Raw genomic sequence first — 72,089 nt, 5'->3', positions numbered from 1 at the left:
ATTCAGGTGTGGTCGGCTGTGATGTCATCAATTCAGGTGCGGTGGGTTGTGATGTCATCAATTCAGGTCTGGAAGGCTGTGATGTCGTCACTCTTTGGCTGCTATTGACTGCCAGCCTTATAATGCGCCCACTTTGACACAAGTAGTTTACCAACAGTGTCATATCTGTAACAGAGCAATGTATGAATCATTTACATTTACTTTCAGCAAATGGACACAAAGCAGGTAATAGGAACTTGAACAACTGCTAAATTGCTGAATTGAAGTTTCAATTCTGGGAAGGAAGAAAAAGTTGAAAAACTGACTTTAGTTTGAGCAGAAATTAGTAGAATCCTCCTTGATTCCATTCTCTGATGACAACTCAGCAACTGCACCAATGGGCTGCTATTAGATAAGGCATGCGCAAAGGACTATGGGATTAGCTGTCACATTCTACAATCACACAATTTCTGCCACAACATTAAATTAATTTGAGGTACTAGTAAAATTAATTCTAGCTATGTTAGTTTGGCATGTTAAATTGAATAGAAAATGGAAAATTATTTTGATATACTGATAAAATTAATTCTAGACTACACAAAATTAATTCCAAAACATAAAATTAATTTTAACAGATTATTTCCATGAAAATAGAAAATGAATTCAAGATATCAGTAAAAATTAATTTTTTTCTACATAACATTAATTCCAGCATGTTACAGTAATTAATTTAAAATATGTTTAATCATATCAAGGAATATACAAAAATTAATTGACAGTACTAGTAAAATTAGTTTGAGACTACATAAAATGATTGTAACACATTAAAACTTATGTAAAATAATTTTGACCAGAACAGATCTCTAGATTTCTGTGTTTTCCATGAAGTAGAGTAGTATTAAAATGACTGATATTTTGGCTGATTTTGATGATTGATTTTTAATCTTTGTAGTACTGCCATTCCTACAAAGGCTATGATCTGCAAGTTTTGGTAAGCTGAGAGCTGGTTTTTATTGGGTACAAATGTATTGCCATTCTTGGATTGTTTAATATGTTTACTTGGGCACTGATCATGCAAAAAATGTAATAAAAATATCAGTGTTGAATATAATTTTCAAACAGTCTTACTACATGCAAAACAAACTGAAAATCTTTCAGACTGCACCAGATTGCACTATTGAAGAATCATTTTCTCAAAAGTTATTATGTGAGAGGAGGGGACACCCCCCCCTCTCGCACTGTCCTCCTGGGATATTCTATGTACATGTATGTCATTTTCAAATGTTTTCTCTGGTGCAATCAAATTGAAAACACGTCTCAGATTGTACTGGATTGCAGTATTTCACACATCAATGTTTTACATTTTTTTTGATTCAAGAGGGGAACATTTCATGCTTTGCCCCTCGGCCCCTTGCCCATCCCCCCTAGTGAAAACCCTCTATTAATGTGCTGGGCGATTTTGAACGTTCTCATCTATTCAACCTAAAACCAAAACCAAATTCTTTGCAGACCAGATCCAGAGAGCACAGAAATGTGAACTGCTGGAGGATACTTGGCTATTTGTCTTGTTTCTCTCCTTGCAGGTTTTTCTTATTTTATCAAAGAAAGAAATTGCATTTGGGAGTGGTTGGGTCATGACAGAGGTTGCACAAACTTTCAGCTTATCAGAGGCTGTTTGTCTGTCAGCAGCCATCTTGAAATCAGTGACTATGCAGGTACATATCCCACAGTCCTCTTCTCTAGGATGAAGCCCAGTTCTCATAACTACATGTATTAAACTTGTCAATAGCAACATTAGTGTTTGTGGAAGAAAAGAACTCACCTTTCTCAGAGAGATTTCCATTGAGCACTCCACGATATAATTTCTGCGTTGACTTTTGAAACCATTCTCCAATTATCTCCTGTTTATTGCCTTTAGTAAGAGTGGTCCACATTTTCTTACATTCTGAAAACAGACAATATTATGATTCAGCACAGACAGCATAGAAACTACTGCCCATGGTATAATATGACAGAACCCCATGGCCGGTGAGTGCAAGCGCGCCGTACTAGCGGTATTTGCAGAGTGCTGCGGTGTATTCAGCGGCAGTCCTTTCACGAGCGTCGCTCGTGAAAGGACAGCCGAATACACCGCAGCACGAGTGCAAATACCGCTAGTACGGCGCGCTTGCACTCACAGGCCATGGGGTTCTGTTATTATTACATATGTTCTGTCTTTTATTTGCATCATTTATCGAGAGAATCGACGATTAGTCAAGCGTACTACTTGTCTGTCAAAGCTTCAGGGCGACCCTGCGGAGTTATATAACATTGACATCACTGTAATGAGGCATTGAATCAGCTTTCACTTTTCATTGGTCAACGCCGCCACACCCTCTATTTTGATTGGCTAAACTATTGTTTACTTGTTTATCAAGGATGACGTAAAAGGAACGTCAAAGGGTTCGAACTTCGAAGTCTGCTTGCAATCGCTCACACGTACACATACATAGCAACATGCCATAGATAAACGAAGAGAATTTGAACATGGAAGCGAACGCTTTTGATGTTTTTACATGTTGAGCTCGAATTCTTCTGAATGATCGATACAAATAACAGTTTGAAGATTTTTACGGGAAATTTAAGAGTAAGATACGGCAAATGTAACTTGTCGAACGATCAAATTTCAGTGTTTTACCGTGGCACACAAGCGCTCACTGTTATCAGTAGCATGTAGCAGGACACACAAGCACAGAATATAAACTGCATGCAAAAGTGACATTCTATTGTAAACAGGGAATATCCGCGCCGGTGAGAAAACTACAGGCAAAAACGACTCTGAAAATGTTAACTATTTAATTGGCTCCGCTGTGCCCGCAGTTACGTGTGTTTCGATGTATGATGGCCGCCGTGGTATGGGGGGTAGGGCCGTCACTGTGCATTCATGGAGCTAGAAACGGACGTCGCCCGTTGTCAATGTTTTTGCTTCGCTGACAAACAAACTGCTCTTCCGGATACTAAAAATCATCCTCACACTATAATCAGTACATGCAATTTTCTTTGTCATAGTTTTAATCTGTAATGTCATGCCTTTTACTATAACGAGCATCGAACAAAAGTGAAATGAAATCTTGTAGACGGCATTTTTTGTGTTTACAAACAAAAATAGTTCCGGGTCAAAGTTGGTAAATACTCATTAACATAAAGGTATGGCATAATGTTTTTGGTATTGCACTGCAGTGCAAATACCGGTAGTACGCGCGCGCTTCGATGCAAGTAAACTGTGGTACATATGTAATAATAGCTATATCTTTACAGCAGAAGAAATTCTCATGCATTACTGGCACAGCTGAATAAAAATGTTTGTCTAGAACTGGCACACTAAAAGGGTTTGTCTAGTAGCATCATATTGTTTCTGGTAAAGATTATATCCTGAAAGTAGCATTGGAAATTCAATGGTAGTAATAACAGATACCAATCCTTTGACCTTGTTCAGTTAGCTTTCTTAAAGGCGGAGCCTCCCTTTAAAAGGGCGCGAAGAAATGGCGGCATTCATTGTGTAAGTGGACGCCAAACAGGCAGTGCGCGGGCACACGCCGCAAAAACCCAGACAGACTGCCAAATGGTCAGCGCTTTATCAGCCTTCCCTATACAGCTCCACTGAACTTGACAATTTATTGTGAAAGACAGAGGTGCATAGAACATTGTGGCCGAATGAACAGATTTCTCACATTTTGTACACATTTCAAAACAGACCATGCTTTCTAGTCATTTGGACCCCTGGTCATTTGGACCCAAGTCAATTGGACCCCTGGGCAATTGGACCCAAGTCAATTGGACCCCCAACCCAAGTCAATTGGACCCCCAACCCAAGTCAATTGGACCCTAAAGAAATCATACTTATCTGTCTAACTAATCTCCCCTAACAATATTTTTCAGTCTTCTTACAGGGAAATCTGCACGTCTGAGACAACCAAACGCTGGAAGAAGCTGCCGGTGAACGCTGTAGAATACAATAAAATTGAATAGAACACACTGATAGTAAATGCTTTCACACGTTCACACACATACACACACAACACGGAGTGTGTATTAGGCGGCGACGGGTGACATTACAAACACAGTGTGTGATGTCACACTTTACGAGAACTAAATACAGTGTGTATGGGGCGGCGACACGTTCCTGCAACAAACACGGTGCGTACAAGGCGGCGGTGTCACAAACACGCTGCATATTAAGGCGGCAGAGGCCAGCTTAGACGGGTTGCTCAAAGAAATCGATTACTAGCGACATCGCCCCCTTGTATCTATTTCATAGCTACATTGGCGACTTTTGTCTTGATTTGCTACAAGCGCTGGGTCTACTTGACCCCGCGTCGGTGAATGCAAACATGCCTTCATTATTGTGTCGAGTTTTTTTTTCTCATCAGGAAGATAGAACGCAATAAATATAAATTTGCCACGTTGTCAAATAGTGGTGTCATTTTATTGCTTTTGTTAGTTTCCCATGAGAAAATAATAAATTGAATTTATTATTTGACCCGACGAGGTTGGTATGATGTGACAAACTTTTAACAGAAATTTTGATACTTTTTCTTGATCAGTAATGATATGCATGTCTCGCTGAACTTGTTTGACCCCAGAACAGACGTCCCATATCCAAATTTCCTCAGTTTCTTTAAAAAAACACCGGCCCCCCGGTTTAATACAAATGGGTTTTTTTTCACGTGCATAATTGTATACATCGTGTCTATGATTTTTGACGCAGCCAACAAATAAATTATAATCAATGTCGCCTGTTTTCTTTCTCTATACATTGTAAATACTACTATTTCACTCAAATATGAAGTTAACAGTAGACAGAATGTGAACGTCAAACGAAACATGTACCGCATTAAATTAGAATCTTCCATGTTCTAAACCAGTGTCAAATCACGGTCACTCTACAATCCCAACGAGTCGTAAAAATCACGAAGACACACCAGAAGTTCCGTGACCTTTTCGTGAACTCTGCTGATCTGGCCCAAACATCGCGTACAGTTTTCTCGCTTTCCCTTGTTCACTGGATATGTGAATCGAAAAGGGCGTGAATACCAACTGAAATAAAAAGGCATGAATGCTTTGGCAAAATAATAATGAAGGAGATTTATAGTGAAATAAAATGAAATCTATGGTAGCCAACTTGATTCACGAGAGGTAGTAGAGGGCTCCTACTACATGTACTACCTCCATGGTTTTGCAGTAAATATGTAGCATTTCACATCAACGCGCCTGGTCCAGTGGGGTGCGCTTATTTTCACCTCTACAGGGCCATCGGCATTGTAGCGCTACTGGTGAGCGAAGTCACAAAAACCAAATTCACCGACCGCCTCACCGCAGCGCTACAATTTTACAGCTAGGGATTACCTTGTGGCGTGCATATTGTCTTCAGGTCAGCCTTCGGAAGTGTGGGGGATTCCACCGCACTTGATGGCATTGGCAGCAGTACTTCTTTGGCGGCAGTGGACGCCAACATACGGGAACTTGATCGTTCTCCGTGGTCTTTTCCCCTAAACGATGACACCACACTTGGACTGTCCATTTTGTGAATCTCTGCAGGTTTTTTGCGATCACAGTGAGTGTACCGTGGAAAGACTAAAGTGGCCTGGAGGCTGGACTTCTCGAATACGAGTAATCCGTGCAATGCACTTTGACCCTATTATGACGAGGTGCGTTGTGGGAGAGTTTGAAAGTCTTGCAGTGTCCTGGGCGTTGAGGGCGCACGATGCTCACTGCTCGTTACGTACGTTTTTTTTAAACATCATCACCAGAAAAATATACAATAGCTAGTAATAATTTTATCTGGATGTTTTTTGGTCTGTTTGTCATGTTCTGCTGATTTGATTTTTTGTTTAATGTCCTGTCCGTCTTTTGTTTTATTTAGTTATTTATATACTTTGTATTTGTTATATTTTATTTCAAACAAACCCGTTATTGGGGCAACCTGTTAGCTCGTGAGTAAATAAATAACTATTTTTTTTAAAGATTGTAAGGGACTGGACGTAAATTAGCAGGGGGGGAGGGCCGGGGGGATTTGGGGGAGGGTCACAAATTTTTGAGCCTCTGTTTGGGGGAGGGTCACAATTTTTTGAGCTCCTCTAAGGGGGAGGGTCACAAATTTTTGGGCTTGTTGTCGGTGCACTAAAGTAGAAAGCAAATTGTTTGTATGGACAATTATGCTCACATGACATCACTCGCACTCTGCCTCTTACTTTCTATTAAGTGCTCATTCCCAACTCTCTGTGTATCTCTTCCCCACCATTATCTTAAATAGGATTGTCTCTCTTGTTGCTATTCTTATCGCCATTAAGTTTATAGCAAATCCAATCTATTGTTCCGCAGCCAACCCGTGGCATTCTGGCTGCCCAGTGTACATGTAGTGTGTTTCGACATTGGACAGTGTTTTTGCTAAGATTGGGGAACATTGGGAACCCTGGTAAAATTTATGTTGTCTGCTAGTATGACTGCCCTGATATACCAAGGCTAACCCTGGTAAAATGACCGGGGAACCCCGGTAACATTTACCTAGGTACCGCCCTTAACAAAAACACTGCTGGATATTACCACAATATCTTACATTGTTCCACTGATGTAGTCAATCTTGAACCTAACTATTTGACAATATTATTTATCATTCCACTTTTTGTTGATCAACAAAAGTTTCCTCTCTTTCATAAGCCACTTCCCTTTAAAGTATAAGGCCAAGCTCCACCCTGCATCAGTCACTTTTTAGGTTCATGAATTTTAGTTTTTAGAGATACTATTGTTTGAAATTAAGAGTAAGCTTTGGTGTGATGATTAATAATTTTGATTCCAGATAAGTGATTTTAGTATACTTAAATATTTAGGTACAGTCATCTGATTGGTATGGCTACTTGTGGCATTTTTCAAGTTTATATTGGCTTTACCACGTGGGTACTATCTTTGGAATGGATAGCGTTCATTTGTGTTGTGAAGGGAGGATATATGACATTTGTTGAAATTTAATGTGGGTAATTTATACATTGAATCAGCCATGTTGATCACGTATTCAGATTGAACTTGATTAAATATGGTGAAATCCCAATGTCCTTTCAGAATATGAAGACTTGATTGATCATGAAATAGTTTTTGCCACTTCTGTGTCAAATCAGGATCAGTCTATCCTCTATTATCTAGGCTGCTTTCTGTGATATGTTTAAAATGCAAAGAAACAAGGCACAAAAATAACAAAGTATTGTCAATGTTAAAACACCATAATTTCACACTATAGCATTCAATCCATGACCATACTTTGAATTGTTTGCTTAAATTATTGTTTGAATAGGCATAGCCTTTCTGTTGACCTTTCCCCACATGACCAAAACTTCTAATTGTCTACTGGAACACAATAGTACATTTTGTAAAACTGGATTTGATATGAGTGCAATGAGCACATGTACAGGTATTTTCAGTTCTCTGACTACACAGGTCTATCAGGAATATTATAAATCCAGTGAATAATGGGGTCATGCACACATGTAGTTCTATATCTGTACCAGGAACACATTTTAAACATACATTGTACTTTCCTATATTTCCTCCCCATGTAGAGATTGAACTGCTCAATACATTGTACATGACCATATATCATTGTTATGGAGATCAGTGTCAGGTTGTGTTTCTGGTATTCCCTCAATTGTTAATGTGATACATTCCAAAATTATGAATTTCACTGATATTTTGATAAATATTAAATTATAATTCCTTAGAAAAAATGGCAGGCACATGCATGTGCATTAATATAAAAGAAAACATTTGAAGAGCATTACTTATCACAATCACTCTTAATGGAGTATAAGTGTGCTCTATTCCATTATGAGCCAATTTGGGCATTCATTATTGGAATTATTGGACAGTCTGTTGAATCATAACATTCCACATCTGCAGTTCAAAGCCAAAGTGAAAGGGTACATATTTACTGCCTACTTGACATGATATATGCCATTGACTTGGTGTAGCAGTCTAAGCCCTACGAGAATGTGTAAGAGTATTCAGCTATTGGCTGCTTTGATTGCCTCCAACAACGGCATACTCATCACACAGGTGCAACCACAGTCGCAACGCGAAGGCCTATGCACCCGGTAGAGAGAGAGCTCTTTGGGGTAAGTAGTCTTTGCGTAGCGACGGTGGTACACATATCCTCCTAGCGTAGAGCAATATTGCCGGACAGTTGCACTTCAATATTTTGACTGCTGTTTAGGTAGGACCGTAGGACGTCAACTTGATCAAACCCTAAATCTAAAAGCTTGAACTCGAAAAAAGCAAACCCTTCAGTTTCGGAACTGCAGCTACATAAAGCAATATATGATACCACGGTACTACCAAAAGAGTTTGGTAGCTCCTAGCTTTGCATGGCAGGGCTGTGTGTTACCAGCGTTATACGGCCTGTGGTAGGAGGCCGTATAACGCGCGCTGGTAACACACAGCCCTGCCATGCAGAGCTAGGTAGTTCCATGGTGATACTGATACGCTCCTGCTTGGGAAAACAACACCGAGACTTGTGAATTGCAATATCAACATCCTTCTGATCCTTAATATATTTTTCATAAGCCAATAAGTCAATCATTTAAACATACAGACCTTTATTTCCTGAAAATGATAGGCTAAAATGTACAGTGTACGTCCAGAGAACTTCTTGGTACAGCGCGAAACTTGTAAACAACTACCGGTAGTATGCGTTGAAGGTATTTGAATATTTTTAGAATGATGTTCACAGTCACACTTGGAAGAAGTGACTATTTAATCAAGTTGTAAGTGAAAAATATTTGTTAAAATCGTCATTAAATTAAGAACTTTCAATACTTAGACCTCAATCAGTTTTGACAGTCAGGAAGAACGGACAGAAATAATTGAGTGAAATATGACGAATCTCTGACTTAAAATGACGTTGAATTTACTGTCATTTTCCAGAATACATGTACGTACCAAGCTTGCAAGTCAAGTGCAGAGGGTCATGTATGATGTGAAATAGGCCCAGCAGAAAGTTTTTAAATAGCTTTGAAATGAGCGGACTGCCAATCTTGTTTAGTGGTCATCTAGTACCAAGACTTTAACTTTTTTCACATAATGCTATGCTTGGTGTCTACCTCCATGGTGTACAACATACCGGTACATGATTCGGCACTCAGCAGAGGACTGCACTTTCATATTGGAAATATTTGTGAGTTCACATGGTGGTGTAATCTTACATCCCTGTTCAGAAATGGCTAATATTATTATACTTTGGACAAAGCTATTTTTGTCAACATTTTACAGTACTATCTTGTCAATGCACCAATTATCAAAATATTCATTGCCACCATTTTAATACTTCAGCAGTGCAATCATGCTGCTTGACGCTTGAATTAAAAGAATCTCTACTAGATATGTACTGAGTTAAAGGGACAAAGTTGCTCATTATTGACATTATTTTGCCATTTAAATTTCTTTTGATAGATTATTCTCACTGAAATATGCTCACTCTCTGGTTATTGCAATTCAATTCTCACTTTTTATAAGGCACATTAACATGTGAAATTTACTGTGACAATTTTTGGTACAAATTATTAAGTGACGACATGTTATATCCATGCATGCATATGAGTTGAGCTGTGACAACCAGATATTGCAATAAAGCCCATTTCAGTAGGCAGCAGGAAAGCATATATATTCAACAGAAATTAAAATGACTAAAATTTTGTCAAAAATGAGTGACTTTGTCCCTTTAATGGCCAATGAAAATTGCTAAATTCCATGTTTGCTGTTTTGTTAGTTTTGCCTCTCAGTCACTGTAATTTGAAACAATGGTGTATGGACAAGATGTTGGTTTTGTTGTTTACTTTGCAGGTCAGAGTTATATAAATTCATAAGATTTCAGTATAAGCTGCTGTATTTTAGCCTGATATGCTCTGTATTGATTCAGTTTGTCAGCCTAGCTTGATGACACTTGAGCAGTGGTGTCATTTTTTTGTGTCCAGTGAAGTCTTAAACTGTTTTTTTGTGGTTTGTTCCACATTTACAAGTGTGCTGACAAAGTGGAAAATAAAGCATTTCATCAAACTTGTGCAGAAAATCAAACAATGAATAAATTTAATCATAGAGTTTATCCTATGGTGTTCCCCAGAACAATCCACCCATACCACACTGGAAACAAGAATACCAGTACTCCTTTATCTGGTGATTGGTTTACTAAGTTTAAACAGTGTAAGAGTTAAACAGTATATTAAACCATTATCATAACAATCAAAATGCATATTGTGTAGGCAGAGAAATCAGGGGTTTCCCTTTTATTAAAAGTACTGAAAAATCTGTAGCATAGAATTATCGAGATTTTTTCTACAAATAGTACCCATGCTGGTCAAATGGGACTGACACTAACCATGTCATTGAAAGTATTCTTAGGTAAGGCTGACATCCATATCTAAACTTGTTCTTGTCACAAGCAGAAGCAAATAAAAAATTTGCAGGCATCCCTTGCTGGTATCCATCTATATTGCTCTGTGTTGTAAATCTCCATCTCAATTTTTGATCGTTGAAGATTCGATCAATTTGTAATATTCTATTTTTTTGAAACTGGGGGAGGGTCACAAATTTTTCAGCCTTGCTTTGGGGGAGGGTCATAAATTTTTCAGCCTTGCTTTGGGGGAGGGTCATAAATTTTTGGTCACTCTCTTACGAAATCCCCCCGGCCCTCCCCCCCTGCTAATTTACGTCCAGTCCCTAAGCAAACATTGTTACCGCGATATAATTGCATTCGTTTGAGTAATGCTGGAAACCATCCATATTATGGGAACTATACGACTACTATCGATTAGGTCTGGTCCATGGCGCAGACTACATGTACCAAAACATAGACAAAGCAAAATCAAAGATGACAACTGGCCGTACGTATTTTGGAACAGTGAAAACTTGCAAGTATGACAGAAAAAAACCCCCAAAACGCTATCTAGCTTAAAAATATGATTGCAAGTTTGATTTAAAAGAGTGTCTTGACTCTCTATCTGCTACCTGGCCCAGAGTGACATGACAAAGGTTCAGAATTCAAGTGTATAATGGCTGACAACTGCGTTCGTCAAATTGTGCTGAGTAATTCGAAGCTTTGCAGGTATGTCACCATCGAAAGTAGTACATGTTAAGTAACCATGCAGGGCTAAGGAAAAAGAACTCTTTACCATGGGGAAAATTATTATTATTTAGATTATAAATAAACACATGATGTATGAGTAATATTTGTTCGACTTAAAGATGTTCAAGGTATCCAAACTGAGAAACAAGGGCTTAGAATTAGCACAAAATTCCGAAAAAAGATATCAAAACGAACAATGGGCCCAAGGTAAGTTGTATATTTCTCCAGACTTCTCTAAAAAACGTTACATGACTTTTCAGGGCAACAAGTAGAAGGGTTGATGTTTCGGGGTTTAGTGTTATGTTTTGTCACAGTCGCTTGTGTTTATTTATTTTTTTTAATCACAGAGGCTGTAGAGAAAACATAGTTACAACTAATTTCCAGTCATGTTTGATTGCTGCATGTCTCCTTAATGTCCAAATTGCGACTATTCATGTCATAAATTATAGTTACTTATAAAGTCTGTAAGAAATATTTTGAAGACTGAATTGTCATCAAGAAAAGTAAATACCACCATAAGATGCTGTCACCAGATTATCACCGGATTAACTTTGACATTTTACATTTGACATTTGACAGCCCATCATCCATGTACACACCAAATATCAAGATGAAATGTACAGCGGTTTTGGAGTTTTTGATGTTGACGGACAGACATACAGACATACAGACATACAGACATACAGACATTTCCCTAGCCTATAAGAATAGCTTCCATTGCCATATATACATATGGCTATGGGAGCTAAAAAAAACACAACTGTCGACTGCATACCCACAGTCATGATTTTTAAAGGGACAAAGTCGGCCTATTTTTCATGAATTTTGTTGGATACGAGATACTGTTTATATTGTTTGACATGTTGAAAGATACCAAATGAATGGGTGACCATGCATATATTCGACCAGAAGGCTTTAGACACGATACACGATATCATCACGAAAATGAATTAATGGTCATGATCATTAATTCATTTTCGCAATGGTTTCATTTATCATGTCTAGGACCAGGGTTGAATATATGCATGGTCATCCATTCATTCAGTATCTTTCAACATGTCAAACAATATAAATAGTATCTCGTATCAAACAAAATTCATGAAAAAATGGCCGAATTTGTCCCTTTAAGCTTACATTCTATTCATTTTGTTTCTCAATTTTTCTGTCACACAAAATGTAACCTTATAAGCAACTTCACATCATCAAAGTTTTCATTACACAGACTCAGAGTTTGTATTTTATGAGGCCTACATAAGTTGAAGTTGTGAAGGGTTGGCAAAACATGCTATTACTCTTTCAAGTATTTTGCAAAGGCAAACTCTAGATCCATGTATATGTGATATAAATAGCTCATAATGCAACTCCTAAAGCCATTCCTCGAAGAATTCAAAGGACCAGCTAGCTAAGAAACAGAAAGCTCCATTGACCACTGACACAATAATCTACAATTCGAACTTGATTTCAATACATTTCACCATGTTTTCAATACAGCCAATTTTTTTCCTGGTGGCATTTCTTAATTAAAAGTATGTTTCATTACTCATATGGTGCCAGTATCAAAATTTCGTTCTAGTTCCAATTAATTTGTTCTTAATGCCATATGCCTTATTTAAACTCTTGCAACCAATGAAACAGTGGTCAGAAAGAATTTTGTGGAGAAACTAAAACTTTTGGCCTTTATTTCATGTAAAATACTTTGACAATAAAAAATATTGCCTATAGTTAAACATTTTATGAAATGGCGATGAATTTATTACACTGTCTGCAATCTGCAAAATTTGATATGTGCCTCAGTGTCTATACATGTGGTTGGCATGCTGTTGTAGAACTGTGCATTTTTGCTCTGTTGAAGACTATCCTATTATTTTCAATGGTAAATGATGTAATTTTAAATGTAATACTTTAATGCCATTTATCAATAACCAGACAAGAGTCAAGTGAAACATAATATTTCTAGCTAAATCAGAACATCGCAAAAGTTATAAAAAGCAAGAATAAAGTGTTTCAAATTGAAAATGTCATGTTCTCACCATGTTACACCCCTAGCAGTAATTTGGAATGAGCCATTGGATTGCTAGGTTATTTCTAACTAACAGATAGAATCATGTGACTGCTTTGGTATTCATAATTGATTTGCTTTACAAATTTCATGATACTAAACCAATTGCACCATTTCACACAGATAAGCATTGTTATTTTTTGCTGAAGGACTACAAAATATACATACTGAATCACAATGCGACAGACCTTGTACATTGCTCTCTGTTGTGAATGGAATGATATGCCAGTGTGCTCCTTTGTACTTTCTGCGGGAAATTTTTTGCAACATCTACTGATTATATATCAACAATGATAAACAACATCAGATGAAACTCTGGCCCTGTAGTGCTGGTTTACTCTGTGGTTAATCCCTCTATCAGTAATGAATTACCACGTGTATGTCAGTAAACAATCACCATGTCATATACAGGTTGACCTAAAGTGGACTTTAGACCCATTTCTGTATTGTTTAAACAAAGTAGCACAGCCATTTTGATATAAATCACATGAGAGGTAATTGTAACGTAGCTACGTGTGCTGACCAAACACAAATCCTTCCTGACACCTTTAGAGTCACCTTATACTAAAGGAATATTTCAAAAATTCCTTGTCATATTCTGGTACTCAAAGCTTCGATTGGGTGATCTGTATCAGTAACTCCTTCTGTTGATAGAATCCATCAAGCCATATCAACCAAGGTATGTTACATTCTCTCAATCTAGTGTCACATTTTAATTATGTGTCAGTGTTTTCATCAAAATGCAGCTTGGTCACAGATCTCTCAAGGACTTTTGACTTTCAGTGAACAAAAATAGTTTGAATTTCTACACATTCAAAATGTAAACCATGTTGAGAGTGAATTTATCATTACTACTAGATGTATTTGAGATTCTCTTTTGAGAAATTACCTGAGTTACCAAAGGTTTACATTACCATTCATAGCAAAGTCAGCTCAAGACCATTTTCTTATTTACTATATTAGGTTAGCCAAAACGTTTTGCAATTATTTGTGATTGTGGATGTCTTTTACAGGAAATGGGAGTCAACAGATTATAATTGTTCACCAACTTCTGCTTAAGATTATGTTGTGTCAAGATAATATTGTATATATCAGTTACTATAAGAACACTGTGAACGTAAAGGAATATGGCTTGTTTACTTCAGCTGGCTCATTTTGATAATGTGAAATCCTGCCACTGCTAAACATTTTGACAATTCTAGTAATTATGGCAATCAACAGAAACAGGTGATAACAAAGACATGCATCAGCAAATTTGTCATTATGAAAAAGTGTGTCTAGGGAGAGTCAATTTACAGACTGATACTGCACTTTCATTATTGTTGATGAGATAACTATTTCATTGTGGTTGTTCTGGGCTCAAAGGAGTGTTTACATGCATCAAACTAAAAATTAATCTCAAAATGCACACAGGTTTTTTAGTTGTTATATACACTGGCACAGCTCCATTTCTCAGAACTAAAGAACGTAATCATTATTTATTGTGTGGTATTGATACAAGGCATTCTTTTCTGTTTTCAATATAAACAAAATAAACTGAAATTACCACATTGAAATAGGCAAAATAACAAACAACTGCCATGTTAATTAAAATACTGGTAATACCTGACCTCCGGTAACCTTTTGACTTCATCTGTCTTTTTATGACTTGTATATTTATCTGATCTGACTGCTGGCATGACTTGAACAACTTAATATGACCAGCACATTCTGAATTTAGAATGTTTAATCATTTTCACACATTTTTAGCTGGGCTATAGATGGGATTTTGTTCAAATGAAGTCTGCATTGCCAAAATTATGCAAATGAGCTTACAAAATGCAAAATGATCAAGAATTAATATCTCGATAACCGCTGTTTTGATTGATTTGTTGAAAATTTGTGTGCAAGTACCTTAGGTGAACCTTATACAGTTTTACGAGTATTGTGAAGATATCTTTAATTTTGTATTTTTGCTGAATTTTTTTGGTGATTTTTCTCGTTTTCAGTAAAAATTATTCTTCTCTGTAACCGCCAGCCCAATCGCTCTCAAATTTAAGTTTGATATTTGCGAGGGTGTTACTCTTCTACTTTGTTGAAACTATAACAAAATTCGGAAAATTACTATTTTGGAGTATATTAGCATTTTTGGTCAAAAAATCTCAAACAGTATTTTCTTTTTAAAACCCCTGGACAGACAGCTTTTATATTTGGTACACAGACGTACAGAGATGACAATAGTTAGATATGTGGAAATTGTCCTGAAATATACAAATTTGTATTTTTAAGACAATATTGTCATTTTTGGTCAAGAAAACTTGTTCTCAAAATTACTTGTTTGATAGCTTTGTAATTTGGTATAAAGCCCTGAGGGATGTTATTAGATAAATTTTCTGCTCAAAGTGTTGGGAAACCCCCAAATTTGTATATTTTAGGTAATTTTCTCAGTTTGTGACCTTAAATGACCTACACCAACCCAGGATATGTTGTGAGACAGTTTCGAAGGCTGTGAACATAATTTTGTCATATTTGGTATCAATTTGTAGGAAAATTTGATCCAGAAAAAAACAAAGCTGAGGTATCATTGCGGACCAATTTTTGCAACATTTCCATGTAAGACACACAAGAATTGATGACAAATTTGGATCCAGGATAATTCCAGATCTTGTAATCACGCCCACAGTGGAAGGCATTTCACTATCTGTAACTAACTTAAGTGCTGTTTCCATGAGAATGATAACACTCATCGCATTAATTAAAAACTCCCCAAGGTTGTAAATACATTTCCTGTCATCTGGCATTATGTAATACCAAGGGATGGAACATTTGATATTCAGGAGGGGTAGGGTCTAGAAGATTGATGGGGTTGATGAGGTGGCATTACTTTTTACCAGATCCCTTGTACACTTTTTACCCACTCCCACCTTTTCTTTTTATCAAACCTTCTCTGTCTATTTTTTGTTGTTGACATTTGCTTATGTACGGTATATAGGATCTGCTTGTCCCATTGCTATAGAAGTTGATATGCAACCGTTCCTAAGATGACCTCCAGTACCTAAGTTGGAGACCTTATTTGCTTTTGTCATTCTTTGTTTTCCTGGTTTAAATATTTCTCGAATGGACCAATTCAAACTGAATGTGAGCACACTGTCCTTGACGGTATTTTTATTGATGCCATGCCTTAGTAGTCAGAAAGAATGTTGTTGATAAACCTAGAACTTTGGTATCTTCATTTGATATCAAATACTTTGACAATTATAAATAAAAGGATATTGCCTGTAGTTAAACTTGTAAGGGAATGGTCGTAAATGTAATTCCTCTGTTACAATCTGTAAATGTGACATGTTTCTCAGTGTCTATATTTGGCATTCTGTTCTAGAACTGTAAGACTATCCTATTATTTTCAATGGGAAATGATGTAATATTAAAAGTAATATTTGAAATCATTTGATCAATAATGAGACACAAGTAAAATCCAACACGACATTTCTTGTTGAATTCTGAATATTATAAAAGTTACAAAAAGCAAGAATTAACTGTATCACTTTGAAAATGCCAAGTTGTTGCTACATTACAGCCCTAGCTAAAATTTTGAATGAGCCATTGGAAGATTGCCAGGTTATGTAGAATTAAGTGAGTGCTTTAATTAGTATTCATAATTGATTTGCTGTACAAATTTCAGGATACTAAACCAATTGTAACATGTCAGATAAGCATTTTTTATCGCTAAAGGACTACAAAGTATATATACAGTATCAGAATGCAGACTGTCTGTTGTGAGTGGAATGATATGCCAGTGTGCTTGTGCCTACCTTCAGTACCTTCTGTGGGAATTTATTGCAATTATATATCAACAATGATAAACAACATCAGATGAAACTCTGGCCCTGTAGTGCTGGTTTACTCTGTGGTTAATCCCTCTATCAGTAATGAATTACCACGTGTATGTCAGTAAACAATCACCATGTCATATACAGGTTGACCTAAAGTGGACTTTAGACCCATTTCTGTATTGTTTAAACAAAGTAGCACAGCCATTTTGATATAAATCACATGAGAGGTAATTGTAACATAGCTCTGTGTGCTGATCAAAAACCTTCCTGACACCTTTCAGGTCAAATTATACCAAATTCACTAATATTTAAAAACTTCCTTGTCATATTCTGGTACTCAGAGCTCAGAGTGATCTACATCTGTAACTCCTTCTGTTGATAGAATCCACCAAGCCATATCAACCAAGGTATGTTATATTGTCTTTACCAGCTGGTGTCACATTATGTTAGTATTTTCATGAAATTCAGCTTGGTCACAGATCTCTCAAGGACTTTGACTTTCAGTGAACATTAATAGTTGGAATTTCTACACATTCAAAATGTAAACCATGTTGAGAGTGAATTTATCATTACTACTAGATGTATTTGAAATTCTCTTTTGAGAAATTACCTGAGTTACCAAAGGTATACATTAGAAATATACCATTTATAGCAAAGTCAGCTCAAGACCATTTTCTTATTCACTACATTAGGTTAGCCAAAACATTTTGCAATCATTTGTGATTGTGGATGTCTTTTACAGGAAATGGGAGTAACAGATTATAATTGTTCACCAACTTCTGCTTAAGATTATGTTGTGTCAAGATAATATTGTATATATCAGTTACTATAAGAACACTGTGAACGTAAAGGAAATGGCTTGTTTACTTCAGCTTGCTCATTTTGATAATTTGAAATCCTGCCACTGCTAAACATTTTGACGATTCTAGTAATTACGGCAATCAACAGAAACAGGTGATAACAAAGACAAGAATCAGTAAATTTGTCATTATGAAAAAGTGTGTCTAGGTAGAGTCAATTTACAGACTGATACCTCACTTTCATTATTGTTGTTGATAAGATATTATTTCATTGTGGCTGTTCTGGGCTCAAAGGAGTGTTAACACTCTTTACTTGCATCAAACTAAAATCAATCTGAAAATGTACACAGGTTTTTTAATTGTTATATACACTGGCACAGCTCCATTTCTCAGAACTAAAGAATGTAATCATTATTTATTGTGTGGTATTGATACAAGGCATTCTTTTCTGTTTTCAATATAAACAAAATAAACTGAAATTACCACATTGAAACAGGCAAAGTAACAAACAACTGCCATGCTAATTAAAATACTGGTAAGACATGACCTCCTGTAACCTTTTGACCTCATCTGTCTTTTTATGTCTTGTATATTATCTGATCTGACTGCTGGCATGACTTGAACAACTTAATATGACCAGCACATTCTGAATTTTGAATGTTATCATTTTCAGACATTTTTTTAGCTTGTGTTGTAAACTGTATAAGTGTGACAGTGTAATTGCTGTTATTTTAAATTTAATCTGCTCTTGATAGCTATTACAAACACATCTTGACATATTTTTTATTCAAAAATCACCAAAGTCCTAAACATTTAATTGCTTAGCCAACATTCTTTAACCTTAAAATAAAATATTGAAAGTATAAAACCTTGTGAAGACTCTTGTTATTTTATCATTTTTAAACTAATTTTCATGACTTTCACAGATATTTATTTGTATTTTTAAATGATGAAAATAGCTTCAGAGATATATTGTAAGCATCAATGTTCGATAGTCTAATAAACATTAGCTGCCATACTTGGAACACTAATTAGCTTACTCCAAAAATACAACATTTATAAAAGCAATTTATTGTCCATTTCTTGGTGTGTTATTGATGTTGGTTATACAAATTTTTTTGTGAAAATTGCCAATATTTACAGCAGGATGAAATTTACTGTGGTGAAAACCAGGACACATAAAAAACTAGCTATTTGATGACAAATATTTTTAAGTATGTAAATAGATACATTAGCTTATAGTGACTCTAATACAAATCAATTAATGACTGAAAACAAATGTCATTCCACTTTATTTATGAAACATTTATGACATTCATTGCTTACTTCACCAATAATCATCACATATTTCCTATGTTATTTATATTCCTGATTAAATTTTCATTCCACTAGGGACGATGGCAAACACACTGTCTGAAGCGCTACTTGTATTGACATCATGGAAAACAGCATTAGATGACCTGACATCGCCACCAACTAGAACGCTGGTCAAATATTTCTGTGAAAACACACTGAAGTCCAATAAAATTTCAAAATTCTACTGTACTGTCCTTGATGTTGAAGTCAGTGAAGACCATAAGAAAGATGCAGAGAGTATTGGTGTCACTTTGATCCCAGCTACAAGAAGTAAATGGGCTGATCCTGATGATGACCCACCAGGAGTACACTGGCTGTTCAACCATGACAAATACTATCAACAACTGAAGGACTTACAAAATGTAAAACATGTAGTCAGCTTTTCTTCCAAGACAAAGAATGCAGCAGCTGCAATACATGAGAGTCTTTTCCCTAAAGCTAAACTCCACCAAGTATCTATACCAACTTCTGGTGCAGTTTTTGCTTTTGATGCCTGGAGCAGAGATGCCTGTGGTCTGACTGGATATCACAGAGCTATAATCCAGGATTTCATAGCTAGGAAGGCAGAATCAGGAGAATATCTCAAAGCATACTCCACTGTGGTTGATGTAGAACTCAGTGCAGATCAGATAGAAGATGCTGAGAATTGTGGTGTTACCTTGATAAAAGCAGAAAGAAAGAAAAGAGTTGATAAAATGCCAAAATTAGAATGGCTGGTAAATCATACAAGTCACTTTCCTGATCTAGGAAAGCTAGAAAATATCAAGTATGTGGTTGGTTATGCTCCAAAGACTGGATGGGCTGCTATAGAAATACAGAAGGAACTGTTCCCGGGTGCAAAGCTGGTCTTGATCAACCATGCGTTTCAGGAACAAAACTGTCTCTTAGTGAAAGATGAATTTTCAGAATTAAAAGATGAGATGCTAGAGATGGCAAGGGAAGCTGACATACTGTTTTCTATTGGTCCCCACATATTTGACCACTTCAAACGTGCATACAGAGCAGTGATTGGTGGAAGGAAGCTATCAGACATCCCTCACAAAGAAATTCTTCCAAAACCTGGACAGGAATATTTCAACAATGAAAGACCAAAAGCTGAAATAGAGATTGATGACCCTAACATATTAACATATGGTCAGCTGAATACAGAAGAAGCCTTGAAAAGATGTGACTCAATAGCAGCTTCCATTGGATCTGCAGCAAACAAATACAAAGATTTTGGTAAAAAACCAACTGAATGGCAGGTCCATGGAGTGTCAAAACAGGCATACAAGGCAACAAAGAACTTCCTAGTCCAAAAACTTCGAAGTAGCCATGCCATTACAAAACCTCACAAACATTATACAGCAGGAACATTGTTACAGTCTCTCCAGCAGTGTGACCTGTGTGTCCCTCCATCATGCTACACTGACTACAGTTTTGAAGGCTTGGAAGCAATGGCAGCTGGTCTACCAACAACAGTCCAGGATGATTCACACATTGCTGCTATGATTGATAAACATTTTAAAAAACACAAGGATTACTGTGTTGTCAGAAAAAAATCAGAAGAGCTGACTCGTAAGATAACAAAAAACCTAACAAAGAACAAAATAGTGGCAGTCAAGCAAGCACAGCTGCTTAAAGAAGATTTGGCAAAGAGTAAAGCTGTGACAGAAAGCTTGGCAAGGTTTGCTTCTTCGTTGACTGATGGAGACGGTAGGTTGGCCCTTGATAACAAGTAATATATACTTTTTATAGTACAATGTCATGAAGTTGGATTATTGTGTAATGCCAGTGAATGTTTATACAAATGTTAATCAATGTTTGATTGTACCAGGTGTATAAGTAATACTTTGGCAACTTATGATTATCTTAAAAACCCAAAAGCTTCTTAAAGAGGCACTCCCATTTGGTAACATTTTTAAAACACATTTTTTTAATGCCAACGGTCGATATTTGACGTGGCAACTGCGCGCGGATCGCGAGATATCGATAAAAACATGTCATTTCCCGAGCGTATTTTTCACATCCCGAAGTTTTACGATCGTTTCTGATTATGACGCGAAACCCACCGAAGGTTTGATTGACGATATTCTAGGGAGTCCATAATAAGTTCGAATGACGCAATTTCACCTCCCACTGCGAAGACTTTATATACAGCATTATGCCTTTACCACAGGTCAGTTTTGAAAACTTCTTCGTAGCTTTGTCTTTGTCATTATTCTAAATCAGTTGTATTATATTTTTAACCAATACCACACATAAACATAAGTTTTTACGTGTTAAATATTAGCCGCCTCCGATGACGACATTTTGTCGTCTGCCCCACAGTACACGCGTGGTATGCGTCTATACATACCACGCGGTGGCCGCTATGTATCAACCGCACGTAACTGGGCTAGTCACCTATGCGAATTCTGGTGGAATCAGCAAAAATTGTTTTTCGTTTTATCACCAAGTCAGTAAGACTCAGCTTTCTCCCACGGGGCATGACCGATCACCGAGGCAAGTGGTACTGTGGCGTACAGCAGCGTCGACTCGTACTCCATAGCTTAGTTGACAATGGCCCCAGTGCCAGACGTTCAATGTTCGGAAGCTGAATTTAGGTGGGCCACCGGAATTCAAACTTTTACTTTTTTGAAGACATGTTTTTATCGATATCTCGCGATCCGCGCGCAGTCGCCACGTCAAATATCGACCGTTGGCACAAAAAAAATGTGTTTTAAAAATGTTACCAAATGGGAGTGCCACTTTAAGGTAAACACCTGGTAATATTTTAATCCTTTAATTAAGGTGCATTGTTTCATGATTTCTTAGAAGCTGATCTGATGATCAGCTTAGATAATTGCAAGGTGCTTAATGATGTTATCGCAATCTTTTAATTATACAACTTAGAAGACAAAGAAGCCAAAGAGATTCTACTAGAATGTAATGTTAATGTTTAACTTATAGAATGATATTTGAATATTTTTTATCTCTGACGAATCCATGGCAATTATTGTGTCATATGACTATGGCTAGCCAATTAGACTAACCTTTGAACTTATTAGGAGGAGCTTCTGTGTTTTGGCATTATAAATTTAGTAGTTTTCTGTGGAATGTTAGATCTCTGTTTAGACGCAAGTGCGGCGTAATAAACAAGTCTCCTTCTCAAGAAGTACTGTCTCTGCATGAGTCTGTGTTTGCTGCTGTGTGTTAAAGTTACGTCCAAGTCCAGCCTGAGCTACAAGTCCTACAGAGTTAGTAGAAGTCCTAACTTCTGACTTCGTTACATACAATGTAAGCATAAAATGAATAATGTTGTTGAATGTTATTCCCTCATCTTATAATGTATAATTTATATTTCTATGCAGATACAACTGAAATGATGGATAACAGAAATGAAAAGGAGATGCCCAAACCTGCAACTACAATAACAAAAGGTTTGACCAAAACAGAAAGCAAAGAATTGCAATCAAGGTCTTCAGTCAACAACAATAAGGCAACAACAGAGACTGTGAAGTGCAACATGGGATCACTACTAGGAAGACATGGCAAAGATAGAAAGCACAGCAGTGCAACCTGTAATGATGGCTATGGAAGATGCGGAGACCGAGGAAACTGCAGCAGTGCATTCTGGGGTGTCAGTTACAGGTGTAAATACAACAAAACCCACAACAGTGCAATATGATGTGATGGAAATAGAGGGCAATACAGATAAATCGGAAAATATCACACAAATTCAAACTACTGCAGATGAAAAGACTGAGAGGAATCCTCAAAGATCAGCAATGCCTAGGCACAAATACCACGGAAAAACAAAGGCAAAAAACAATGATGCAGATACAAAACAAATACATCCTAAGATGTTGAAGAACAAAGACAGAATGGGGGAAAAAAGGAAATCATCAGGTTTTGAAAAGTCAGGACAAATAGAGAGCAAACAATGAAACGAAAAGTATGGACAATAGCAACAGGAAGTGGAAATGGTATGCATTATTTTACATTTCATCATTCCTAACAATAATATCCAAGCTGTGTGTCAAAAATGTACTCATGTCAAACAGAGTAAAGTGTACAGTGTATCAAAGAAAAGTGTATGCAATGCAAAATGTGCTGGTCTACAAACTTTCATGCTTTTCTGCCTTATTTATCATCAAGATGTGTATTTATCCATGACACTAATCATAATGCATACATGTTTTCTATTACAATGTTTAGATTCTGCTGTTTTTGTGGTGCGTATTGGACTAAAAATGAAATCCTATGTACAGCAGATTAGAAAGCTTAATAATCAGCCACAAACAAAAAGTGTGCGAAAGAAAAAGAAGAAACTGAAAGCTAAGTGGAAAAAGTGCAGAGCCAAATTTGATAAGAATTTAAATAAGCTGATTGCTAATGGAGAGAGCCAACATACAGTAAGCTACAATTGTAAAAAGTACTTTGGTAAAGTCAGAGTAAACAGTACTAAAACGAGTTCGCTGGCAATCCACCTGCACTACCCACCCTGTATAATTTGTACAGAATAGAACACACATGTCTATCTGGTAGTTTTCCTGACTCATTTGAACCACTATTGATAACTGATAAGATGAGAGAGGAGGCTGACAAAGTTGGATTACAACTCAAGTTGAAAGCAACATATGACCAAGCCAGATTTGATGAACTGGAACTGTTCTTCATAAATAGTAAGTTTACAGTGTATATAATGATGTTCCTTGTATGAGTATTACTACTGGAATTGATCGATCATACACCGGATGTTTCTCAATGTTTTATCAATTCTCTGAAGATGTTAACTTATGGTCGTTATGTAGCTCTGCAGACCTAGTATTTGATTGCAGGCAAATGATCTAGGTCATGATTTATCTTACCTTCTAAATGCCTATGCAAAAGATAACAGGTGTAATTCCTACATTCACTTCAAATTCAGGTTTTGTGGTTTAAATTGATTAAAGTGGAAAAATTACCCATCTTTGATATTTACATTGTGGAAAACTCTACAGAGCAGTTTGCTTGAACAGCTTATAAATTTCTTTCATTCAGGAGATGGTGGTGGACTTAAACCAGTCAAAGTCTTTGATGATGTTATTGAAGTGAAGGATGCTGAAGAGATACACATTGATGTAAGTGTAAGCAATCAATATGAACCTTGGCAACTAAAGGAAAAGTGAACACACAATTCAAAAAATATACCTTCATTGCAGCTGCTGAGAATGTTAATATGATATCATATATCAATTGTTGTCATAGATAGGCAAAATAATGATACCATAATAAACCAATGAAATAAAAAATAGTGTCAAGGACACTGAAGCTCCTCAAGTGTGAGGCCAGTTGAAGTAGTTGGTTGTTGGTAAGCAGTAATTGACTTGGAGGCATGGAATTGGGATACGGGATACACAAGATTTGTGTTAGATACATTTAATTGTATATACGGCATGATTTGGCGCATTAATATAAAAATAAGTTGCATACATTAACACCAATCTATCCTGATGGAGTATGTGGCGGTTTATTATTAGGCGACTAGTAAAGTGAGTAAGCGCCATTTACTGCATTGGAATGCAGGAGAGCCACCGTAATTTCTCTGTCAGCACTCTAGTGAAAATTGCTTCATTGTGTTTTTCAACATTTAAATTTGTAGTATACAAGTGAATTGCATTTTCAAATTGATCTGCTTGACCAGATAATTCATCAGCCTTTTGCTGAAGCAGGTTTATATCTTCTTGTGTATATTGGCCAACTCTGAGACGATTAAGTAATTCTGCAAAATGTTTACCATCTTTCTGTCTGCACAGGCGCAATAGAGAAATAAATATGCAAAAAACATGAAAGGCTACAGTAGTATTTGTGAAATCGAGCTCAAAGGTCATCGAAGTCATGTGACATTTTGTCAAAAAAAATTGTATCCCATAGTTATCCCTATATACCAAAAATCAGGCTTGCCCAGAATTAGATATGTGCATAATTAATAAGGTACAGGATATGGCACCATAGGGTCTCCCATCATACCAAATGTGAAGGGTGTAGCACTTGTGGTTATTAAGTTATGGCCATATATGTATATTTGGGTTCAAAGGTAGCCAGGTCACATAATATTTTGTCAAAAAAAATTGTATCTCATAGTTATCCCTATATACCGAGACTTCCAGCTGTATTGACTGGCCCAAAATTAGATACATGCATAATTAATGAGGTACAGGATGCGTCATCATTAGGTGTCCCATCATACCAAATATGAAGGGTGTAGCCCTTGTGATTACTGAGTTATGAAGAAATATCTATATTTGAGGTCAAAGGTAATTGAGGTCACGTGACATTTTGTCAAAAAAATTGTATCCCATAGTTATCCCTATATACCAAAAATCAGACCTCCTGCTCTATTGGCTTGCCCAAAATTAGACATGTAAAAATTAATGAGGTACAGGTTGTGGCGTCACAACATTTCCCATCATACAAAATATGAAGGGTGTAGCCCTTGTGGTTACTGAGTTATGGACATATATGTATATTTGGGGTCAAAGGTCATCAAGGTCACATGATATTTTGTCAAAAAAATTGTATCCCATAGTTATCCCTACATACCAAAAATCAGAACTATAGCTCTATTATTAAGCCCAGAATTAGGTATGTGCATAATTAACACAGGAAGTGGCTGGTCATGTGACATTTTGTCGAAAAACTTTGCTCCCATAGTTTTCTCTATGTACCAAAAACACACTGAAGTTGACAGCCAGTTAGAGTGAAATCCGATCAAGCTGCAAAACTTAATTAGCCAAGGTATTGTGTATCAGTGATTTTTACGACATTAACAGCTGGGCTTGATGTGGTCTTGTTTATATCTTTAATCAGCTACACCTCTCAGTTACACATCACACCAGGGCCACTCCACTGTACGCCAGACAGAAAAACATAAACAAATCACTACACTTTGCAATGTCATGTATCTTTCTTTTTTATTCGTGATGAACAAATGAGCTTGAAAGTTCAGGAAGGTTTTGAAATTTTCGCTTGTCCAGTCTCAGTGAATCTACATGTTAAACAATTTTGGGAATTCCTGACAACTGGACACAATGATAAGTTTTCTGTTGCTTACAACGGTCTAATCATTGCAATCCTATTTCTTACAGATGAATCGAATCATGAAATACTGTGAGGGAACATTCTCATCACAGTATACCTCAAAAACGGAACAAAAGAGAAAGTACTAGAGCTGTTACAACTTTAAAAATACCTTAAAGCTAAAAATAGAAATAATAGTGAAAAATTTGTCTAAATAGTATAAATGAAATGAGCTACAAGTAATAGAACACATCATAATCATGTTTGCAAGTGTTTCAGTGAAAAGGATGCCTTGTAACAAACTGTCTTTTTTTACGTTTTATTAGAATCGTTATGTTGAAAAGGTTCTTGCAGTGCACCATTGAGTCCAATCAGGAACTCCACGAATACATTTACAAATGTACTTTGAACATGTAAGTTTATATGATGCTGGTCTAGCCAGTCAATTCCCAAAGCTACCTGAACTTTCACGCTCACTTGTTCATCACAAATAAAAATGAAAGATACATGACATTGCAAAGTGTGGTGATTTGTTTATGTTTCTCTGTCTGACATTCATGGAGTGGCCCTGGTGTGTTGTGTAACTGAGAGCATGCATGTAGCTGATTAAGATGTAAACAAGACCACATCAAGCCCTGCTGTGTTAATGTTGTAAAAACGCAGATACACATCTACGGAAGCTAGTTGGCCAAATCTTGACAGAAGGAAGTCTTGACAGAAGGAAGAAAAAGTTGACGCCGCCATTTCTAGTTTTCAATTCTAATAGCTCCTCAGTATATAAAACTGAGGAGCTAAAAACACATATAAACCCTGTTGTACTTTGACATAAACAATTTCAGGATGAAGACACTGATCAGAAATCTGACACCATGGTCACAGGAAGAGTTGATGGTAGTTCTGAGCGACGAAGTAAGTTACTGACATTTAGGTTTGTGTATTTCTGTTGGAGAACACCAGATGTTCAAATGCGCAATTTACACAAAATTTACATTCTGATCAGTGTTATTAGTTATCTACTCTTAGCAAGTTATCCATAATGACATATGAATCCTCACATATCCCACAATGCAATTGTGATGTTTTTCCACACTATCACTCAACCTAGACATCCACAGTACTGTTTAAGGCAGAATTAGTTTCGGGGACAGATATTTGGATTCTCAAATTTGTCTAATACTTTTCTAATCCACTCATTGTGGGGCACATAAAGCTCTTTGAGAAAGAAAACATTTTCATAGAATTAACAGAGGGGTGGCAGCCATTCTAAATTTAAAAGATATGTAAATGTTGGGTGCTTTGTTTCTTTAGTTCCAAACTTTGCATGGTGACCATCAATTTGCATTGTTGATTTGGTAAGAGAATGGTTGAAAGTTTCACTGGGGAAAGTTTGAGCAAATGTTTAAGTCTTCACTTTTTTGGTGCACACAATGAAGGCACCCAATATCACTGATCACAGAAAAAACACAAATGTAGTCACAATTACATAATTTGACTCAATTACATAATTCATATCAATTATACTTAATTACACTTATTACCGTCAGTAAATTCATACGATGAAATCTTTAATATTTATGGTTGGTATGAATTTGAATGAATCAATGTTACACCAGAGAAGACTTGTCTCTACAGATGCTTTTTAGCAGGTATCACAAGCAGTATGCCTTCTAACAAACATGTTTTTCTGGAAAATTGTGAAAAATTCTTTGCGTCAGCCCTATATCTTTACATGTATTGTAAATCAAAACATTTGCTTGCGCCACAAGCAATTTGTTTGGGTCATGGTGCGTCATACTGGCTTAGAGGGTACACTGATCACAAGCTGGTAGATAAGGTGCCCTCTTGGTGAAAAGTGATCACTGATGGCATCAGTGACATTGGGCCTTAGTTTGTGACCACTACATATTTTAGCGACTGATAATATGGTGGGTGCCTCATGTGCGGCAGGATGCACTACTATTTTTGAAACTCCTGACATCACTTCTTGGCTTTTACCAGACATCCCTCTATCATTCTTTCACGGATGTGACTTTGTTGTGAGTTCTGGTACTTTGCTGTCTATTCTGTGCTGTTTTGTGGCTGTCTTTGTAGCAATTAACCATGTACTAACGAATTTTGACTTATTGTTGTTGGATTATGGAATATGATTGTGATTAGTTGGTACATTTTTTGTTGCTATCAGCCCTGGAAGACATCCAATCTAAATTGGAGATGCCAAGGACAACTCTAGAATCTCAACTGAAGGAGGCAAAGGAAGAGAAGGCTACTTTGGAAGAGAGATGTAAGGAACTGACACAGAAGTTAGAGAGTACTGAGCAGTCATTGGTCAGTCAACGGATGGACACCAGTGTAAAGCAGAAGACACTACAGTCTGAACTTGAAGAGAAGAAGAAACTGATCAACGAACTTCAGGATAGAGTTGGAGAATTGGAACATAAATTGGAACAATCTGAACTAAAGAAAACAAACAGAGAGAGGTAAAGTCTCTTTGACTTAGTGTTTTTTGATTAATTACGATAATACATATAATTCAACATTTGCTGAAGTAACTGGTTGATTCTCTGAGAGTCCATCAGCATCTTGTGATGGTCAATGGCTTAAATCAACACTTGTTGAAATTTGGCATGGTAAAACCTTTGAAATGACAATCAGTCACCTGTCGTTGTTGAAGTAAATAACTGCAAGTTTCCGATAATTTGACTTTAATTTTGCATCAATCAATCAAACAACATCCTGAGTAATTTTTGAAATCTGAAAATTCCAGTATTGTTGAATGTCATTTGAACCCGTACAGGTTGATAATTTTCAATGGTGTATACCGGTACTTGAATGATAAGTGTTTTCTGCTAACACCAAACATCTACTCATTGGGAACACCAAAATTGTTCACTGATATGTCAGTTTAATTTTGCCACTTTCACTATGGCAATAGATTCTATTGTTTTACTGACAGCGCATGAATCTAAATCCCAGTGGAAATGTCTCCAACATCAAAATGGGGACATTAGGGCGTGTTACTGAATATTCAAAGAGCCCATTGATTGCTATCGCCGCAACATTCCAAACGCCCACGTTTGCACGTGCAAAATCTTACCGTACGTAGCGTTGTTTTCTATGGATTTTGGATCCTGGTATTTTGAAAATGCTCAAAATCTTTCAACTCTCTCAATTGTAAACCAATTTACCTGACTTTTGGTAGGATTATTGAAGTCACATATGAGAATATAGATAAGTATGCATTTCTAAACATTCAGGACCGTTTATGAGATATCGTGGTAAAACCCTTCAAAATCCACAAAATGACAAAGTAGATATTTTCCTGTTCAAAAATTGTTTGTACTTGAACAGATAATCTAATCCATGCTTGAGGGCTCTAAATAGGTATCTCATGTGCTACATTCTGAAATTTTGAAACTTTGGTGCAAATTTGTAGAAGCTGAAACGTTTTAAAGTAGAGCTGTGAAAATGTGGATATGTGTGAAGTGACGTCACTGACCAATAGTGAGACAAACCTGCGTCTTTTGGAATCGTATGGTTCTGTAAGTCTTTAATATGCAAAGGAAACCATGAAACCATGAAACCACCCTGCAACCAGTTCCAGAAATCTAGAATATTAATTGCACCCTGCAACCAGTTCAAGATATCTAGAATTGCACCCTGTAACCAGTTCCAGATATCTAAAATTGCACCCTGCAACCAGTTCTAGATATCTAGAATTGCACCCTGCAACCAGTTCCAGATATCTAGAATTGCACCCTGCAACCAGTTCCAGATATCTAGAATTGCACCCTGCAACCAGTTCCAGATATCTAGAATTGCACCCTGCAACCAGTTCCAGATATCTAGAATTGCACCCTGCAACCAGTTCCAGATATCTAGAATTGCATCCTGCAACCAGTTCTAGATATCTAGAATTGCACCTGCAACCAGTTCCAGATATCTAGAATTGCACCCTGCAACCAGTTCTAGATATCTAGAATTGCACCCTGCAACCAGTTCCAGATATCTAGAATTGCACCCTTCAACTAGTTCTAGATATCTAGAATTGCACCCTGCAACCAGTTCAAGATATCTAGAATTGCACCCTGCAACCAGTTCCAGATATCTAGAATTGCACCATACAACCAGTTCCAGATATCTAGAATCGCACCCTGCTACCAATTTTGCTAGAATTCGATTTTGACAATTTCACTTCATATATGCACTCGCTATCGCTCGTGCATATATGTCTGTGAGTCAAGTTTATTTCAGTACTTATGGCCACCGGCCAAAATGTTAAGTAATATAGTACATGGGTCACTGGGAAAAAATAACTTCCAATAACACCAGATCATGGAAACTAGTTTCAAAACAGACAACAAGATAAGTGAAATTTTCATTACTCATATAATCGTCTCTATGCTTCATTGCAAAAAATATATATCTACTGAGTTGTCTTAGAGTTGTCACTACGGCCCAAAAGTATGCCTCAGTGTACGGTATTCCGCGAAGCATTATTTCTATGGAACAGCGCTTTCAGCCGGTCGCTATTGACAACGGCGAACATTGTATCAATTTATTTTCAATAGATTATCGATCGAAAATCTGTTTGGGTGCCGCTCGTGCCGGGCGCTCGTGTGTTGAGGTCACGTCATAAACATTTCCACAATTACCCGTATATTGACTTATACACTTTAACATCAAGGTATCCGTTGGTTTCCTGTACTGAAAGTATATCGACGACACTTTTTTCAGTTTTGGTGATAGTTTTCGGACGTTTCAGCACATTTTGGCGCACTTCGGCGTAGTTTGGCGCCATTGTGAACGGGGAACTACACGCGAGTGAGTGAGACAACAATGTAACAATTTCGGACAAAACAATATCGATCGATAACGTTCACTGCACGATTACAGTGGAGACTCTGTGCCAGTTCGCCTCTGTTCTGTGTTATTTTTGCAGTTTACTGGAATTTTCATCGTTGATATTCGCCAAAATTTGGTGTAAATTACAACAACCTGACAGGTATTTGGTCTGTACAATTTAAGAGACGCTAACCGATTAAAATGCGTCAATATAAGACCCTGATTCTCCATATGCAAACGCCGTAAGATTGCCATTTTATTGATTTTATCGAAAAAATAAAATGCATCTAAAACATGTTTCGTCGAGAAATTCAAAAAACTAAAACGACAGGAATTTTGTATATAAATCAAAGAAACACTGTGCATTTTTCACTATCATTGGTTCAGAATTGAGAAATTTGAACGAGCGAGAGTTGTACGGTCTGTTCAGTACATTAAACGCCATTGTTTTCTATGGGAAATCGAGCTGATTAGACACATCGTAAAATGAAAAATACATCTGAAAAAAACCGTTGGTTTAACTTTTTCATTTCGCTGTTATTTTTTATAATATTTGGTATGACAGATATCATGAAGGGTAACTAAAACTCTATGGTTTTATTTTTTTGAGTTTCCCTCTAATTTTTATGAAATGACGAGTTGAAGATCGTTTTGCTGTTGACTGTGTTTTTACGTAATTTTGCATATGGCTGTTATCGCTTACGTATTTTTGGAATTCCCATGTGAAATTCTTCCCAAAATATTATAATTGTAAGGGCAGCATATACGGGAAATAGGATCTGTTACTCTTTCGTTAATATTTAGCTGTGCAGCAAGGAAATACGGCGAAATTTTCAACATGACGCGGGAGGTGAAATTTACTCTGTGAACGCGCACTCCATGTATGTGTGGCGAAAATCGGGACGCTAATACCGTACAAAATGGGGCGCCTCTGGCCGTAGTGTTTTAAATTATCTGCTGACATCAACAAACTAAACTTATATAAACAGGAGGGTTGTAATAATAGCGTGATATAAACTTTGTCCTCAGATCTTGATACTTGGGACATACAAGTAAAAATGGAATTCATCTTCCACTTGGTTCATGGAACACAAATCACATGTTCTGTCTAAAACGTGGGGTTTTGTATTTCAAAACCGAACGCAACACTTTGTTGTGGACTTTTTCAATATCTGGGGCTGGATGAAAACCCCAGATTTCCGAACAATAGTGTAAAATGGGAAGTATTTTGGCATCAAAAAGCTTAAGAGCAATATTTACTGGAAGAGTACCAAATTTACACAAAGAACTTGATAGACAAAAAAGCGCTCTACTAGCTTGCTCACTAAGCGCTTTTTGGGCTTGGAACCATTGAGACCTGTCCACGAAAAAACTACACCTAAATAACTGTAAAAAGAAGTAACTGATATCCTGTGCCCATTATAAAACCATTTTTCGTAGTTTCTCAAAGACCCTCCCCTTCTAAAGACAATAATTTTAGTTTTATCAATATTCACTGAAAGCTTCCACTTACAACAATACTCATACAGCTGATTGAGAAGACGTTGTAATCCAATTCTTGAGAAACTGACAAGAGTTAAGTCATCGGCGAAACAACAAATAAATAATTTTTAGAATAACTATTTTGACACCAGAAAACTGGTGAGTAGTGGCCAGAGTAAGACCAATGTCATTAATGAAAATAGAAAACAAAAGAGGAGAGAGAACAGAGCCTTGTTGGACGCCAAAACTTAGTGACACTCAAACATGTCAGTTATACCCTTCGTTGTCCTAACACATGATTTGACCTTTTATACATTGAAGCAAGTACATCATAAATTTTAGATTTCAAACCACATTTTAAAAGTTTGTAAAACATACAATAATGGTCAATGTGATCGAACGCCTTTTCAAAATCGATAAATGCTACATAAAGTCTGCCTTTTCTGTGAGCTAAATAGTTGGATACAATGGTATGTAAAATAAAAATATTATTATTAGCTGTAGAGAATGATTTGCGGAAACTGGCCTGCTCATCAACGATTGGATAGTTATCTTTTAACCACTTCTGGAGTCTATTTTCAACAGTACCACAAAACATTTTACCCATTATGGGCAACAGTGTTATTCCTCTGTAGTTATTTGCACAATTTCTATCACCTTTCTTGTATATCGGAGTAATAACACCCTGCAACCAGTTCTAGATATTTAGAATTGCACCCTGCAACCAGTTCTAGATATCTAGAATTGCACCCTGCAACCAGTTCTAGATATCTAGAATTGCACCCTGCAACCATGCAGTTCTAGATATCTAGAATTGCACCCTGCAACCATTCCAGATATCTAGAATTGCACCCTGCAACCAGTTCAGATATCTAGAATTGCACCCTGCAACCAGTTCCAGATATCTAGAATTGCACCCTGCAACCAGTTCTAGATATCTAGAATTGCACCCTGCAACCAGTTCTAGATATCTAGAATTGCACCCTGCAACCAATTTTTCTAGAATTGCACCCTGTAACCAGTTCCAGATATCTAGAATTGCACCCTGCGACCAGTTCTAGATATCTAGAATTGCACCATGAAGGCAGTTCCAGATATCTACAATTGCACCAAGCAACCTGTTTCAGATTCTAAATTGCAACCTGAGCTTGTTGATCACTTTTCAAAATGCAATCTTTGACCCATCCCAGATAATGGACATTCAGTTTGCTGACACATATTGCTTTTGAGGTTGTACCTTACATTATCTTCTTATAAGACCTACAAGGCACTCTCTAATACCACAGCTGTTGCATTATGGGAAAATCTACCGGTACTTACCATAAACGCAAAGTATTGCAAAGAATTAAAACTTAAAAGAATTGCAGTCCATCACAATCTATGACACAATCAAAGCCACAAAATACTTACAGATTCCACAAAGGCAAAGACATACACTATAGCATAGGCATGACTTGACTCAGATTGTTGACTGAGTTCACATTAAGTCATTGATGTCATGCCATGCCTGTATTCATGATAGGAACAGCAAATTATGAAGAAAGTACTTTTTGTTTTTGATAAAGCATATGGTAGGAGGAAAATTCTGACAGGGAGAAAATGTAAAAGTCAGGTGGTAGTTACTGATTTGACCTATGAAATTGATGCATTCTTGGACAGACCTGAGATCAGAGTGCACATTGCAGCTTTAGTGAAAGGTATCTATCATTTGTTGTACGTACCGGGGTACTATGTTAAATCATTCAGAGAGCTGATTTCATTTATCAGTTGTTTATATTTGTGAGACATCAATGGTCACCAGCAGTTGAACATCGTCAGAGACAGTTGTGATTTGATTTCATGAAAACTTCTGCATCACTTGTAAAATCAAGTGAGTGTATAAAATGAGGTGCATAGATGCTCCTTGAAACTTGATGAAATTTTCCAGATCTGATAATCGCTAGTAGGATGGCAGCAGATAAACATCTTGCACTTTGTAAGAATCCTCAGATCCTAAATTTCATTATACAATCAAAAGGAGTCTCTGTCTTGATGTCATTTTTACACAACTTTATGTTTACAGTCAACTGTCAAGGGGTACCTTACTGGAATAACACCTTTCAAATGCTACCAAAACCTTCAAAAGTAGAGTTCAAATTGAAAAACCTTGCTTAGTGATTCTTTATAGATATTCACTGATGCATATTATAAATTTACAGTTTGTAAATTTACCAAGCCCAACAATGATTTCCCTTGTACCGTAGAGTTTTGTACACTTCACAGACTTCAGTGACAAACAGAATTCTTTAAAGCATTTCTTTTTCCTGCCACAAATTATCATCTAATAAGGGTGACAATTGTATAAACTGGAGTTGGCATTGAAAGCACTGAAACCTATATGCTGGCATTACAAATCCCTATGGCAGACATGCCACATAAAGTTTACCAATATTGTGGTGATTGGCAGAGATTTGATTAAAAACGTGTCAGCAAATTTGTGTTGCTTATTTTTACATGACATACATAGATTAGTCATAGTAAGTTTGCATAATTACAGAAATTCTCTTATGTACCAGGGTACATATTACTTGAGGTTAGCAGGTCATCCCAGGGTCACATCAGCCAGAACACTGCCTGATAATCCCCATACCCAATTGACAGTTTACAATGACACCAGTTTGTGTCTATTCATTTTGACTGTTTGTATACCACTTTGCCATACATGCCAATCAATTTGGGTCATTTCTTGTGGTGCCGTCTGTTAATGCAAAATTAATAGATTTGTCGCATTAGAAAAGGACATTGTTTATCAACTTTAAATAAAGCAGTTAATTAGTTATTTTTGAAGTTTAATCAAGTAAACAGATCAGTAATGTAGAAAACTGACAGTTCAGTTTAGGGCTGTGTCACTTCATTACTGATTGCATTTCAAATATATTAAAAGTCCATGCTGGGACCATTAAAAGCTCCTAGATTTGCATCTCAGCACGGACTAGGTCCACTTTGCTCAAATTGAACTCTAGTTCTGGCTATTACACTGCAGTAACCTACACTGCACCTTAATTCAGTTGTTGTTTTGGTTTGAAGTTGTTGGCAGAGACCCACACATAAATGAATCTTGGTTGCAGAATGCTAATAAACTTAAAATCCTACAACCAGTTCCAGATGTCTGGAAATGCCGCCAACAACTATTTCAAGATATTTTAAATTGCATCCTACAACCATGACTTCAAGACACATTTTAAATAGCAGGCAGAGTTAGAGATTTGTCCCAGATAATGGACTCCCAGTTTGCTGTCGTAGATTGCTTTTCATGTTGTACCACATTATTATACACCTGTGTCAGACTCTATAACCTATGGAGTTTTGTCGTACAGTTAGTTTCGGTATCAGAGACGCAGAGTCCAGTAACTTTGACGCGGAGTACAATTAGCTTTGGGTGTTATTGGACGCCATTTGATCTTTGACCTCAAAACACCTTCGCATTAACACAGGGAAAAAGAAGAGAAAATTGTACATTTTTCACAAAAATATATACTTCTTAGCATTGAGTACTTCACAAATTAAATCATGGTCAATCCTCAACCTGTGAAATTCGAGTGAAATTATGCTGCTTACGTACAATTTCTTACCATGTGCACTGGGCAACGTGGGTTGAAATTTCGTTCTGTGCGCTTAGCGGACGCACTCAACGCGTTCCCAGTCTGCTCGCAATTGCTCAGTACAGCGTGTGACGAGCATCCAAAAGATGCTTTAATTTCTACTTTTTTCTTGTAAAGTTGGACTAAAAAGGTGTACAATAATAAAGTTATTCCCAAAATACCGGGATTTATGTCCTCATGATATATACATCGTACGCTTCAGTATTGTCATCGACACTAAGCATCTCGGACAATACCTCCGCTGCACGATATACTTGGACATAAATCCTGGTATTGTGGGAATAAACTTAATATATTATCTTCTTCCAAGACATACAAATCACTCCCTTAGATGTAGTACTGCGGTAAACCTCCAACTGGATGATGTCCCGGGCCTCTCTTCATGCAAATGTTATGACCTATGCAAGTAAGATGACCCAGGCCTATCCACAATACAATACTCCGTACATTCACACATCATGGCAGAAGGTGAACCCGGCCTATCCACAAATACATCTACGCACTATGAAGATGAACGGGGCCTATTCTCAATACAAATACATGTAAACACTATATGGATGATGACCCTGGCCTATCCAGAATACAGGTACAGACTATTTGTATTGGCCTGGGTTATCTTCCATAATGTATACATGTAGTATTCTAGATAGGCCTGACAGTCATCATCCGTTACTGTGTGCATTTACGTGTATTGTGGATAGGCCAGGGTTTATCTCTATAGCCTGTACACGTATATCTCATACATTTCTTTGATGCCTGGACTCTCGCTTGAAGTCCTGCCTGCAATATATACTGTAATGATGTACCTACACAGATTGTTCAGAAAACCCCACTTGCATCGGAGATGGCAGCTAATAAAAATTCTACATGAGAGAGATGAAGGAAATAAGGAAAGGGGTAACTGAAATGAATTGTAAATATCTTGATTGCTGCTTTGCTTGATGGTCTTAGGGAGCCGTCATTATTTATGGCCTGGGGGGTCAGAGGAATCTGAGGGGGGGGGTCACTCAAAAAATCGAAAGCTACAAGGGGGGGTTGCTCAAAGTGGAGAACAAGAAAGGGGGGGCTACTCAATTTTGTTGACATGTATTGAAGCATTTAGTGGAGTTACGAATTAATACAACAATAATAGTAAAGATATGTATATTCATACTGGTATTTGTGTACACACACACACACACACACACACACACACACACATATATTATATATTATATATATATATTATATATATATATATATATATATAAATCATAATACAGGTGGTTTCAAGTAGAAACTAAAATCTCATTACACTATGTGTTTCACGTTATTGTGATCTTCAGACGAGAATGATCAGCTATTCGACATGGCAAGCCTTATGTTAGAGGCTAGTACTGAGTACATTTTTCAGTATTTCCTGATTAAAGATTGATATACTGCCTGATCATTAATGAGAAACATCTGCTTTCTATATTCTACATTGTATAGGTTACTGATAGGGGAAAATGTGTAAAGCAAGCTTATTCTGATGCTATAAAATTTAAAACCAGTTGAATGCCTTGACAACAAACCCATCTTTTATTCAGGAAAATAATAATAAATAATAAATGTGAATAAATATATGTCTGTCGCTATTTTTTCGTTTCAAAAAATATAGTTGAAATCAGTGAACTGAAATATAAGTTTTGGAATACTGTCTCAGATTTATTTTCCTTTGAGTTTTTTATACGAAAAAAATACTCCCCAAGTGCCACCAAATAACACCATTTAATCTCTATTTTTCAAAAGCTCCAATGGCAGGAGGGGGACATCCCCCTCCTGACCTCCCCCCCCCCCTGCCACCGCTTATGTGGACTCTTGTGGTGCTTTCGCACCAAATCTTCCCCCTCTTGAAAAAAAATCCTACAGAATAACTGCATGTCACCAGAGCACTGGATACAGACCTGTACATCAGCCCCTGCCACAGCAATTGGAACCTCCTTCCGACAAAGACCTATACCACAGGGTTTAATCAGGGTCTTTACAGGGCCTGTCGCAGCAGCAATCCATTTTACTGTATAGATATTTAACTTTCCCAATTTTTTTTGCGGGGGGGGGGGGGGGGGACTCAAATTTTCTGTAGCAGAGAGGGGTTACTCAAACACGTCATGGTTGGTTTTGGAGTTTCGAAAGCAATTCCTCCGACCCCCCCAGGCCGTAAATAATGACGGCTCCCTTATTGTTTGAAAAAGTGTCCCTGGGGAAAAGAGGACCATGTTCACCCATGAAAGAAGTGTGAAGTTTTGGATTTTGCAGCCTACAAGAAAGCTTGATATAAGAAAGCATGGTATAGCGTCACAATTTTGGAAATGATCCAGACTGATTATTAAACTGTAGTCAAACTCCTCGTACAATGTCTCACAAAAGTAACTATGACTATTCGTGACAGGAACAATACACTGTAATTTTGATGTACTCACCTCTAGACTTTTAACATCACAGACCAAGACGGGATATTGTCATTTGAAGGCATGCAGACTACGTACGTTCACTGTGGCATTCTGTATCAACATTGTCTGAGAGGAAAAACGTAAAGAAATATTTAGTGTCATAGTACCTGACACCTTGTTTTTTATAAGCCTTGATGCACTTATGGATAAACCTGTGATCAGAGTGCACATTGCGCTTTCATTGAAGGTTTTGTCAAGGTGTAAGACCTACAAGTCACTTTGATATATCAGCCACTACAGCTGTAATGAACACACTGACTGCAGGAAAGTAATCATTACATGTATCAATTCTGATCACATGAAAACACAGTCTAATTGAAATGGTAGAGCAGTGTGCCCTCTAAGCCTATTTGGCATGCCATGACTCATGAATATTCTCTGTGACGCAAGAAAATTGAATAGGAAATTACACTTTGTGACTCCAGAAAATTTCACAAATTTTTCAAGTGACTCACAAGTTTCCTGAAATCTCTTTTGTTAGAGGGCACACTGACTACCATGCTTTGAATTTCATAAATATTTGCCTTGATGATCAAGTATCCTGTCTCTGTTATGAACAGTAATCAGGTGTAGGCAGAATTTTGTACAAACCGATTTTATCAGAATTGATGCATTCTGGGACAGACCTGAGGTCAGAGTGCACATTTCATAAAATAAATGGACTGTTTTATGGATTATCAAAATTTCATGACACATCACATAATTTTCAGCAATAGTATGTGATTCGATTTCCCTTTCAGTACAGGTTTGAAAAAAAACAGAGTAGCTTTCTTGAGAGAGGGAGACATTTTACTGTGAGGTGACTTCACAGCAATTTTAAAGTTAACGATAGGAATGCTGGAATTATGGAGCATTTACCACCATGATAAAAAAAACAAATTGATGATGAGGGTCTGTGAATTTAACAGAGACAGGTCCAGAGTTGAATGTGAGGGAATTGTCATGTTTGCATCATGTGTTGTGTTACACTTCCAAACAAAAGCTGCTACCGGTACAATTTACTCTGCTATAAACCCTGTGTTGAAGCATATATCAACACTCAATGACTGTCCATCTTCCCGTTGGAATCTGTGTTGAATATAAACACTTATTACTAGGACAAGTGACCAAACTAGGAAAGTGTTTGTCAAACTCTCACCTCTGAACTTTGACCTCATTGCATGTACTGCAGTGATCACTCTTTGACATCTTGTAAACTTTCACCATTTCATCCAATTATCGCTGGTACAATAAAAGAAAACAACATGTTAACATTAAGGAATCTATACTGTCAAAACTAGGAATAGTTTAACATTTCGATATCATGTGAATCTAAATTAATCTGTAAAATACTTAAATAGCAAAAAAAAAATACATGGTTGCTAATGTTTTTACTCAGTAGATTAATACATGTAGGCAGAGTGGCAACCATTTTATTTTGTTATGAAAATGTAGCTCAGCAACACTCCAAAACTGATGACATTTATTATGCATATCACAATTTTTGTCATAAAATATGGCTGATATTTTACAGTAAATTTTACCAGGATGGAGAGATATTGGCATGGGTGTATTATAATAGTGTTGGAAACTGGTTCACATCTAATTCTAATATTCTCACAATAAACTCACAAATAGACTTCCGGAAGAAACAGTTACTTACCAAGAGGCTGTCTTCACAAAATATCTAAATGATCTCTAAATCTGTGATGCCATGCCAGACAGATATCTGCTGAATCTGTATGACTAAAATGAAGGAAATCACATATATGGAATAGACTCAATGCAATGATTTGTGTGTGTTTTTGCTGAGATTATAGGAATATGTAAATGATCTAGGAACTTTGATAACATTACTACTATCTAATAGTAAAACTATTAATGTTCGGTTCTGGTGAAAATGACCAGAAAATTCCAAGAAAATTGACTAAAAACTCACAATGTCTTGTGGAACATCAAAAGTTATGAAAAGAAAATTATAATTTTTTGGTTACAATCATCAAACTGTTGCTATGGATACAATCAGACATTCAATGATTGTATTAATAATTCATTGAGTTATCATTTTGAATTTTACAAGAGTACATGTTTTAACAAAAAAAATTTCATTTATTTTGAACTGGAGAAAGGTTACAAGAAAATAAGGAAATGAGAAATTTTAAACAAATAGAATAAGTGCTGTTGCTATGGTTACCAGAAGCACACAAGTGTCTTAATGTATTGGCATATGATTACAAAGTTTACTTCAGTCATTTAAGTTTTGTAAAAGAATTTTTATGATATTATGACCTCTGAAAAAGTAATGAAGAAAAGCAAATTTTGAATATTTACGGTATGTTGCCATGGTTACTTGTTGGCATCATTGTACCAATATTTCTATAGAACAAAATCTTGGTCAAAATGACTAGACAATTTTCACTGAACAAATTCACTCAAATTTAGTAACATCTATATTCATTCACACTAGAAACCTCCAGTAAAACACTACAGAATTTCCACTGTTTGTCTAGATAAATTCAGACATGGTCGACAAAATAAGAATTTTTAAACAATAGCAATAAAACATTGCCATGGATACCAGCCATACATTCTATGAGTCTTTCCATTTATTGAGAATCATTGAAAAAGTGAATTACAGTGTGTAAATATTTCCTGGAGAATTTATTATTCAATTGCACAAAATATTATCAGAAAAAGACAATTTGGGGCAAATGGAATAAAATTTGTTGCCATGGTGACTAATAATTCTCAAGCATAGTAATGCAGCAATAGAAAATAAGCAACTGTGTTTTAGTCCTTCATTTTTTGTGAAGTGTAATTCAACAACAACAGATAATTATGAAGAAAAGCAAATTATTAACATTTATGTTGCCATGGTTACTTGTTATGCTTAACTGTACTAATGCATTGATATATAATAAACAAGCTTATGTAAGTCTGTAAACTTTTGCGAAACGATTTTCAATCTACTTCATGAAATACAAAAGTTACAGAAAAATAAATATTTTTAGCCATTGTCATAAAAAATGTTGCTATGGTTACAGTAATTAGTGAATGAATTAATTTTTTGGTTCACGATAGTTACATCTTTGAAAATAATATGAGGTTATTACGAAAATACCGCAAAGGATGCACGAGGACATTGGCGCAGCGTATCGCCCGACGCAAAGCGGAGGGCGATGCGCGGCGCCAATGTCCGAGTGCATCCTTTGCGGTATTTTCGTAATAACCTTATTATTATACATCTCACATTCCTGATCGGGGCATCAAAATGTCGGAGTAGTGATCGTTTTCGTGCAATGTCAACAATTTTTCTTCCGATTTTATCGCGCCAGTGTGGACGCTACCTCTGACGCGCTTCTGCAAGTTTTTGAGTGTGTGCACTACACACATACGTATGTACAGAGCGCGCGCGAGACTTGTTCTGGCACTCGTCCAATGGGTCCCTTGAAACCGTTCTACAGTGAACGCGCAGATACAGCCGCAGGGAATGGGGCGCCTTGAAACCGTACGTGTTACGGAACGGGCGCGCGTTCCGTACGGCTTTTTTAGCGCACGCTAAATCTATTGTTCTCGATGGTAGATGTATAATAATGAAATGTACTCAGTGCAAAGAATTTTTTAATTTACTAAAATTTATGACAAAAACACTTTTACAAAATACACAATGTACTTATCTTGCCTATTTCTGCTGAAAATGTTGCTATGGTTAATTTGCAAAATGACCAATAATTGAGAGAATTTGCAAAAAATAATATAAATTATACTTAAAGGAATTATGTGAGTTTTCAAAATATTCTGGGGCAGTGAAAACTTTATAAGAACTAATTATGTTTCTTTTTACAGCAGAATAAAAAGTAAACTGTGTAAGTGTACACACTAATTTCCACAAATTTGACCTTTGACCTTTCAGGTGACGGGTCAATGACATTGTTCAATGGTCAACATAAAGACAAAGGACAAAAGTTCAAGGATCCAAGAGGTTTAGCCTTCCACCGTGATAAACTTGTGGTGTGTGACAGTGGTAACAATATTGTACAGATATTGAACAAAGATTATACCTGTGACAAAGTCATAGGAAGCTTTGATGGTCAGTTTGCAAAGCCATTCCGGCCACTGAGTGTAGCCATCTCACGTTTCAACCACTATTTCATACTTGATGATGAAAATAAACAAATTGTTGTTTGTGATGAAAATGGTAAAATTATCCAAATAATTACTCTACCTGAAAACATGAAGTAGTCTGGGACATAGCTCTGATGGATGACTTTGTTTTGGTCACTTTGAGTTTGACCTCTTCGGACATCTTTAGACCTGAGGACAGAGATGATAGACTGGTCAAGTACACTCAAAGTGGAGAATATCTAGCAGAAGTCAATGGTCAAATTAGAGGCCAAGGACAATTCAACTGGCCGGTGTCTGTGGTTGTAAACAGCAACAATGTCATCATGGTTTATGACAGTGGCAATCGATGCATCAAGTGTTTTGACAGCGACCTGAATTTTTTACATCAATTCGGACAAAGTCAGCTATCAGGGTGGATCATGGGATACACTGGACACATTGCTGTGGATGAAGATGATAATGTTTATGTTTGTCACTACATTGATAGGATCATAAAATATCGATATGATCAAAAGTGGATCTGGGCTCTATTCAAAGAAGATGTGAGTAGACCATGGTACATTGCAGTCACAGGTGATAAAATTGGTGTTGTAGAGTCTGCATTGACCAAATCAAAGTATTTTCCAAGTAGATAAAATACACCAACATGAAGTGTATGTCTCCATGACATCAAAATGTCAGAATTTGGATGAATTTTTTGAAAGGAATAATTTTGTGAGCGTTGAAGTTTGAACGCATTGCATTGAATTGACTGCATTGTTGACAAGGATGTCATGGCAACAAGTTGATTGCAACGTTATTTTTACAAATTTAGAAATTTGGTTGTTGACAAAAATTGTGATTTTTGTCAGTCGATTCATCTCAGCGATGTTAGAAATCCGTTTTCGATGTTAGAAATCCAAAACGGAGATGTTTTGTGGATTTATCATCAAGAATTTTGCAACATTGGTCAAAATGTTTGTTGATATTTAAATTTTGGCGTTATTTTTCATTTTGAAATTGAAATTTTAGATCGGACAATCTTAAAGATGTAGTCGCTCACTACTTTTGTGTGCCGATGGAACAATCTTGCAAATTTTGTGAAATTTTCGTCGAAAATTTGGTGAAATTTTGACAAGGGGTTGTCCACAGTCAATGGTACAGATACCTTCCACCACATCGCCATAAATATCGGGCGGAATATCAATTGTGTGTGCAAAATAAGATGAGATAAAATACCTGCATATCTGATGATGTTAATTTTGTTGAAATCTGTCGATATTTCCATCCGATGGAGGAAGATTACTCCGATTTATGGTTTATAAACAACGACTTCAACCTTAGCGATCACCGCCATTCTAAGTTCAAGAATTACGTTGAGGGCGTTGTATCCAGGTCGATCTCACGAGCGAGAGATAGGGGTTGACTCGGATTTCTTTGTTCAGACTTTTATAGGGTAGTTTTGAAAAAACTCACATTGCTTTCTTCGTGTACCAGTGTCTTGTTTGAACTGGTAGTTTAAATAGTTTCGAGACAGTTTAATCATGATATTTTGAGAGAGAATAATCGGTATTTCCTTCTTGAGAAAAGTGGTTGCTGCCGTAAAAATTACAATAGTATCGAGAAACATTGTATCAAAGTTAGAGCAGTAACTAAGGACGCTTACATCCCAGACGTGTGTAAGATGTAAACAAACATGAAATGTGACACCAGCGTAGATCACGATTTATAACGTTGTCGTTTATTTCTTGTGAAGTTCATGATACCAAATCTTTATGTTTTAGATTTCAATCCAACTTTTACCAACATGTACAGGAATAGGTGAGCGTCACCTCGTGATTTTGACATCTACAACAGCTATGTGATGATATTGTACTTTTATCTAGCGTAGAATCAGTATCAAGTTTTGATCCGAAAATCAAATACTTTGTTCTCTCCTTCATAAAGATGTTGTTCGCAAAGATAGACATTTTGCTGGTAAGTTACAAAAACGTCGCAAGTTTATTTTCAATGCATTATTGATGGTAATCAAGGTATCAACAATAAAGACACAAGTTGTTTGAAAATTATTGCATAGACTTACTGTTCAGTAGAATTATTTGTCAGTCAGTACAATTTGAAATGTATTTTGAACACTAGACATTGTAATGTATTATATAAATTTTGCAGTTTAGTTTGAATACAATGAACTAGTACCACAGTGTAGTAGTGGCAATATTTTTGTCTGATGGGAAGTGTTTAATAATCTTACAAAATAATGGATGTAAACAAACAGTGATTTATTTTGAGTATGTTCAGATTTTAATTTTTTACACATTATGTTCGTATGTCAATTTTAGATGTTAATCTGAAATAGAAATAAAATACTTTTATTTCGTCGTTAACTTTCGAGTATCGACATGTTTTATTGAGCTATTTTATTTTTTCTGAAAAAAAAATCGCCCAATATTGCTACGTTTGTCATGATGAACACACGCGGTTCCTGGTTGTGCTAGCTGTGGAAACGCAGCTATCTGTGGCGGGGTACAGATGCGTCTATGGGAGTCATTAAAAGGTCACTCCCACCCTGGCAGATTTACCTTTTAATGACCCGTATAGACCCACCTGTACCCCGCCACAGATAGCCGCGTTTCCACAGCTATCGTGGTGCGTGCGCGGTGATGGTGCGATCAGTGTTTGAACAGGGGTCATCTCTGGTCACGTCTGTTTTCCACTCACTGCGCACACTTGAAATCATCTGCCGTACACTTGCAGAAACAAGTTTATCATTGGCATCAAGTTGATTAAACACTGCGGATGATGTGTTGTTGATATACAGGGGACAGGTAATTTAATTCACCGAATTCTCTGCAAGTGGTTTTGTATTACAAGTTGAATCAACGACACGGATTGGTGTCACACTTATGGATCTGTTTAAAATTAGAACAGGGCTTTCTTGTATTTTTGGCCATCGGCACATTGTATATTATGGAGAGTAGAAGCGAGAATGTATATGGTTACGTTCCGGGATGCTGATTAGATTAGATTTGTTAGTTAGTTACCCATTGAACACTGTGTGTTGACGGCTGTAGGAGTGGAGTGTGACGAGTGTCTACTCTACAATCCTGTACACTCGGTCTACAAGCCACTAAATGTTCTACTAACAAATCCCTGTTACACTCCTGAACTTATTTAAAAACGAAACTAAAAAAAACTGAAGTCAAAACAGAACGACATTATTGCATAACCGTCCGGCCTGCCTCATATCGTAGTCTCTTCCATTCTGTTGCATTATCAGCAATGATTGACAGATTCAAACTTACTGTGTACTATATTTTCTGATTGGTAGCTATGACTTACAGTGTAATGAAGACTCAAGTTGATGTGATTTATGAATGAAATTCGACTAGAATTTGGCACGTCCGTCCACTTTTCTTTGTTGCGATGGTCCTTTCATAAAAAAGTCGGAATTTAATAGTACAGTGCTGTAAATTTTGCAGCGTGGTTGGCGCATGTTTTATAATTTGCTGTCAATTTGTGTAATTTAGTCATCATAAAGGAAAGGTTGAATTGATCGACATATCTATATCGTCTGCTGATTCATTGAACCAACGGAAAAGATTTATGGGATTGTATGTAATTATCTATGCAAGGTTTACATCAGTGACATTTTGGGTGAATTCAATGTAGGAGAAAGGAAGTTTTTGTTTTTTGCAAAGATTACATCAGAAAACTGTCGTCAAGAAATCTTGGCAACTTTCTCCCTGAAAACAAGTCTCCCTGGCCCTGGACATAACAATCTATAGATTATCCGCTAAACTGTATAACGCTCCCGGAAACGACCTAGCAATCTGGCATCCAGCTATCTAGGTATCTGACATCTAGCTATCTAGCTATCTGGCATCTAGCTATCTAGCTATCTGGCATCGAACAGTGCATCGAACAGACTGCATTTAAATGCAGTATTTATGTAGGCCTAATTTTATGCAGAAGCTATCTGATCTGTAATTGTAAAGGCCTTTACATTTTTACACCAGATAAATCCGACAAACGGAAAGTTTAAGCTTTTCAAACTCTTCACATACGAAAAAGTTTCTTTCCCTGCATTTCAATTTACAAAAATTACAGTTTTGGGTTATGAGTACGGTGGCCCAAAACTACCTGTTCTCCGCATTCAAAGTCTGCGTCGCATGCAATTGTTTTTCTCTCACATATGTCTCCGCATTCAAAGTCTGCGTCGCATTCAATTGTTTTTCTCTCACATATGTCTCTGCATTCAAAGTCTGCGTCGCATTCAATTTTTTTTCTCTCACATAAGCTTATGTCTCCGCATTCGAAGTCTGCGTCGCATTCAATTGTTTTTCTCTCACATATGTCTCCGCATTCAAAGTCTGCGTCGCATTCAGTTGTTTCTCTCTCACATGTGTCCGCGTTCAAAGTCTGCGTCGCAGTCAAATGTTTTTCTCAGACATATGCGTTCGCACAGGCGCTTGGCACATTGCTGGGATAATAATCGTATTTAATATGTAGAATGTCTATATACGACTTGATTATCAATAAAAGAATCACCGTACGTGATATTAGTGTAGGCCTATAGGCCTACATGTTACTGGCGAATGGCTATGGCTGCCTGGATCGGGCCCGGCGAACGCACTGCATAATCATCAATGTGTAGAATGTCTACATGACTTAATTATTTAATAAAGAATAACGGTACGTGATATTACTGTACATGTCGGCTAGCTTAACCGAGCGGCTGTAGAGCTCTGCGGGGCTTGGACCCGGCTTGGGCCGGTTGTGCACTGCTGCCCATCCTGTCTGTGCAGCAGTGGACAATCGGGCCCGGCGAACGCACTGCATAATCATCAATGTGTAGAATGTCTACATGACTTAATTATTTAATAAAGAATAACGGTACGTGATATTACTGTACATGTCGGCTAGCTTAACCGAGCGGCTGTAGAGCTCTGCGGGGCTTGGACCCGGCTTGGGCCGGTTGTCCACTGCTGCCCATCCTGTCTGTGCAGCAGTAGACAACGCGTTGTCCACTGCTGCACACAACGACATGTACTGTAATATCACGTACCGTTATTCTTTATTAAATAATCAAGTCATGTAGACGGTGCAAATGTGAGTATTGCTGCAGTACAGCGGCCAGAGGCAAAGTGAAAAACCCAGGCCTAGTCGGGCCTAGCCGGGCCCTCTAGGTTAGCGATCTAAAATTTAGCGCGAATTCAAACACATTGGAAATTCCCGCAGAGAGGCAAAGTGAAAAACCCAGGCCTAGTCGGGCCTAGCCGGGCCTAGTCGGGCCCTCTAGGTTGGCGATCTAAAATTTAAAGCGAATTCATGTGTGCTCGTGTTCCCTCGCTAGTAGATCGCCCGGCTACACGGTTACACACACGTAAACATATCAATACGCCTATCTGAACGTATCCCATATGCTTTTAGGCATGTCTGAGTTTACAGTTGTACTGTCTAAAAATGGGCGGAGAATGGCAGGGAAAGACATTAACCCCAACATGTGCGGTTAATTCTCAGAAATATCTTTTTTATTTGACAGAAAACTAGTTTGTATGCGTAAATACTTCCATGTTCGGCACACAACACGATATGAAGACGGTAACAAGTGAGAACGGCCCCACGCTACGTACGTTCGAGAAAACGGTCCCGGTACATAGAGCATTACAGGTCGAGCACACGTGAATCGTCGCGATGCGAAGTCTGTTGTACCGGAAGAGAATAGCCTACCGTAAAAACCGTATCAATTTGACCACCCTTGTACGACCACCCAATTTTTTTCTCAAAACATAATTTTATTTTGCCCCTATCCGACGGAAACTGTGACTTTCTCAATCCCTATTAATTCGACTGAATGACATAGCTTTCAAAAAAATTCCTTCAGTTGGTGAATGAACGACATTTCAAGACATCGAAAACAACGTAAACAGCGTTACGAATATAGACTCTTTCTGTGCGTTAATCAATATTCCTTCCTAATTTGACAGATATTATGTTCTAAACCACATGTTGCTTGTTCCTAAAACGCGTAGACAGATGTGCCCCGTTCACTAAAAGGACAAGTTTGCGAAACGGTACAAAAAATGCTGAAGAAATACATCGGTATGTTACATGTCGGCAAGTACGGCCGACGCCGCCCGTGCGTTCGACTGGGAACAGACTAATATTTTCAAACGCAAATGGGGACAGTGTCAAGGAAAGACGACGACTTATTTTTTCAAGCTGAAGAAAATGCTCTTTCTGGTTGTGTTAATGAATCAATCGAATATTTTTGTTCCCAATTAATAAATCATAGACAATCTCGATTCTCGGTTTATGGCAATTTTTGTCGACCGATCATTTGGGACGGTCTTTTCATCTTCAATATTCCATTATAATTTCACCTACGGTATATAATATCCTAACCTCCTGTGACTGGTTCCTTCTAAACGTTAACTTGCCTTGTGCACGAAAGGAGATGCTGTATCTTATGCGAAACAATGAAAAAATAGCTGAAGAAATAACCATGTATCAATCAGTGCGGCAGGCGAAACCCGGAGGCCAATCATACCAATTGCGGACAGAGTAGATGGAAACGCAAATGGGGTGTTATTAAAGGAAAGGCGGTGACTTATTTTTAAAGCTGAATAAAATGCTCTCTCTGGTTGTGTAAGTCTGTCGATCGAAATACAGTTCCCAGTTGATTAATCGTGGAAGTCTCGTTCTCCCCTTTATAGTTCGATATTTACTGACTCGTTCCTTCTCATTTTTGTCAATCGATGAAAGCATTTTCGTCTTCCATATTCAATCTTACTTTGAACAATGTTATATTCTGACCTTTACTGCCATTAGTTTTGACCAACGTACAAAGACGTGGCCTATTCGCCCAGATGACAAGATGTTTTGCGAAATGGTGAAGAATATTTGAGCATGGCCATATGCGTGGGGGCCCAGGAAGACATCGATGTCACTGTCTTTCCGGACTACTGTTTACATGTAGCTTAGGGGATGTCAAAGGAGATGATCAGTTAGTTGAATAAAACAAAACTTTTCGGACATCATATTTTTATGTCAATTTTGTCAATGTCGGACTTTGGATTTGATTGAGAAACCGGAATCACCTACAGAGATGTTTACATTAAACACGGACGCACAATTCGGAATAGTTTGTTGTGCCGCTACTGTCGATCTCAGTCGTGATGTCTCTCCCATAAAAGTTCGAAGCTATAGGCCTACATTTGTCGTTTCGATGCACAGCGGTACACAGATGACCAGATATTGTATGTTCTTAAAACTAGTCTAAGCAATTTTACGACTGTCTTTGTCATCGTGTCTCCCCGTGAATGTCCTTGAACCTATGGCTGTGACCATTGTTTTACTGTATCCGTTAGAATGTAAACCCTGCTCGTCCCCAGCAGAGAACTTTTTAAAATATTATGCTGTACATCCGTGTACACTGTGTGCATAAGCCCCTAGACCTAGTTTAATTCTATTATGGAAAGGTAAGTAACTTTAAGAATAAAGGGTCGTTACAGTTGCTAAAATCGCGAGAAAAACAGAACGTTTTTCCAGTAGCTTTATAGTTCTGTGCTTTCCGTCCCCGTCACTAGAATAGATAGTCCCATTCCCGAGCGCTATTGTCCACGATGTGCTGTTGATTTTATGCTTTCGTTATGCAATTTCATTCGTTTGAAGCAATTATCCTTTCATTTAACTGCTCTGGGACTCTTCTGGAAATGTGTTTTGGATAAAAACAACTCTACAATGAAAGACATAAACTTCAACGGTGATAGGCACACAATATCGGTTCGATGTGCGAAGGTATACAGATTACAAGTTATTTTAGAAGTTCTCAAAAGTAGTAAAAACAATTCTGCGCGCCACTCATTGATAGTGTCTCCTTGTGTGAACGTCCTTGAATCCGTGGCCGCGACCATTGTTTTTGATGTGTTCGACGGTTGATGATTGGTAGATTAATATATCCAAATTTGAAGACTGAACACTATTACGTGATCGATTGTTGGCATGGTTAGGTAATAGACGGTGTTGAGGCGAGACGGCGAAAGTCCACGGGCAAGGGAGCTCGAGCAGGAGCAGTATACATCGCATGATTTCTTACAATGAATGAACCATCGGTTTCCATAGCTACTACGTGAAATCCGGCCTCACCGATGTCCCTGTCCTGATTCGGAGAGCAATTTCAAACTGCGTGTTGAGGTTCAGATGTCCGATTTTTTCATATTCAAAAGGCTTATTGATTTACAGAGAACGCCTTTCTTGATTTTACATGTAGCTGTAATTATCACATGAGGGCAATTGAAAATTCAAAGCCAAATAGCCAGCGGGAAAAAATTCGACGACTCGGTCTCACCAGCGCTCGCAATGAAAAAATTTGCAAAGTCTCTGAAGTCGGTATCATTGCTCCGCCATGTTTATTGTTGGTTGTACGGCCAGTTTAAAAGTCATGGACTTTCTCCACGGTAAAATTCATATAAGTGCCATACCACGAAGTTCCCTGTGCATTTCAATATGTCTATTTGGAAGCAAAAGCGTCACAGACATCACCAGTTGCGAACTTTACCGGTTTTCGATACGAAAGATGCAATATATTATCAGCGTTGTTCACGTTGTGTTTTGAGTCTGATATCGAATATAACAGGAAAAAACTAACGATTAGAGTGACGACAGAGACCATGCCCGATACGGGAAATTGACATCAACTATTGCATTGAGCAGTGACCTGAAACTTCAAACTGATATTTAAATGTCGACAAAATAAAACATCAAAATGCCAGGAGAGAGAGAGAGAGAGAGAGAGAGAGAGAGAGAGAGAGAGAGAGAGAGAGAGAGAGAGAGAGAGAGAGAGAGAGAGAGGGAGGGGGGGTTGGTTTACGCTGTCGCGAACTGATTATAGTCTTTCGGATATGACTTCAGTATAGACGCTACACAGACATCGAAAATGTACATCTACTTTCCAGAAATTATAATAAGAGTAGAACAAATCCAAAAGTATTGGTTGAAGTAAATCTTCAGATGTTGGTTTCCCAACTTTGCGAAGTCAGACCATACTTACAGAAAATGGCCGTCAGAGACTTCTCTTAAAAATATTATCTGCAACACCACATTTCTTATGATCGGTGATGTCAATTTTTATTATTTTTACAAAATTTTAATGCATTAAACGCTCTTAGATTATCTAATCTGCCTGTCACGGAGTTGCAATATATTTCAAGGGCTGGCACACGATGGCATATTCGACGATTTCAAATCGTAATTATTTTTTTCTGGTCGAATTGATAGGGTTTTTACGGTAATCAATCCCGCGCTCGCAGAGGCATGGCAGGCTGTTCACATGATCGATGCAAATTACAAGTGTCTATTTCGCCGCACGAATTTCAATAAGACAAATAATAGCAAGAAGCAAAATCGAACCTGCACAAACTATATTGTGTGTTCGGCAGCAAAAAAGTAATCATCAATCGAGGATACGCAAACCCGGGTACGCAAAATGCTTGCCGCAGGGCCAGCTGAAACTCAGTCTCTGCGGGAATTTCTAACGTGTTTGAATTCGCGCTAAATTTTAGATCGCCAACCTAGAGGGCCCGGCTAGGCCCGACTAGGCCTGGGTTTTTCACTTTGCCCAACAAGTCTGCTGACTCGCAGCGATTTTCCAAGGTTGGAACTGATTGGTTGGTGTGTTTGAGTGACAGGCTCCGCCACAGGCCCCGCCCCCACGGTTTTAGGATAGCGCGCAATCCCAATCCTTGTGGAGCCTGCTAGGGGGATCACTATGCATATATGTTTTGCGAGCACAAGTATTTTGGATTTTGAAGGTCAAATTTCCATTACAATGGTGGATGCTTATCCCTGGAGCCTGCTAGGGGGGTCACTATGTATATTGGCTACTTGCGGGCACAAGTATTTTGGAATTGAAGGTCAAATTTCCATTATGCTTGGGATGGGATATCCCCCTTTTTGCATTTTGAAGGTCAAATTTCCATTACAATGCTTACCCACTTTATAAGCCGTTCACTGGACTGTTACAGCCAGCACTGATGCCGTCCTGCTATGCCTGATGTTGCCTACCCCGATGCTACGCAGTCTTTGATGCCGCGCCGACAGCCGCCCTACACCAACAACTCTCGAATAGTGCCCGGCAGCCCCGTACAGTCAGGTCCCGTCCTGCACAGTCAGGTAACCCAAAGTTTTCTGTTTCTTCTGCAGTGTTCGGAATGTCACATGGGCCTGTCGCCTATCTGTTTATAGTCTGTTTTCTTTTCTGTTCTTGCCCGCTTCCCTGATAAATATTCTGCCCAAAATATTTGTTGCGGGTTCTACCCTTTTGTATTTACTCAGAATGATACGAGGACAACTTTCGCTTCACTTAACGAACTTTACTCCACCTAGTAACATCCAGGTAAACTGTAGAAAGTACATGTAGAAAACGATTACTACAGTATACAAAAGTGTGGCACCATTTTACAAGTGGTATAGCCACAAACTGATGACGTCAAAATCGCAATACACAAAACACAGACGCCCCGTAATTGCGGCACTGACTTACTAATAAGGTTAAAATAATATTAATTTGCACTTTCTTCAAATCACTGTCACAATCTCCGACTGCTTAGTTTTGTATCGGGTGAAGTACAGTGGGGCCAGGAATTGGGGTTAGCTGACAAATTGTTGGAGCGGAGCGAAGCAAAATCAAGCAAATGAAGACAATCACACAGACTTTGGCTAATTGTACTCCGCGAAATAGCGAAATGGCGAAATGACGAAATGGCGAAATCACGATTTTCGAATTTTTCCAAATAGCAAAATAAACAAATAAAGAAACTACACGCAGAGAAATTACCTGCCACCTAGAGTTTGCTTTATAATCGTCTCCTACTCATACTAGTACAACATTACATGTAAAACGCCATGTTGAACATCGCTGAAATTGGCCTCGGAATCAAATTCAGTTTCGAGTGACTGAACAAACAGCTGGCATATGTTTTTTTCCAAACTGACCAAAGTCATTTTCCGTCACATGAAAGTATTTCGACCACAACAAGTTTATTGCTGGCATGTGTTTTGCAGTATAAAGAAAAGGCACTGATTAGCGATGATACCATTGTCGGTTTAGTTTATTTGTTTGGCCGCCGTTTTATCACATACTCCTGCCAAACTACGTACGCGTGCACGCTTACGCAAAACATTTTTATCTTGGTACAAGAGATCTAAGGGACAAACCTTTAGATATTCGGAGGGGGTGGTCAGAAACCTGCACCTTTTTCGTGTTGTAGATCGGAGCAAGAGAATTGTATTTGATCACTGTGTAACTCTCGATTACAGTACTATGATGGAAGCTTTAATTGCCAACCTGACCGTGAAGTGTAGCCCTATCGCACCAACGACAACGCTCGATCCGTGCGTAGAAAACATGCTAAGGATGTTTCTCAGAGAATGTGCAGACTCTAACAAATTGAAGGGACATCAGCTGTAACTTTTTCACTACTCTGTTTCAATGTATCAACTATGGAATTTTACTAAAATCCTATCATCGTGACCAATGCTCGGCAGCCTGCTTGCCAACACAGCCTGCATATGTGAAATGACCATTATGAATTTCTTCATGGTTTAGGGAATCAAACCAGAAACAGCAAACAACCCCCCCCCCCCCAAAAAAAAAAAAAATTCAGAACAGAAAGTTTGGGGGAAATATCTTCACGCTACATTACAAAATAAACAAAATATTTAGAACATAATTGAGTAAAATAAATCTGCAAGACTCAGAAAAATAATTTGCACATCTTTAAAAAAAAAGAAAATTTGAAATTTTCAGTTGTACAATTTTTTTTACACAATCCGTTCTTGACCACCCCCTCCCAAAATCTAATGGTCTGTCCCTAAGCCTCGAGGTATACGTGGTTTTGTGCACTGTCAACTTCCGGGTTCGCGATCGCGCGATTTCGCCGAATTTATCGTACTTTCGGTGCTTAACTTCGATGTTGAGAATCAAAACACGTGCAGATTCACAGAATTTGACTTTGTTCAGATGAAACTCAGCAGATTTTCTTATCAATTTCCAACCTGTACGGCATACACATGGGTTTTGGAATCCACCGTGCAGATTGCAGTGTGAACCCGGGTATTTCGGCTTAACATCGATTATACAGCATACTCTAGGTGGCAGGTAATTTCTGTATGTGTAGTATCTTTATTTCTTCATTGTGCAATTTGAAAAAAATCGTGATTTCGTCATTTCGCCATTTCGCTATTTCGCTGTGTACAATTAGCCACAGAAATTTTAGGGTTAGGGTTAGTTAGTTCATGTGATCGCGGCAATAATTCCGTCTCATTCCGGGTACAATATGTCCCCTCTCACGTTTTATTCATCAAATTTGTTGTCATGTACAAACTGACCCCGACGGCAATGGCCATATTGACCCCTTTTCAATATAGCCGTTGCCAAAGACGGCACACAGTTACATAACAGAATTCAGAGTTCATTCAAATGCAAATAATAATTAATATGACGGCCAAAAAATCTTTGTATGTTTTCATTTGCATTACTTCTTCTAGAGACCGAAAATCACACCTGTACATTAGTTCAAACTCTGTATTGATTGGTTTAATGCCTTCCAATAGATTTTTAGCCAGGCTGTATTATGGAAATTTATGAATACACGGATGTAAACAAAAAAAAATCTATATTGAATTCAAGTTCGGAAGTCCAAATACAGCTTGAGTCGACACAGTGACAGACATTTGGTGATGGAGTCATTGGTCGCGATATTTGTGCTTCCTTTTTAATTTCTGTTGACCGGCGTACGAATGCCAATGCTTTATCGATTTGTTCCTACAGGTTCCGATATTATTCCGATGAATGGTAGGGCCTTATTCTTCGTTGTCCAAGTCATGGGTAGAGTAATAGGATACTACGAAATGAGGGAAAGGAGTGAAAATAGTAAAAAAATGGGACCCTTCTTTCAATCACTTCCCCCTAAGTTTCCAAGCCCCCATTCCTAACTCTTACCCCCAAAATATTTATCGCCCCTTTTAGAACGTAACCTTTGACCTCATTTCCATAAATACGCACATCTTTGACGTCATCAGTTTGTGGCTATACCACTTGTAAAATGGTGCCAAAAGTGTTAATAAACTCCATAAAAATCATGCATGTGAACAACTAGAGAACGATCGGTAGCCTTAGTAGTATAGTTCTTTGATCGCTAGAACACAGAGAGTAAATTGAGAGTATTTACCTAGATTTGGGGGATAGAAACTCGTAACTGAACAACAACAACGATGGCGGCTGAGAACTTTCCCATGTGCTTTTTTACTGGAGAAAACAAACAATCAAACATAGATTAACTATAGAGGGCGCACTGCAATTCAACAGCAGAAAAGCACTGACTGAGGCAGCTACAATATTCGCTGCAGATTGGCCCCTATAGTACTACACTCGTTCCGCCAATACACGGACGCTTTGGAAAAAATGGCTACTCACGTGCTGCCCCTCACGTGAAATTTGGCTGAACATGAATTCAGTGAATTCATGAACTTTCTTGACCCTCAACAACAAAAGTAATATATATGAAGACTTTGGTTCCGAAATTTCATTGAACGAGAGCATGAGTAGCAATATTGCAATATGTAGTACGCGTCGGGCCGACAACCGCAGAGAAACGCCGTGTTCCGTAGACATAACGTGTACGGTGTAGTCCGAAATACATCTTTTTGAAATAACGTCATTAGACGCTACTTTCTGGACAAAATGGTAAAATTATTCCCACAAATACAAAGGAGAAAAGTCACTCAGTTAAAGAAGTTTTTCAACAACTCCCCTTTCATAATTTCAAAAACCATAACCAGTTACGACCTTTGTAGCGACCGTGAAACATGGCGCCCAATCGGAAATCCAGCACGTCATGTCTTTTATTTTGCTCACGTTTTCTCAACTTTCGCGATCGATTTCTGTGAACCATGATACAAAATTGATAGTTAACATTTCCCACAATACAATGAAAGCTTTGATTGTTTAAAAATCACTGCATATAGAACTCACAGCTAAGCATTTCGGTGGGGCGTCCGCGCATTGGTACCTCCCCCCCCCCTCCCCCCCCCCCCCGCGTATTGGCGGAACGGGTGTAGTAGATTGGTCACAGCAGCTGGGGAATGCCTTTTAGAAAGTTTTGCTGTTCAGCGAGTTCAGACATTGTTCAGACATTGTTATGTTCGCTGGCTGGAGACAAGTGCAAAACCAGAAAAAACAAAACAGTAGGAGAATCAAAATAGTAATCACTCTTCCCCAAATGACATATTCACATAATAACGAACGGTGGCCCCCGTAGGCAGTGTAGCGGAATAATAGAGCATTGTACGCATGGCTAAGCGCACCGCTGACTTGCATCGCCGGCCGGAATGTCACATTGGGCGACCTCACAGCACATTGGCCGGGTAGGTGTATCGTTTTGACTAGACAAAACATTTTAACTCTTAGCGTATTTTTTCAATTTCAGCATTCTAGTAAAGTAGTCCAGAGCATTCAGTGGCAGCCACAGAGTTACGGCAGCGTAGAATATTGCTGAATTGCAATTGCTGTATTGTCCTCTAGATAATGCAGGTATGTTAAAATGTATGACATATCACAGATTATGAAGGGGAACCGGGTTTCTGTGAAAAGTTTGGGTTCTTGAACTGCCTGTGAGATTGTAAACGTGTATTATTATTGTTATCATGTTATCCATCCTTTGAAAATATATATCTATCCCTAAACACATACTGATCCATTGTACTTAAACTTTTTTTCTACAGAAAGTGTTGGATGTTTTGCTAAGTGTTTGAGGTACTAAAATTGATCAAAATAGTACATACGCATAGGGGAGTTCACTCTTATGCTAGTCATGGTTCACCTGGTTCAATGATTCGACACATGTTTTGTTTCAGTTTTAAAAAAAGTTCAAACGGTAAAAAAACGCTAATGATTAATGATTAGCCAATGATTCAACAAAAATGTAAATTTACAGTAAATACAAGGTTTGTTAGGTATAATTATATTTCAAAATATAAATAGTTATCATGAGTGCTATGATTTGAAAACAAAGTAGTCTTTTACAGTTTTAGAGAAAGAAATGACTTTATTCTTCATTGGTACTGTTCTTTTTGCCCAGTCCAGTCAAAAGACTCATAAAAATATCATCATAATTCTTTGTTGATGAACATGCAATCAAAAACAGCAGCATATTCTGCCTACACTTGTTTACTGTTTTGTGAAACTTCTTGCAATGCCAAATTTGTGAGACTTCTTGCAATGCCAATCAATTTGATTTGTGAAACTTATTGCAATGCCAATCAATTTGTGAAACTTATTGCAATGCCAATCAATTTGTGAAACTTATTGCAATGCCAATCAATTTATGAAACTTATTGCAATGCCAATCAATTTGTGAAACTTGCTGCAATGCCAATCAATTTGTGAGACTTATTGCAATGCAAATCAATTTATGAAACTTATTGCAATGCCAATCAATTTGTGAAACTTATTGCAATGCCAATCAATTTGTGAAACTTATTGCAATGCCAATCAATTTATGAAACTTATTGCAATGCCAATCAATTTATGAAACTTATTGCAATGCCAATCAATTTGTGAAACTTGCTGCAATGCCAATCAATTTGTGAGACTTATTGCAATGCCAATCAATTTATGAAACTTATTGCAATGCCAATCAATTTATGAAACTTGTTGCAATGCAAATCAATTTGTGAAACTTGCTGCAATGCCAATCTATTTGTGAAACTTATTGCAATGCCAATCAATTTATGAAACTTGCTGCAATGCCAATCTATTTGTGAAACTTATTGCAATGCCAATCAATTTATGAAACTTATTGCAATGCCAATCAATTCTGAAACTTGCTGCAATACCAATCAATTAGTGAAACTTATTGCAATGCAATCAATTTTTGAAACTTATTGCAATGCCCATCAATTTATGAAACTTATTGCAATGCCAATCAATTTATGAAACTTATTGCAATGCCAATCAATTTGTGAAACTTGCTGCAATGCCAATCAATTTGTGAGACTTATTGCAATGCAAATCAATTTATGAAACTTATTGCAACACCAATAAATTTGTGAGACTTATTGCAATGCCAATCAATTTATGAAACTCATTACAATGCCTATCAATTTATGAAACTTATTGCAATGCCAATCAATATGTGAGACTTATTAATATGCAATTGCCAATCAATTTATGAAACTTATTGCAATGCCAATCAATTTATGAAACTTATTGCAATGCCAATCAATTTGTGAGACTTATTGCAATGCCAATCAATTTATGAGACTTATTGCAATGCAAATCAATTTATGAAACTTATTGCAATGCCAATCAATTTATGAAAGTTATTGCAATGCCAATCAATATGTTAGACTTATTGCAATGCCAATCAATTTATGAGACTTATTGCAATGCCAATCAATTTGTGAGACTTATTGCAATGCCCAATCAATTTGTGAGACTTATTGCAATGCCAATCAATTTATGAAACTTATTGCAATGCCAATCAATTTATGAAACTTATTGCAATGCCAATCAATTTGTGAAACTTATTGCAATGCCAATCAATTTGTGAGACTTATTGCAATGCCAATCTAATTTGTGAAACTTATTGCAATGCCAATCAATTTATGAAACGTATTGCAATGCCAATCAATTTCTGAAACTTGCTGCAATGCCAATCAATTTGTGAGACTTATTGCAATGCAAATCAATTTATGAAACTAATTGCAATGCCAATCAATTTTTGAAACTATTGCAATGCCCATCAATTTATGAAACTTATTGCAATGCCAATCAATATGTGAAACTTACTGCAATGCCAATCAATTTGTGAAACTTGCTGCAATGCCAATCAATTTGTGAGACTTATTGCAATGCCAATCAATTTATGAAACTTATTGCAATGCCAATCAATTTGTGAAACTTGCTGCAATGCCAATCTATTTGTGAAACTTATTGCAATGCCAATCAATTTATGAAACTTGCTGCAATGCCAATCTATTTGTGTAACGTATTGCAATGCCAATCAATTTATGAACTTATTGCAATGCCAATCAATTTCTGAAACTTGCTGCAATGCCAATCAATTTGTGAGACTTATTGCAATGCCAATCAATTTATGAAACTTATTGCAATGCCAATCAATTTATGAAACTTATTGCAATGCCAATCAATTTGTGAAACTTGCTGCAATGCCAATCAATTTGTGAAACTTATTGCAATGCCAATCAATTTGTGAAACTTGCTGCAATGCCAATCTATTTGTGAAACTTATTGCAATGCCAATCAATTTATGAAACTTATTGCAATGCCAATCAATTTGTGAAACTTGCTGCAATGCCAATCAATTTGTGAGACTTATTGCAATGCAAATCAATTTATGAAACTTATTGCAATGCCAATCAATTTGTGAGACTTATTGCAATGCCAATCAATTTATGAAACTTATTGCAATGCCAATCAATTTATGAAACTTATTGCAATGCCAATCAATATGTGAGACTTATTGCAATGCCAATCAATTTGTGAAACTTATTGCAATGCCAATCAATTTATGAAACTTATTGCAATGCCAATCAATTTGTGAAACTTATTGCAATGCCAATCAATTTATGAAACTTATTGCAATGCCAATCAATTTGTGAAACTTATTGCAATGCCAATCAATTTGTGAGACTTATTGCAATGCCAATCAATTTGTGAAACTTGCTGCAATGCCAATCAATTTATGAAACTTATTGCAATGCCAATCAATTTGTGAAACCTGCTGCAATGCCAATCAATTTGTGAGACTTATTGCAATGCAATCAATTATGAAACTTATCGCAATGCCAATCAATTTATGAAACTTGCTGCAATGCCAATCAATTTATGAACTTATTGCAATGCCAATCAATTTGTGAAACTTGCTGCAATGCCAATCAATTTGTGAGACGTATTGCAATGCAAATCAATTTATGAAACTTATTGCAATGCCATCAATCTGTGAGACTTATTCCAATGCCAATCAATTTATGAGACTTATTGCAATGCCAATCAATTTGTGAAAGTTATTGCAATGCCAATCAATTTGTGAGACTTATTGCAATGCCAATCAATTTATGAAACTTATTGCAATGCCAATCAATTTATGAAACTTTTTGCAATGCCAATCATATGTGAGACTTATTGCAATGCCAATCAATTGATGAGACTTATTGCAATGCCAATCAATTTGTGAAAATTATTGCAATGCCAATCAATTTGTGAGACTTATTGGAATGCCAATCAATTTATGAAACTTATTGTAGTGCCATCTTATTACTATGTATTATTCAGTTTACAGCTCCCTGATTGGTTAATTTGTAGGTCCGGTCCTCCAGTGTTCACTGCCTCATTATGCAATGTCCCACGTGCTTGCTGGCTACCGCTGAAGTAATACGTTATTCGTGATGTTCACATTCTCGCAAGCCAGAGCAATAATAGGGCGTGGTGTACGACGATGGATGTTCACGGATCGGCCGAAAGTTCCAACGAAAAATGCCCGACAAACCTTCATGCGTTAAATTTCCATGTTTTTACTTATCCCTGTCCCTTTATGTATTACAGGCATGTTTGCTCGTTGTTTTCCAATTGTTGGTTACGTACAAAGTTCACGCTTTTAATTTTCATTTTGATTGACGCGGGCATTGGCCGCATCGACAACAGTGAGTGCAATGCCCATCAATTTGTGAAACTTGCTGCAATGCCAATCAATTTGTGAGACTTATTGCAATGCAAATCAATTTATGAAACTTATTGCAATGCCAATCAATTTGTGAGACTTATTGCAATGCCAATCAATTTATGAAACTTATTGCAATGCCAATCAATTTATGAAACTTATTGCAATGCCAATCAATATGTGAGACTTATTGCAATGCCAATCAATTTATGAAACTTATTGCAATGCCAATCAATTTGTGAAACTTATTGCAATGCCAATCAATTTGTGAAACTTATTGCAATGCCAATCTATTTGTGAAACTTATTGCAATGCCAATCAATTTATGAAACTTATTGCAATGCCAATCAATTTGTGAAACTTGCTGCAATGCCAATCAATTTGTGAGACTTATTGCAATGCAAATCAATTTATGAAACTTATTGCAACACCAATCAATTTGTGAGACTTATTGCAATGCCAATCAATTTATGAAACTTATTGCAATGCCAATCAATTTATGAAACTTATTGCAATGCCAATCAATTTGTGAAACTTATTGCAATGCCAATCAATTTATGAAACTTATTGCAATGCCAATCAATTTGTGAGACTTATTGCAATGCCAATCAATTTATGAAACTTATTGCAATGCCAATCAATTTGTGAGACTTATTGCAATGCCAATCAATTTATGAAACTTGCTGCAATGCCAATCTATTTGTGAAACTTATTGCAATGCCAATCAATTTATGAAACTTATTGCAATGCCAATCAATTTGTGAAACTTATTGCAACACCAATCAATTTGTGAAACTTGCTGCAATGCCAATCAATTTGTGAGACTTATTGCAACGCCAATCAGTCTATGAGACTTATTGCAACACCAATAAATTTGTGAGACTTATTGCAATGCCAATCATTTCTGAAACTTATTGCAATGCCAATCAATTTATGAAACTTATTGCAATGCCAATCAATTTATGAAACTTATTGCAATGCCAATCAATTTGTGAAACTTATTGCAATGCCAATCAATTGTGAGACTTATTGCAATGCCAATCAATTTATGAAACTTATTGCAATGCCAATCAATTTATGAAACTTATTGCAATGCCAATCAATTTATGAAACTTATTGCAATGCCAATCAATATGTGAGACTTATTGCAATGCCAATCAATTTATGAAACTTATTGCAATGCCAATCAATTTGTGAGACTTATTGCAATGCAAATCAATTTATGAAACTTATTGCAATGCCAATCAATTTGTGAGACTTATTGCAATGCCAATCAATTTATGAAACTTATTGCAATGCCAATCAATTTATGAAACTTATTGCAATGCCAATCAATATGTGAGACTTATTGCAATGCCAATCAATTTATGAAACTTATTGCAATGCCAATCAATTTGTGAAACTTATTGCAATGCCAATCAATTTGTGAGACTTATTGCAATGCCAATCAATTTGTGAAACTTATTGCAATGCCAATCAATTTGTGAGACTTATTGCAATGCCAATCAATTTATGAAACTTATTGCAATGCCAATCAATTTATGAAACTTATTGCAATGCCAATCAATATGTGAGACTTATTGCAATGCCAATCAATTTATGAAACTTATTGCAATGCCAATCAATTTGTGAAACTTATTGCAATGCCAATCAATTTGTGAGACTTATTGCAATGCCAATCAATTTATGAAACTTATTGCAGTGCCAATCAATTTATGAAACTTATTGCAATGCCAATCAATTTGTGAAACTTGCTGCAATGCCAATCAATTTGTGAAACTTATTGCAATGCCAATCAATTTGTGAAACTTGCTGCAATGCCAATCAATTTATGAAACTTATTGCAATGCCAATCAATTTATGAAACTTATTGCAATGCCAATCAATTTGTGAGACTTATTGCAATGCCAATCAATTTGTGAGACTTATTGCAATGCCAATCAATTTGTGAAACTTATTGCAATGCCAATCAATTTGTGAGACTTATTGCAATGCCAATCATTTATGGAACTTATTGCAATGCCAATCAATTTATGAAACTTATTGCAATGCCAATCAATATGTGAGACTTATTGCAATGCCAATCAATTTATGAAACTTATTGCAATGCCAATCAATTTGTGAAACTTATTGCAATGCCAATCAATTTGTGAGACTTATTGGAATGCCAATCAATTTATGAAACTTATTGCAATGCCAATCAATTTATGAAACTTATTGCAATGCCAATCAATTTATGAAACTTGCTGCAATGCCAATCAATTTATGAAACTTATTGCAATGCCAATCAATTTGTGAAACTTGCTGCAATGCCAATCAATTTGTGAGACTTATTGCAATGCAAATCAATTTATGAAACTTATTGCAATGCCAATCAATTTGTGAGACTTATTGCAATGCCAATCAATTTATGAAACTTATTGCAATGCCAATCAATTTATGAAACTTATTGCAATGCCAATCAATATGTGAGACTTATTGCAATGCCAATCAATTTATGAAACTTATTGCAATGCCAATCAATTTGTGAAACTTATTGCAATGCCAATCAATTTGTGAGACTTATTGCAATGCAATCAATTTATGAAACCTATTGCAATGCCAATCAATCTATGAAACTTATTGCAATGCCAATCAATTTGTATACTTGTATAATAGGACGGGAGTGACGTTGGGCGACCTACGTTGTTTTTTGGTCACGATTACAGTTTTCTTTTTCAATTTATCTACAACATCGACAAACAACAGCAAGGAATGACACATTGTTTTTAATATTTTTTATCATCGTCATCATCATCACCATCAACAACAACAACAACAACAACAACAATAACAACAACAACAACAACAACAACAACAACAACAACAACAAGATTACTGAATTCCCTGTGCATCAACACGCCTGGTCGAGTGGGGTGCGCTTATATGATACTCCTCAGGGCCATCGGCCTTGTAGCGCTACTGGTGAGCGAAGTCGCAAAAACCAAAAATCACCGATCGCCTCACCGTAGCGCTACAATTTTGCAGCTATGTTATGGTCCATAAATCCGGGTACCACTGATTACTGCCGTCGACTGTCCGTCAGGAAATGAACCTTCCAATGACTGTAACCATGGATGTTTACATCTATGCTGTAACCAGCCGATATCTTAGTACTAAAGACCACTACTCTGTATAAAATACCTACAATAATAGTCCCTTTAAACGTTGGGATCGAACGAGTAGTAATGCTCGATCGTATTATGACTGATCGTCCACTGCCCATCGCGAAAAAGAACCCCCTCCAATTACTGTAACCAGACCACAGGCGTTATATTGTGTGGGTAGTTTGTAAAAGTGTAGTTTATGCTCCGTTCCGACCATGGAGGGACCGTGTTCCGACGTTCTCTATCGTAACCTTATAAGGTGGTAAGGCTACGGAAGAGAACGTTGGAACGTAGCAGAAACTACAGTTTTACAACTACCCACTCAACAGGACGCCTGTGAACAGACTCTGTTTATAAACTGTCTTTGGTATTCAGGTATGGACAGATTACAGTGATTAGAAGGTCATTTTCCAGACGGGCACTGGACGAATACAATCTGATTAAAATCAGATGTAGAGTACGGCGACGTCTTCTTATGCATACGCGGTTTTCTCTCGCTGTCGCCTCTCACTAGTGAAGACGTCGCCATACTCTACATCTGATTTTAATCAGATTGTGGACGAATAGTGACTTGCAGTGTCCCTACTAGTCCTGTTTCATAAGTCAGGTCCATGACATATGTACCAACATCAGTGATTGGTTCATCTGCTAATTTAAGGTCCATTTGCGTTACGCTGATTGGTGGGACCTCATGCGTTAGGTCTTATTACTATGTATTATTCAGTTTACAGCTCCCTGATTGGTTAATTTGTAGGTCCGGTCCTCCAGTGTTCACTGCCTCATTATGCAATGTCCCACGTGCTTGCTGGCTACCGCTGAAGTAATACGTTATTCGTGATGTTCACATTCTCGCAAGCCAGAGCAATAATAGGGCGTGGTGTACGACGATGGATGTTCACGGATCGGCCGAAAGTTACAACGAAAAATGCCCGACAAACCTTCATGCGTTAAATTTCCATGTTTTTACTTATCCCTGTCCCTTTATGCATTACAGGCATGTTGGCTCGTTGTTTTCCAATTGTTGGTTACGTACAAAGTTCACGCTTTTCATTTTCATTTTGATTTGACGGGGGCATTGGCCGCATCGACAACAGTGAGGCCTGTGAATGACAAGAGGAAACAATAGAGCTTCAAGGCATTACGTAACAAAAATTACGTAACGGTTTCAGGCGTCAGTAGCTCATTTCAACCAACTACCACAGGGAAAAGGACAAAATTTCTCCTGGCAATATTTAATTCATGTATAATTCACAGTATCACATAAAATGCCATGAATAGTGAAGGAACTCTCGAACAAGGTCAAATCTAACTAGATATTTTGACAAATACTCGGCATGAGTACCTTTCTTATACTGGGATCGAGCTGCGACCACGTGCAGGCGTCATCAAAAAGTACATGGGACATTGCATAATGAGGCAGTGAACGCTGGAGGACCGGACCTACACATAACCAATCAGGAAGCTGTAAATTGAATAATACATAATAATGAGACCTAACACATGATGTCTCTCCAATGACTGCTCCGAAAGTGGACCTTAGAGAAGCGGATTAACCAATCAGAGCATGCAGTACATGTGTGTAGGACGTGTAATGTAGGTCATTTTGAAACAGGACTAGTAGGACCGTAGAGCTACAGTTTTGCAGCTACAAAAACACCAAAAATAAAATCCCTGCAGTGTGTTTTCAGGTCTGTAAATTTTGCCAGGGTTCCCTGTCACATTACTTTGGCTCTCCTCACAATATCAATTATCTTAGATGACAACAGATGTGTTACTTGGGTTCTCACACCATTTTGACTCATCTTCCTAATTCAGCAATGAGGGGAGTTTTAAGATAAATCACATTTGTAAAATAGTAGAATACATCTTAATTTCCCTTTTTTTATATGAATTGACACATTTTTTGTCTTTTGTCACTAATTTGTCATTTACATGGGCCATTTTGCAACACGATTCACCGATACATATTAAGATGATTTTAAATCAATTTACACAAAGAGAAGCGAAGTTTACAGACGACTTTTCAAAATATCAAAACCAAGGTATAAAGAGCATGTCACAAAAACAAGGAGCGAATACAGCAAAATTTTCAGTTACAAAGAAATATTTTAGAACCAGTGTCTGACTTGCTGAAACACCATATGTTGCGCCTTTCTGATTGTGTTGCCTGTGCATCACTCATCAAAGTCCATTCACAGCGTGCACTTTAATCATGCATGCAAAGAACAACGGGACTATTATCTGTATGAAATTGAAGCTTTCAAAATTCAGAAGGCAATCAATATTACTAAGCCTCAACATTACTGAAGTAAATGTATATTAAAATCCACAGCCGTGATACGGGAGAAGAAATTTTATAGAGAAACACTGCCAATGGATGGAAAATTGCGTATCGGAATATTATCAAATGAGCACAATACACGCATTCAATGCCATATGTGAAAAACAAAGTAAAAATCATATCTCATCAGAGAGATTCAACTTTCTAACAACGTCATTCTTACACTTCAAATATGAGTGAATCATCGAGAAAGTGAAGAAGCCACTTATATGACTATTTCTAAGATGACTGAATGTATCATCGATTGAATTCCTGATAAACTAATCAATCACCGATTAGTGTTTAAATCAACACATCAGCAATTTCCTCGCATATTTTGGAATTTCTAGGGAATTTATTATGATTTACTTATGAGAATAGGATGGATACGGGTGTGCTTTCCTGAAAAATAAAAAAAAGCACAAAAAGTTTGATAAGCATCTCGCTATATAGCGCCCTCTGTAGATCAGTTTGCTCAAGATTCGGAGTGTGAATTTGATCTCCGCTTTATCGGTTGGCAGTATTTATTAAGTATTTATTTTGAGTCGGCTACAAGTGTATTACTGTACGGTACTAGAATACAGTAAAGTAGAATGGGCAATATTTAGCAGTGAGCGACTATATTTCTACATTAAATGTATTTTATTTCTACCTGAAATTTAAATTTGGAAGTGAAACAGTGCTTTCTACTGGTTGACAGCAAACAAAAGTGGCATATCAAATATAAATAAAAATCAACCACATGAAGTTCGCTATTCATCAGCATGGCATTGTATGATGTAACAATTTTGTTGAAAATATCACATATCGAGTACAAGGCGAAACACGATAAACTGTTAAGTGTCTCAGCCTGTGTTTTCCAGTACACACATGACAGGTCATGGTCAGTGCACAACGCGCAATAACGGAAGACGACCTCAGTGAAATATTAATGTACTGATATTAGGTGCATTAAGGTGAACAATACTCATTGACAGTTAGATGAAGAGCTAGTAAATAGTTAAGGAGTTATTAGCATAATTCTGTGAGTCATTTTAACGAGGAAATGTTTTCAAAGAGGAAAATGAATATGATGTATGATGAACAACAAACTTATCTACAGTCTGTTATGACATTTACCATTTGAAATGAAAAATAACGCTTTTCATGTGTTTTGATAATTTTATCCAATTAAAGGTCTTTGTAGTTGCAGGAAATACTACATGTGTCACGCATTTTGAACCTCGAACTTAATCCTTGTTACATGCTGTACATTAGATTTAAATGGATATCTTGAGAAGTAAAACTATATAGACAGGCAATCGGGATTGGAATATTTCCTTTCAGGGTATGCGTATCGTCTGGCCAGCACTGAATGAAAACGTCGGTCGGGTACAGCCCACCTTACAAACCCAAACCAAGATTTTCTGATGAAATATTCCTGTCAAACTTAGCATTACTTGCCCAGCGAAGATGCAGATATGTACAGTGAATAAGTATAGTTTGCCTGCAGCTGAAGTGAGAAAGAGTAATATATGTATACATCTACTCTAATGAACAAACAGAGACATAATTTGGAGGACACCAACCACAACTCGGGGAGGGGGGGAGTGAGCAGTTGTATGAGGTATATAGGGAAATAGACAAAAATGAAGTGATATTCTTTGAGTAGTACATGACATTCACGGTCAAAGATTTCCATCAATATCTTTTAAAATGCATTTCGGAAATAGTAAGGCTAAAATAAACTGAGGACCACTATGACAGGTGGTTATGTGGGTGTCACAGTGGTGAAGTGTGTAAAACTTTTGTATTCTTGACTGAAAACTACCAAACCATTATTTAACGACGATTGCTTTTTAAACAATCGCATAAAAGTATTATTGTAAGTCACTTCCCGGCAAATACGTGGTCCATCCCTGAAGTTATAAAATGAACAACTTGGAATGTCATTTTGAAATGATCGATTTGATTTCACAGAAACAGGTAGCTTTTTCTGTCTAACCATTTACCAAAGGCATGTCAATGCAGTATTTGAACACTTTGAAGCATAGAGTCTAGGAAAAAGAACATCATGAACCGTCTAGTCAAAAATACTAAAATCAAAGTCTTCAAGGGACAATCTGAAAATAAAACGAGTTTTCTATTGAATGGACGTCTCGTAATTACTGATGAAATGGTTAAATCTTGTTTTACATTTATATGTTTATCGATGAATCTGTAAGACTCGTCATTATTTTTATGATATGTTTATACTCACCTTGGGAAATATCGTTGTCGGAAACGCCGCTGTGAATGAATCTTCCATGAGAGAACGGAAGATAGTGGATCGATGATATGTAAATCTACATAGTTCTTTGAACGGATAAGTCCGTGAGATTTGATAAAAAACTTAAATATTCTCCTTAATTATAACATGCTGTGTACTTGTTTATCTGAAAATGACAACGAACGATGCAAGAAATGTTTAGTTTATCGGTACCCTTCATTCTCAAATATTTGTTTACCTTGAAACTATCGTTGCATCCGCATCCTTCAATGTATGTATGTGTTACCGTTTCGGTCACCTAGCAGAGTCTATTCTAGTCTTGTTCTCTATTTTTCAGTCTCTCTCTCTCTCTCTCTCTCCATCCTTCGTCGTATCTGTCTAGCCGAATGTCTAGCCCCGACTTGCTGTCTAACTTTAACTCTGCCTTACAGTCTCTATCCCTATGCCCCTCTGCGCTCTCTGCCTCTGTCTCTCTCTATCTGTGTCTGTCTTTCTCTGTTTCTGTCTTTGTTTCTGTCTCTCTCTCTCTCTAAAAAAATATTTTCATGATCAATTAGAGTGCAAGGATCATCTTCGAAACATTCTTGCACGTGTTGTTTCTGGGCAGTGTCTTCCCTAAATTATGTGGTTTCGCGGACTTGGCCTAAATATTTGGGTGTTGTACAAGCATCATGGATGTACTGTCCACTTCGCTTCAACACAAATGCACGAATGCATGAGTTGTGTGTCGTTACTTTGGTAAATACTGAAGACTGGAGGCTTGAGAAAGTTCGAATCATCGTTACAAATAGAAGGGAGGTGTCTAGAGTAACTATGACAAAGTAGATACCAAACAACACTCCTAGTGAGGACCTATTACTTATCACGTCATAATGGTTTGAAGGGTTAAATCATTTAAAAAGATGTCTTATATATATTGCCTTTAACAGTTTTGAAAGGATAAAGTGACCAGCATGGTCACGGGGACACCGTGTTAAAGTCTTACTATCAGAGGATGGTGAGTTCGAGACCCGGTAAGTCCGATGTAACGGACTCGCTGTTAGAGGATGTATAGTTCGAGATTCTACAATATTACACCATGCAAGGGCCTTCGCATTTTGATGATCGGTCTAATGAAATAAAAAAAATCACAGTTTTAGGTCAAATACCTCTGTTCTCTGCAAGGCCACTGCAGATAACACAAGTGATATCTATGGATTTATTTAAATACAAGTTACAGGGCCATTACTATGGCAGTGTCAAGAGAGCAACAAAAATATCGCGGAAATCCTTAAGGCGTTCGCGTATGACTGATAGCTCTATGCAGAAGAGATATGAATTGATAGAAGAATAGAAACAAGAGACGTCAGACTGAAGCAGACTCTCAGAGGCAGAGAGAATGAACAGTTGACAGGTACAAGTATTGAGACGTGCAGGAGTATATAGACACAGACAGCCATAGACAGATCAGTGTTCAGATAGTGACAGAGGCACAATAGGACGAAATACATGTATATCTAAGAAAGACAAAGTGACTGACAGATACGTACTGATAGGAGAAATTTATAAAAAAATAATTAGAGGAGTGTCGTGTACAGTGACCCTACTAATTGTCGTATCATTAAAATCGACGTGTTTCATGTTTGAGAATAAAACACAAATATATTGAAAAGTATGATAAATACAGGGCGCTATTTCTCACACGATGTAAAAAATATGTCACATAAACTTTGGAAACTCAGTGATGCAGGCAGATAAAGGTATGATGTGAAGTAAGTTACACCTGTAGATAATTGAAAATGTTTGAGCTTCAGGTAGATAAATGCCTGGTTTCTGAGTCAATGAGACGAACTAATAACACCAATAATGTTTTCATTTATTGGAAAGTATACAAAGCCTTAAGCAGTTTCAACGTCACGTTCCTGAATATATGAAGGTACGCATTATATTGGAACTATTGTGATGTCAGTTGGTCATATTACATGCTGTGAACTTCTGAGAAGCATGGAGTATCTATCTTACTTAATTTTGACAGTCTCTCAAGTGTTGTTTGCCAGTCAGATATAAAACACCCATTCCGTATCACACCTATCGGGTATGTTCTGGTTAGATATAAAACACCCATTCCGTATCAGACCTATCGGGTATGTTCTTGTCAGATATACCACACCCATTCCGTATCAGACCTATCGGGTATGTTCTGGCCAGATGTACCACACCCATTCCGTATCACACCTATCGGGTATGTTCTGGTCAGATGTACCACACCCATTCCGTATCAGACCTATCGGGTATGTTCTGGTCAGATATACCACACCCATTCCGTATCAGACCTATCGGGTATGTTCTGGTCAGATGTACCACACCCATTCCGTATCACACCTATCGGGTATGTTCTGGTCAGATGTACCACACCCATTCCGTATCACAGACCTATCGGGTATGTTCTGGTCAGATGTACCACACCCATTCCGTATCAGACCTATCGGGTATGTTCTGGTCAGATATACCACACCCATTCCGTATCAGACCTATTGGGTATGTTCAGGCCAGATGTACCAGATTCGAATGGAGTCGGACCCTTCGGCATCGACACAACAGACGATTTAACGTCAGGTTGGTATGTTTCATTGGTTGGCAAGAAAAATTGATTTTCTGTCATTTTCGTATGTTTCATTGTTTGTTTGTTTGTTTGTTTGTTTGTTTGCGTGCTTGCCTGTTTGGTCAAATTCTCTTCTGAATTAACTTAAAACTGAACATCTGTCAAGACAAACGGAGACCTTTTGGATAGACAACGTTAGTGACGTCACCATTAAGAAACTTTACTCAAGTATATCTAATAGAAAATAAAAATATAGTTGAAACGAAACCTATAAACGATTAGCATCATCATCAAAGCTTAACAACTCTGTAAAAATATTTGAACGCTAAGCCATTTGAGTATCTTAAACAGTCTCTTTCC

General features: G+C 37.3%; 2 protein-coding genes and 1 long non-coding RNA gene across 3 annotated transcripts in view; 1 reads left to right on the top strand and 2 right to left on the bottom strand.

The window, feature by feature from the left end:
• The window catches only part of LOC139123555 (uncharacterized), a 6,380-nt gene extending 900 nt beyond the window's left edge, over window positions 1-5,480 (bottom strand). The window contains exons 1-3 of the mRNA XM_070689728.1: window positions 5,365-5,480; window positions 1,802-1,924; window positions 1-165 (exon numbers count right to left, since the gene is read on the bottom strand). The exon at window positions 1-165 is cut by the window's left edge and continues 900 nt beyond it. Coding sequence (XP_070545829.1) covers window positions 1-165; window positions 1,802-1,924; window positions 5,365-5,473 — 397 coding nt within the window. The 5' untranslated portion in view covers window positions 5,474-5,480. The remainder of the gene's footprint in view (window positions 166-1,801; window positions 1,925-5,364) is intronic.
• A 22,880-nt stretch (window positions 5,481-28,360) lies between these two features.
• LOC139123435 (cortexillin-1-like) lies at window positions 28,361-45,075 on the top strand. The gene is made up of 2 exons (XM_070689571.1): window positions 28,361-28,649; window positions 42,501-45,075. The coding sequence occupies exons 1-2, from the start codon at window positions 28,384-28,386 to the stop codon at window positions 42,502-42,504; spliced, it is 270 nt and encodes an 89-aa protein (XP_070545672.1). The 5' UTR covers window positions 28,361-28,383; the 3' UTR covers window positions 42,505-45,075.
• On the bottom strand, window positions 38,579-44,046 carry LOC139123440 (uncharacterized). The gene is made up of 3 exons (XR_011549668.1): window positions 43,931-44,046; window positions 39,747-39,829; window positions 38,579-38,674 (listed from the first exon to the last, which is right to left on the bottom strand). It is a non-coding gene; the product is annotated as an uncharacterized lncRNA (long non-coding RNA).
• Window positions 45,076-72,089: the final 27,014 nt, after the last annotated feature.

Source organism: Ptychodera flava, assembly GCF_041260155.1.
Source record: "Ptychodera flava strain L36383 chromosome 23 unlocalized genomic scaffold, AS_Pfla_20210202 Scaffold_23__1_contigs__length_28996876_pilon, whole genome shotgun sequence".
Lineage (NCBI taxonomy): Eukaryota > Metazoa > Hemichordata > Enteropneusta > Ptychoderidae > Ptychodera > Ptychodera flava.
The sequence above is the reverse complement of the archived record's forward strand: the minus strand, read 5'-3'. Positions and strand labels throughout refer to the sequence as shown.

Excerpts from the sequence above, each read along its gene's own strand:
- LOC139123435 (XM_070689571.1), top strand. The coding sequence starts at position 28,384 with ATGCCAAGGACAACTCTAGAATCTCAACTGAAGGAGGCAAAGGAAGAG.